This window comes from Lactuca virosa, chromosome 1, assembly GCF_052849685.1.
Source record: "Lactuca virosa cultivar CGN04683 chromosome 1, Lactuca_virosa_CGN04683_v6, whole genome shotgun sequence".
In the NCBI taxonomy this organism is placed as follows: Eukaryota; Viridiplantae; Streptophyta; class Magnoliopsida; order Asterales; family Asteraceae; genus Lactuca; species Lactuca virosa.
In genome coordinates, this window is record NC_136426.1 from 91369433 (window position 1) to 91441521 (window position 72089).

At 35.3% G+C, this 72089-nt stretch overlaps 3 protein-coding genes, 1 long non-coding RNA gene and 2 pseudogenes across 9 annotated transcripts; 4 read left to right on the top strand and 2 right to left on the bottom strand.

Annotated features, from left to right (window-relative positions):
* The first annotated feature begins 6619 nt into the window (after positions 1-6619).
* Positions 6620-8264, top strand: LOC145151137 (cytochrome P450 94C1 pseudogene; annotated as a pseudogene).
* Positions 8265-15206: 6942 nt separating this feature from the next.
* On the bottom strand, positions 15207-16616 carry LOC145116871 (uncharacterized). Its single transcript, XM_079053188.1, has one exon. It carries the CDS (start codon positions 16614-16616, stop codon positions 15207-15209), a length of 1410 nt encoding a protein of 469 aa, XP_078909314.1.
* Positions 16617-27825: 11209 nt separating this feature from the next.
* LOC145116881 (uncharacterized) lies at positions 27826-31094 on the top strand. Its single transcript, XM_079053195.1, has 6 exons — positions 27826-28073; positions 28638-28960; positions 29309-29669; positions 29763-30097; positions 30179-30382; positions 30472-31094. The coding sequence occupies exons 1-6, from the start codon at positions 27826-27828 to the stop codon at positions 31092-31094; spliced, it is 2094 nt and encodes a 697-aa protein (XP_078909321.1).
* A 53-nt stretch (positions 31095-31147) lies between these two features.
* On the top strand, positions 31148-34479 carry LOC145151153 (uncharacterized). The gene is made up of 2 exons (XR_013731928.1): positions 31148-32256; positions 34318-34479. It is a non-coding gene; the product is annotated as an uncharacterized LOC145151153 (long non-coding RNA).
* A 7700-nt stretch (positions 34480-42179) lies between these two features.
* Positions 42180-46546, top strand: LOC145151164 (Transducin/WD40 repeat-like superfamily protein). 5 transcript variants are annotated; one of them, XM_079075324.1, is made up of 13 exons: positions 42180-42355; positions 42494-43448; positions 43527-43644; positions 43718-43828; positions 43915-44501; positions 44592-44723; positions 44814-44886; positions 45004-45043; positions 45127-45199; positions 45300-45365; positions 45442-45516; positions 45616-45835; positions 45932-46546. In XM_079075324.1, the coding sequence occupies exons 2-13, from the start codon at positions 43249-43251 to the stop codon at positions 46451-46453; spliced, it is 2217 nt and encodes a 738-aa protein (XP_078931450.1). In that variant the 5' UTR covers positions 42180-42355; positions 42494-43248; the 3' UTR covers positions 46454-46546. The 5 variants fall into 5 exon arrangements, with proteins under 5 accessions (XP_078931450.1, XP_078931451.1, XP_078931452.1 ...); XM_079075325.1 differs by having other exon boundaries at positions 42713-43448; XM_079075326.1 differs by having other exon boundaries at positions 43229-43448.
* LOC145151220 (monodehydroascorbate reductase-like) lies at positions 46529-49043 on the bottom strand (annotated as a pseudogene). The gene is made up of 8 exons (XR_013731988.1): positions 48920-49043; positions 48353-48424; positions 48137-48188; positions 47826-48025; positions 47535-47754; positions 47170-47416; positions 46927-47091; positions 46529-46839 (listed from the first exon to the last, which is right to left on the bottom strand). The product of XR_013731988.1 is annotated as a monodehydroascorbate reductase-like (transcript).
* Between the last annotated feature and the right edge of the window lie 23046 nt (positions 49044-72089).

A 72089-nucleotide genomic window follows, 5' to 3' on the forward strand; every position in this document is an offset into this window, starting at 1 on the left:
GTGTGCATCGTGGTGTGTTTTGGTTCATAATCAAGAAGAAGGAGTTTGGTGCAAGGTTGTAGATCAAGGAAGAGCTTGTAGATCCTAACTCTCTACTCCATTTCCAACTTGTTTGAGGTAAAAATCTATGACCTTTTTCATTAGAAACTTAGCTCTAGTTTATATGGGTTTTGGACCCTTTTTGGCCCCATTAATGAGATCTAGTGGTTTGACACCACTCTAGGGTGTTTCTGAGGTTCAAAGTCCATAAAGTTGGCACCTTTAAGGTTGAGAATCACCCATGCATGAGGTTATGTCCATTTAGTGAAAGTAAAGTACTATATCTTGAAATTGGGTCCTTTTTGGGGCATGCAAAGTCACCAAGTCAGTGACTTTATGGTTCTAGACGCTTATTAGGGGTTAGATATGTGGTTTGAACTTCTGGTCTTAAGCATTAAGTGCTTAAATAAAGTTTGGCTTAATGGTCGTATACGCCGAGCGTAACGCTGTGTACGCCGAGCATACGCGTATGCAACCCCGATCCGAACCAAGCGAACCAGTACGCGGGGCGTACCGGGTTTACGCCCAGCATAGTGTCGGGCAGTAGAGTTTGGGCTTGTTCTTTGTTTGACTTTTGAACTATGGGCTTTGACTGAGTTTTGTGCTATCGGACTGTTGCTGGGCTGAGGACCTTCATTAAGGTTTAGACTTATTTTTTGGGCTTGTCTTGTTGGGCCTAGGATTGTGTATTGGGCCTTAGTGGACCAAATAGGTTTGGTCCTTAGTGGGCCCAATGGGCTTAGGCCATTAGTGGGCCTGATTAGTTGAGCCATTATTGGGCCTAGTGATTGGGTTTCGTTATGGATATTAATTAAGTTTAGTTTGGGTTTGTTTGGTTCAGTTCGAGGAGCCGATTCGCAGTAGCAGCGAGCGTAGGATCTTTTATCTGTCGATTGAGGTGAGTTTCCTCACTAGGTTTAGCGGGTCTAAGGCACCAATGCCGACCCTTGTTATTTATGTTAGGATGTTGTGAGTCTACGTGACCCTTGCATGTGATATGTGCTGCTATGTATACCAGACGGGGCTCGATGACGGGCGAGGCCCGATAACTGTATCGTATGCTATTGTTTTATGATCATTGTATGTGTTAGTATGATTATGTGATATATGTCTATGTGTATAGTGGGCGGGGGCTGATGTCATGCGGAGCCTAAGAATAACAGATATGTATACTAAGCGGGGCTCAATGTCGGGCGGGGCCCGAAGCCGAGTGGGACTTAATACCGGGCGGGGGCCCAATATGCGATTTATTATGTATGGTATGGGGTATTTTGGGGAACTCACTAAGCTTTATGTTTACGGTTTTTAGTGTATGTTTCAGGTACTTCCAGTTCCAAAGGGAAGGGCTCGGGATGATTGCAGAGCACACGCCACCTAGTTCCGTTTTTTGTGTTTTACTCTGATTCGAGATGATGTTTGATACACTTATTTTATTTGGATTGTATTGATGTTGTTTTTGGAATACTGATTTTATTAAATTAAAAATGAAAATTTTGGATCGTATTTTTGGGATGTTTCAAAATATATCAAAGTTCATGGTTTTTAATTCCCTATAAAATGAGTATAATATATGTATAAAATATATTGAAAATAAAAATAAAAAAATAAGAGGTAGTGAAAGATGATCATTTCCTGGCTTTTAGTGAATGAAAGGTAAGTGGGGGAAAAACTGATGTAACACTCGAAAAGTAAAAGATAAAAGGTAAGACCATCTGTATACACACCACTAACAAGTATAGTGGTGGGTGTCACATCATCACAACACTCTCTACCACTAACCATGAGATATACCACTAAACATCTCATTCCACCTTATTTTTTAATTAAATTTAATTTAAAAAAAAATAAAAACATATAATTTTTTAATACTAGTTTTTCATTAAATTAAAATACCACATTATATTAAAAAAAGTTACATTAATTAAAAAAAATAAAAATAACAATAAAAAAACATTACATTAATTTAAACTAGTTTTTTATTCGGCAAAAAACATTACATTAATTTATAAATAAAAAAACTTAAAATAAAATAGAAAAAAACATAAAATAATGCAACCTCAAACAACTTACACTAGTTTTTTTAAACCTTATTTTTTTAATGATTGAATTTTTAAGCACTCCCTCAATTTTAACCAAGATTTGAAGTGTGTAAACAGTTTGTGGTTTGTGTCTTTATATTGATGTATGGCCACAACAATCGATTCGTCTTCGTGTACGTTGTTTATAACAAAGTTATAAATTCTATTGAACTCAAGGCATTTAACCTTCGTATCACGAAACTTCGAACATATTTGGTTAAAACTACGATTTCGGCAACCCATTAAATCATGAAAACCGTTTCCAACTTTTACCCAAAAATCACCAGACATTCGAGTATCTGGCTCTTCTGAAATCGTCACCCATGCTAGTGTTAAGTTTTTCTCTTCCTTTTCTACCGATTCCTAATTTTGGGAGCCATTGATTGTGAAAGATGTTGTGTGTATATTGTGTATATAGAAAGAAAATAATGGTGTAAGAAATGAGGATGTATGTTGTGATATTGATAGGTAAAAATGTGGTTAAAAAATATTTGTTTAAATTTTGACTGTTGAACGGTCAAAAATGTCCAAACGATTTGTATTCATCGTCCTCGCTCGTCTTCCCCACCACGAATTGCAACGATAACGGTCGGGGTGGTGTGTACGGACTACGACCGTGGCCACATCAACCACAAACCGGCTCGTGGCCGGTATACGCGATGATCTAACCATACTCTCGCGTCTTAAAAGAAAAAATAATACCCACTTTCATAAAAAGCCGGTTTATGAAAAGATGGTCCTAATATGATGAAATCATATTGACGTTCAACGTTGTCAACATGGACAGTCAACCATCATTTAACTTTTCTGAAACAACCTCCATACATATTGTACATCAGTCATATATTAGTCATACTAGTTTATAACCCGTGGGAACCAATGTTATAAAATTAATTAAACTTTTATAATAAAAATTTATAATTATTAATCAATTATTTTAAATAAGTCATTTTAAATAAATTATTAATTTTAAGAGATATATCAAATTTTTTAAGTTATTATAACTTCAAATTTAACATATAATTAAAAATGTAAATTTGAATTTTTAAATGAGTTGTCTAATATATCTACATGACACATAACATAATATTAATTAGGAGTTGTATTAGAATGACACTTGGCAAAAAAAGATTAAAACTATTCATTTATTAGAATAAAAATATTGTACGTATTGTTGAATTTTTTTGGAACTACATGCTCTTAATTTCTTTCTAGAAATCTTCGTGAAAAGTGTTCTTCAAGCAACAAAGAATTAAACTTGCCGTATATCTATCATTTTTGTACTCACTTGCTCCAATTCGTATATTGATCTGGTATAACTCCATTGAAGATTATCATATTTGTGTAAGTGTTTCAGTTAGGGTTAGTTTAAATCCACTTCATCCTGTAAAGAGCTTAAGTGTACAAGATAGTGCAAATCGTGTAGATGATTTTTAATACCACCTTTAAAGTCTTAATTGATTGTTAGCGGATATTCTTCCAATATTCTTCAAAGGACTATAAGTACTTGTATCCAATATTCTTCCACCAGATTGAAGAAAAGAGATTTCTTTTGGGACAAAATGTTGGAAATCACTATGGTGGAATGAACCAAAAACAAGAAATCATCCCCTAGGATAGGATGAACCGGAAATGGAGAACTCATCCCTAGTAGTGGGATGAAACAACAAAAAAAAAAGTTCTCTCTCATGGAATAAACCTTAAAATTTTTGTTATGGAAAGATAATGTTTATTTTATAAAAATGTCTGGTTAGTTTCTTTCTTTCTTTTTTTTTTTCTTTTTCTTTTTTGCTTTTTTTTTTGTTCTTTTCTTTTTGTACCAAAAATCCATTGTGAGGTCAAATAGATTTCCTGGTTATTTATTATGTATTAGGTCACATTTTTTATGTTAAATAGTCTTTAATAACTAACATTTTTGTAAGATTTTTTTTATCTTGTTTATTATATTGCGGTTAAAAAATATTGTTTATTATATTTTATGGCTAAAAATATATGTAATGCATACTTCCTTGTTTTTGAAAATATGTTCTAGTTTTATGATATAAATTATGACGTATTTGCAAGTTTTAATTTTTTGTTGAATTTTTTTTGTTCCTATTTGTGTTATTAGAATTAATTGTAAATATTATTACATACTTGGTGATGGTCTTGGGGTAACACCTGGATTTAGGATTATAAATTAAATGACAAATATATTATGTGATAAGTTGAAATATTTGGTAAAATCATATGTTTATTGATTTTATGTTAAAATACAATTGTGAATGGATACGTTATTCCATGTTTGATACATCTGAAAGAAATTACGTATTGTTGTGTGTTTAAAAAATATAGTCGCTATTTGGTACTTGGTAGCTTGAAAAAATTGTTTATTATTTGTTGTTAAGTTTTGTGGAATGAAGTAATATTGTTAGGAAAACATATTTGCAATTATGTGAGTATGTGTTAACTGTGTTTTTTATTAACGTCATGGAATGTGTAAAAATCTTCTAATTCGTTTTAAAAAAATTTGGTTGAACTTTGTAAAAAAATTGACCATTTTTTTTATTTATATGTTTTGACATTTGATCTTTACCAAAAAAACGAACATCTTATTAATTTATTGAGTTTAGTAATTTCTAAAAATGTTTTTGGCGATCAACCGTGAAAATTGTTTTTTCTGTACTTTGTGTTTTTCAATAATTTTTTTGAAATATTTTGCTAGACTTCTTTTTTTAAGTGTTGTCCTGATGCTATGATTTGCCAAAATGATTTTATTATCTTTGTTTAATTTCAGAAAAACACAAAAAATTATAACTTGTATGATTATTTGATTTTCTCCAACATGAAGTGTAATTGTGAATCATACTTAACGTTTTAGCGTATTACATTGTTGTAATTTAGCATAGGTTTGTTTGGATTAAACTTGTCAGATTTATTGGTTTGCTTGACTATATGTATTAAAATTGTGTGGATGCAATTTTTACCATGTGCTTTTGTGATTATTTCCTCAATGTAAGAATATCTTTTTAGCTAGAAATTAGAAAATGTTTACTTGAGAAATCAAATATACTTTTATCTTTTTTTCTACTTATCTAATGTGAAATAGTGATAAGTGTTTTTGATAAAATTAATTATATTTTAAGACACATGTCATCATTTCAAATTGGTAGAAAAATAATTAGAAGAAAATATTACTCTTTTTGCTAGGAAAATTTAGATAATGTTACTCTTTTTGCTAGGAAAATTTAGATAATCATGTGTTTTGTGATTATGTACTTAAGAGAATTGTGTATCTTCTTATAAATGCTAAAATATGTGCTAGTCTAGGATAAAATTCAGACTTGGTTATTTGTGGCTAATTAAGCATTTCTTTGATTGTCAAAGTGTTGGAGATTATGTGATTGATTTTTTACGAATAAAGGACTATAGATTATATGACTTAATTTTATATGTTTATATATTCTTTGAGTTGATTGCCTTAGAATTCTTTTTGAATTTTTAGGCAAATTGTTTAAAATCTTGATAACTTTGTGCAAATATGTGAAGTTAATTAAGTTTATTCTAGGATTTCATAAAATAAAATAATTTTTATATTTTAAAAAACAAAAAGTCCATGTATAATATTAAAGATTTTAATCTAAAATGAAAGGCAAAATATTCATCTTTTACAAACTAAACAAAATGACTATAAAACTAATAACACATTATCAAAATCAATATGAAGCCTAGCTTGCAATAAGAACCAAATATATAAAATAGCTTAATTTTTAACTAAACTAGAAAAGGAAATGCAAATTATAGTTAGCAATCTTTAATTACTCTAATTTTAATTATATACATGGTAGTGGATTATGCCAAAAATAAACCAACCATATGAAATATAATGATTATATCTAATAGTATTTCCTAAAATCTTATATATATATATATATATATATATATATATATATATATATATATATATATATATATATATATATATATATATATATATATATATAGAGGTTTAGGTTCTATGGAAACAAAAAACCCTAAAAATTATTAAAATGCATAAAAAAAATACTTAGAGATCATAAAACTTTTTTTTGAATTTTTTTATAAAAAAATCGCAACTTTTAGGTCAAAATCGCTGAAAAAAAATTTTGAAATTTTTTTTTTTTACAAAAAAAAAATTGATTTTTTATTTTTTTTCCAGCGAAATTGTAAAAAATGTTGCAATTTTTTGATAAAAAAATTCAAAAAAAAGGTTTGTGATGTCTTGGTATTTTTTTTATGCATTTTTATAATTTTTAAAGTTTTTTTAGGGTTTTTTTGTTTTCCAAATAACCCTTCCCTTTTTATATATATATATATATATATATATATATATATATATATATATATATATATATATATATATATATATATATATATATATATATATATATGGGCCTTATAAATCATTTATCAAGTCAAACTTTTCTAATATAAAAATAAAAAATAAAAAGCTATAACAAAATGCAAGTAGTTTGAATGGAATATAAGACTCTCCCATCTTACTCACATAAACTTGAACCCGTGAAGACTTCCCTTTTTGTTTTCATTGGTCATCAATGGCGATTGAAGATCCATCCACTATTATGGTGATTTTACTATTGCTCTCTATTTTCTTTACTTTCATCTACTTCACCACTAGGGTTCATTGCACATGCGAAATCTGCCATGCTTACATTACCTCTAGTTGGTCAATCCAATTTGATAATCTCTGCGATTGGTACACTCATCTTCTCAAAAACTCACCTACAAAAACCATACACATACATGTTCTTCGCAACACCATAACATCCAACCATCAAAGCGTAGAGTACATGCTCAAAACCCATTTCGAAAACTACCCGAAAGGGAAACCTTTCTCTGCCATCTTAGGTGATTTCTTGGGCAACGGCATCTTCAACGTTGATGGCGATTCATGGAGGTTTCAGAGAAAAATGGCGTGTCTTGAGCTTGGAAAGATGTCAATGAGATCACATGCTCTTGAAGTTGTTAAACATGAGATTGATCATAGGCTTATACCTCTTGTTTCATCATTCTCCCAAAAACAAAATGGGATTTTGGATTTACAAGATGTTTTCCGAAGGTTTTCGTTTGATGTAATTTGTAAATTTTCTTTCGGGTATGACCCAAAGTGTTTAGACAAGTCATTACCCGTATCCGAATTGGCAATGTCTTTTGATCTGGCGTCAAAGCTATCTGCTCAGAGAGCGATGACTCCGTCACCATTGGTGTGGAAGATCAAAAGGATCTTGAATATTGGAAGTGAAAAGAGACTTAAAGAATCGATCAAGATGGTGAACAAGTTTGCACAAGAAGTTATTAGACAACGAAACAAATTAGGATCTTGTTCAAACCATGAAGATCTTCTATCAAGATTCATGGCTTCAACAAAAGATCCCAATTACCTTCGAGACATTGTCATAAGCTTCTTGTTAGCCGGACGCGACACAGTCGCATCCGCTTTAACCGGCTTATTTTGGTTATTAGCACAACACCCAGAGGTGATAACAGCCATCAGAGCTGAAGCTCTGATGGGACCTCCACATGGGCAGTTGCATGAACTCCACTACTTGCAAGCAGTGGTATACGAGGGAATGAGATTGTTCCCACCAATCCAATTCAATTCCAAGTTTTGTCAACAAGACGACACATTTCCCGATGGCACATTCATCAAGAAAGGCACTCGGGTCACATACCACCCATACGCGATGGGTCGAATGGAGACCATTTGGGGTCCCGATTGCTTAAGTTTCAAACCCGAAAGATGGTTAAAAGATGGTGTGTTTTATCAAGAAACCCCTTTCAAGTACCCGGTCTTTCAAGCTGGACATAGGATGTGTTTAGGTAAAGAAATGGCACTTGTGGAGATAAAAAGTGTGGTTCTTTCTCTTTTACAACAGTTTGATATCGAATTAGTGGTTCCTATTCTGGCCCCTCGGTTTTCGCCTGGGCTCACTGCGAACTTCACCGGTGGTCTACCGATTCGGGTTACTGAAAGGAGAGATAGGACGTGGCCCAAACTAAACCACATGTTATTAAATTAGCATTTATGGTCCATATGGACCACTTTGTCGTTATCAACCGTACAAATGATGTAAATAGGAAAAAGGAATATAAGTCGATTGGCTTTAACTGATTGTGTCCGTTTTATATTTGTTGGGTTTTGATTCGTTTTATTAAGAAAATAACCTAATGTACAGTTGTGGTAGATTCGTCATGTTTGTGTCGTTATTACGTTATCAATGATGCAATAAATTGCAACATAGGATAACTTGGACAGCTCTTGGACAGCACGATCTTTAATCGAGTATCATAATTATTTTTAATAGACCAAAAAATAAAACACAAAATGAAGTTTGTCAAATGAGCCAAAAGTACCCATTAATTTTTGTTCCTGTGATTTGCATCCTTCCGCAGCTTTAGCTTTGAAGAACATGAGTGGTCCTTATGGTTGAAAAAAATAAAGATTGGTCCTTTAGCCAATTACTGACAATGTCCCTCCGTTATATATTTGTAAAATGACGAGCATCACCATTATTTTGTCCCTTTCCCATCCTCTTTTTCTTATTATATTTATTTTAAGTATTAAATAATGAAACACCACCATCCCGATTCTTGAACTAGCCGATTAGATGTCATCAACCCCACCATTGTCCCTACCAACCACCACATCGAAGAGTGAGTGTGGTGGTGTTGGAGGTGATAGAGACAGAATAGGTGGTTGTCGGTGATGGAGGTGGCGGTAGAGGATAAGAGACTTGAGATATTTATTTAGGGTTTAAATTTGAATAAGTTATAATTTGGATCGTAATATGAAAAAGTATAATACAATTTTGAAGAGAAATTTTTAAAAAAATTCTCAATATTTTTGGAAAAGCTACACTTTAGTCACAAGTTTTTTTTTTAAATAAAAATCTCAATTATTTCATTTTAGCTCAAATTAACAAAAAAATTATTTTTTTCTTTTAACAAGAAATGACATATTATCGTGTTTTTACAAATAATCAGGACTTTTATTTTCAGAAAAAAAAAATAGGACTAAAGTATAAATTTTTCAAAACTATTAAGACTTATATGATAATTTCCCAAATTTGAACCCTTAAATTTAGAGTTTTATTACTTTGGCTCGAGGACAATCACGTCATTTTACATATATTTAACGGAAAAGTATTGACGGTAATTGTCTAAAAAGGCCAACTTTGATAGATTTTGCAGCCTAACCACTCGCACAATTTTCGAAACTAGAACTAAATCTGCAGAAGAATACAAACCACAGGGAGCAAAATCTGTAATGTACTATAAAAGTTAAAATACATAAACAGTGAAAAGAATATATATGGTAAAACTTTAAAATAACATGTCTTCTAAATAAAGACTAAAACCGACCACGTGGAATCCGATGAACTCATGGTGCACAAATCCGTGTTATATAATCCATACACAAAGCACCTGATAAATCAAATAAAATAGAAACCATGCAAACACTGTCTTCTAGATGATGACCACAAACAAACAACAAAATGCTTTCATCCACTTAAATTACTTACACTTAGATAAGGTTTCAACTTTCAATAAAATTATAAAATATACTACTTCCTTACAAACAGCAATAGCTTTTTTTTCTAATAAAACACATTTAAAAAAAAAAATAAAAAAATAAAATAAAATAAAATAACTTCTTAAAGAAATCATGTTGCAAGTTTTGTTATACGCATGTTAATCACTAAAAAACATAAATAAAGTTTGATTATGATGCAAAAGTTTTATAAGTCTAACATGACAACACAATAACTTTACTTTGAATAATTATCATTAATTAGAATTACCCATTTTCTTTTTATCAAAAATCATAGTATAATAATAAAACGCAAAAAAGAATAACACTTGAATCTAGAAATAACTTCTAGAGTAACATATAGGGTTGCGCACGTGCGGTGCATGTAAAACAGACAGAATGTGGCCAAACCTAAGGAAGACCAGTGGTTTAACTCGAGGCATATTATCTTTAATATATTGAAAATTATTTATTGTTGTGGCTATATTTTGACTTTCAGAGAAAGGACATTGGCATCCGAAAACCTTTAATAATAACTATAATACTCATATTACTATGTCGACAAACTCATATGTTTTTTCTTGAGAAATCTATTACATTATGTTTTATCTTTTAATCCTATTTATTTTTATAAAATCAATCGATTTAAAGTAGAAAATTTGTTTACTTAAGTTTAAAACCAAGATTTTGTAACAACACATCAACTAGATTCAAGTCATGAAGAATAAGATTTAATGCAAACTTAATAGCATAATCATTTGTTTCAAAAAATATTAATCAGTGTCACAGTTGTTAAAATTTTTATTACATATAAAGTTATTAAATTTTTTATTACATATAAGATTTCTGATTTCACATGTAACAGTTAAAGGCCACACTACAAGGAAAATGGTCATTAGCGGCGACAAAAGTCGCCGGTAATAAGTCCAGTTGTCGCCGGTAATAGTAATAGCGGCGACACGTCACCGGTAATAAGTCGCCGCTACTACTTCGTCGTTATTGATGAACTTGTCGCCGCTAATGACCATGTCGCCGCTAATGATAGACGTCGCCGCTAATGACTGTGTCGCCGCTAATGACACCGGTCGCCGGTAATACTGTCGCTGGTAATTACAATTTTCATTTTTTTTAATTTTTTTTTGTAATTAACGATTTTGGTTGCCGATAATAAAGTACTTGGTAATTACATAACAACATTCGATTAAATATCAAAAATAATAGTGTCGACGCTAATTACAAAACAAACATCCGATTATAATTAATTATATATCAAAAGTCATAATATCCGATTAAATATAAAAAGTAATAATGTCGCCCGGTATTAGTGTCGCCGGTAATTACAAAAAACAACCAAAGTTTTACAATCTACCAAGTGGCAAAGCGTTACAACGTATGAAAATAAAACTCATCCTGACCTACATACCATCATCTTCATTCCCATCGTTTCCTCGATTATTTTGGGATTGAAAAAACGAATACAGCTCATCCCTACATGCCGGGTCATTCAACATTGCACGAAGATTTTCCAACTACATAATTAATAACAACATATATAAACTTATAAGTTAAATTATCAAACATAAACAAAAACTATGAAACCACATTGCTATTTTTAAACTAAGACAAAAAACCAAAGTACGTTGTTATTTTTGAACTTGGGACAAAAACTTAATTACCAAACTTTTTAGCAAATAATCACCACAAAACCAAAATTACCAAATCAACATGCATTTTACGATGCTAAAGTAGATTGCTATTTTTAAACTACGACAAAAAACCAAAGTACGTTGTTATTTTTTGCACTTGGGACAAAAACTTAATTACCAAACTTTTTAGCAAATAATCACCACAAAACCAAAATTACCAAATCAACATGCATTTTACGATGCTAAAGTAGATTGTTATTTTTAAACTACAACAAAAAACCAAAGTACGTTGTTATTTTTTGCACTTGGGACAAAAACCTAATTACGAAACTTTTTAGCAAATAATCACCACAAAACCAAAGTAGATTGTTTTACCTGTGATGGTTGTGATGGTTGTGGTGATGGTTGCGAAGGCTGTGGAATCGGCGGGAGAGCAGAAGGTTTACGGCCAATGCCTCTAATATGGCCACGTCGCTCTCCTAATACTTTCTCAAATGCAGCTCTTTCTTGAGCGGGAGTTAACTCACTTTCACCTTGAGTTTGTTCTAACAGCTCTTCAACTAACCGATTCTGTAACTCCCAAAAGTGAGTAACAATTAAGTATAAATAAATATTTAATTATATGATAAAATTATAATTAAATACTTACATATTGTTGTTCCGCCTCAGCAGTAACAAATACACCATTCTTATCGGTATGAGCTTTGCGAAAAGTTTCCACTCTCTTCAGGTTCTATTTAACTTTAAAAATTAGATTATATTTTAAATAAATAATTACATGTATCGTACGTTACCTTCTTATAGCAAGTACTGCTATACGAGCTCGACCCCCCACGATTCACATTTGTTTGCATTTCACGGATTTTTTTGTTCCTTTATGAAGCAATTATGTGTTCGTCTGTTTGGAAATACTCAACTGCTTTCTTCCAGTTATCAACTTCCATACCCTGTGGAGGGTTGGCTAATGCTCCCGGGATATCTTCATACCCTCCGACTGACATAAAATATTCTTTTGCGTCAGCTTTACGTTCTCGATAACCTTTTAACAAAGCTGCTTGAAAACTCTCTGTCAACAAATTAGCTTGTACATCCTGGTACATCTGATCCAAATCAAACTTTGTCTACAAAAAAAAAGTTAACAAAGTAAAAAACAATTATAGTTAACCATATAAAATATATTTAAATAAATAAATACCACTAAATGTTGTAATACGGTGTCCTGTATTGCAGGGGAAACTTTTTTCCAAGTCCATTTATCAAAAGGGACCATGTGCCACATTGTTTTTCCAACTTCTCGGGAAAACATGTCTTTCGGCTCTCCTATGGGATCAAATGTGATATCCCTATCATATTCCATCCTAATCGGGTTGCCCTGGTTCCGTAAGATCGCTTTTTCAAGCTTTATATTTTTCGCTTTGCCTCGAACTTTCCTTCGTGCAGGTTGCTCAACTACAAATGTAATTACAAAATTATTAGAAACGGTATTTAATTTATAATAACTGAACAAAAATAGTAAATACAAATTCATAATAAGACTTACCGTCCTGCTCGTGATGACCAGCACCTCTACCACCTGGGAGAGGTGGGTCCTCAGCTCCATCACCCTCGTGTCCACGACCCATAACAGCAGCCATGATATACATAAACAAAAGCCATATTGTCATCATTTCCTGAAAAATTATAAGATATACAAATACAATAATTATTACAAATACATATTACATAGAAATAAACATTTACTTAGGAATAAACATTTCTATTTAAACAAGAAATCCAAATAAAGTTCATATTACAAACACGTATTACATAAGAACTATTCTAATCAGAATCTTCCTCATATCCTTCAGTGTCTTCTTCGGTATCATAATCAGGGTCTCATCGTAATCAGTCTCGCAATCAGAAACATCATTGACTCTACCAGTTGGCGGAGGAACTTCAGTTGCACTATCTACATCAACAATGACTCTAGGAATGTTTTGAAAGTACATGCTGAAATCGATAAAAAGTGGAGCATCGGATGAAGAGATATTTTGAAGTACATCTACATTGTCTACATTTTCGTGCGAGCCATTGTCAACATTTTGGACACGGTCATCGTTCGATGGTAGATCCCAAATACTTCGATGGTTAACATGCTCGACAACACATCGATGGTTATTGTTTGGCTCTCTGATGTAGAACACTTGTTTGGCTTGTGAAGCATATATGAGTTGATCATCTTTGTATGCTTCGCGTCGTGTGTCGATACTGGTGAAATTATCACTAGTAATAACTCCTCTTCGAGTATCAAACCACTTGCAACGAAATAGTACAGTTGAATAATCATGTGTATACCTCAACTCTATAATCTCTTCTAACTGGCCATAATATTTCTCGCCTTTCTCACCCACCGCTAAAACCCCAGAGTTTTGTGTTGTACGTTGTGCGTCACGACTAAGTACCATAAACCTAACACCATTGACTATGCATGCGGTGTAAGAATAAGCATTCATTTGCGGACCCATTGCAAGAGCCGACAACTCTTTGTGGAATTCTGGAGAGTTTTCTATTTTCATTTGATGAACCTAGCAATTATAAAGTAATATGTATTATGTATTCGTTAGATCAATGAAACAAATTTGTTTATTAATTTATATTACCTTTTCACGAAACCAATTACGAAATTCTTTCTTTTCATCACTTTGGGGATGTTCAGATTTGAATTTCCTATGTTGATGACAAAAGGATATAGATTTAAAAAGATTAAAAAAATTAAGGATGAAAGTTAGAGATAAGATTAGTTACTTGATATACTGTGTGACTTCTTCACAGCTATTCAATACAAACCATTCCATGTTACGCATGTCCGTTAAATTAAGAGTTTTGATTTGAGTTGTGCTGGTTGGTCGACATTTAGACTCAAACATCCAAAACTTTGTTTTTTCAATGACAACATCTTCATTTCTTTCCGGACGATTCTTTACATCTCGAAGGTACATCGAACAAAATGATAAAGCTTCTTCAGCAACATAACCCTCAGCTATAGAACCTTCTGGCCTCGCCTTGTTTCTGACATAGTTTTTTAGTTTTTTCATATACCTTTCGAAGGGATACATCCATCTCATACATATCGGGCCTCCGACAATCGCTTCATCAGGTAAATGCAAAAGTAAATGAACCATAATGTCAAAAAACGTTGGAGGATAAATCAATTCTAACTTGCACAAGATTGCAATAATGTCTACTTTTGCTTTCCTCATATCCTTCACCTTCAATGTTCTGGAACAAAGTTGCTTGAAAAACGTACAAAGGTCTACAATAGGTGTATAAGTGTCTTTGTCTAACAACCCTCTTACTCCAATCGGTATCAAACGTTGCATAAGAATGTGGTGGTCATGCGATTTCAACCCAATAATGTTAGTATTGGTATCGTTCACTTTCTTACTGATGTTAGAACCAAACCCATCCGACAATTTAACATCTTTTATAAATTGACAAAAGAGTTGTCGACTAGATTTCGTGAAAGAGTATCTTGCATGGGGTCTATGAAACTTGTCACCATTTTTTTTGCAACCATTCATTTCTCCGAATGTTTAGAATTCTCAAGTCCTCTCGTGCATTTGATGTGTCTTTGATTTTATCGTTCATTAGAAGAGTACCTAACAAACTCTCGTCCACATTTTTCTCGACATGCATGAAATCTATGTTGTGTTTCAACTGTAGAGAAGACCAATACTCGAGTTCGAAGAAAATGCTTCGTTTCGACCAGTTCAACTCGTAATCTTGCCGCTTTGGCTCCCCGCCTCCATGCTCAGGATGTTTACCCGGTTTACGAGTTAGTAGACGACCTAGTTGCTCTTGTATGTCGTCATTACTAAAGTGTCTCGGAGCGGGTCATGTCTCTTCCATCCCATTAAAGTCCAACCTCTTTCTTAACGGATCATTAACATCTAGGAAACGACGATGACCGATATATACGACATTGTTTGTTGCACGGTACAAAGGAGTGTCTTCATTGCAAGTAGCACACGCTCTATACCCTTGCCCACTCCAACCTGATAGACTACTACGAGCTGGCCAGTCGTTTATTGTCCACAACAACATAGCTCTCATCATAAAGAATGTGTTTGTCGCCGCATCTTTAATACGTACGCCTGAGTGCCACAAATCTTTAAGCTCTTCCACCAACGGCCTAAGGAAAACATCCATATCCTTACCATGAGCTTTCGGGCCGGGAATCAACAAAGTCAACATGAATGATGACTCTTTCATACAAAGCCAGGGTGGCAGATTGTATGTGGTGAGTATGACCGGCCATGTGTTATGTGGATTACACATGTTTCCAAATGGATTGAAACCGTCAGCTGAAAGACCTAGGCGTACGTTTCGGGGTTCACTCGAGAAGTCGGGGTATTTTTTTTTATCAAAATCTTGCCAATGTTCCCCATCAACAGGATGAAGCATCACACCATCTTCTGAACGTCCGGTACTATGCCAAATCATATTTTTGGTAGTGTGCCTCGAACAATATAAACGTTGTAGTCTAGGGGTCACAGGAAAGTACCGTAACACCTTATGAGGTACTTTCTTACCGTTGCTGTTTTTATCGATCCATTGGCTCTCTTTACAAACAGGACAAACTTGCAATGAATCGTGCTCTTTCCAAAAGAGACAACAATCGTTTTTGCACACATGTATCGACTCATACCCCAGACCAATAGACTTCAGTTTCTTTTTGGCTAGATAATGTGAAAGGGGAACCTTGTTGCCCTTGGGAAACGCTAATTGCAACAACTCAAGGAGTTGATCAAATGAACTATCAGTCCATTTGTTGTTCACCTTGATATGCATTAACTTTGCTAGAAACTCAAGGGAAGAAAAGATGCAACCAGGATACAATTTAGTTTCCACTTCTTCCAACAACTGTGCAAAATCATCATCCACACCGCTAGCCCTTGTATTCGAGGTTCCTTCATCAAGGTTGGTATCATTTTCTCTCGACTCCCACATCACATCGTCGATTAAATCGGCCATTTCGTTACTTGGCAAGACGACTGGAGGAATAAAAGATTCACCATGACAGATCCAAATTTTGTACGACTTACTGAAACCATTTATAAATATATGGCGTTCAACTGCAGTCGGGTACTTGAAGTAACGGTTATCACATTTTTCACACGCACATCTGATTTTACCATTACTATCAAGGTGTGACTTGGACTTCTCGATAAAAGCTTTAAGTCCTGCTTGGAACTCGGGATGGTTTCGATATGGATTAGTAGTCCAGCTTTTATCAATAGACATGATGTTGCTGAAACATAATTTAGGGTTTAGAGTTTAGTATATAGAATTAGCATTGTTTTTTTCCAATCCACATTTTTTTTACAATTAAAAGAATAAAAAATTTTATAACAACAATTATATTATGTTGTTGTGTTGTTCTTTTTTACCGTCGATATTAAAAAATATATATATTTTTTATTTATAACATTAAACAATTTTATAACATTTTTTTTGTGTTTTTTTCCAATTATAACAATAATTTATTTTTATTTTTTTTCAATTATAGCATCCTACTTATACCAAAACCACATACTTTTACATAATACATAAGAGCATGAAATTCACATACTTTTACATACATATTATGTTGTTGTGTTGTTCTTTTTTACCGTCGAGATTAAAAAAATATATATATATTTTATTTATAACATTATATAAATATGTTGCAAATAAAAATTTTAAAAACTAAAAAAGACATGAAAATATAAATATGAAACTATAGAAATATAACATTATAAGTTAATTTGAAGATTATAAGTTAACTATATAACTTATTGGTTAACATTATAAGAAAGTTTCTAGTATTTGTATATAAGTTTTTAAACAATTTTATAACATTTTTTTGTGTTTTTTTTTTTCCAATTATAACAATAATTTATTATTATTATTTTTTTCAATTATAGCATCCTACTTATACCAAAACCACATACTTTTACATAATACATAAGAGCATGAAAAAAAAATTTGTTTGTTTCTTTTAATATGTTTAGCAATTAGTTTTTAATGAATAAAATATTAAATAAAGAATTTTATACCAAAAATTGTTTGGGAACAAACTAGAAACTTTCTAGTATTTGTATATAAGTTTTTAAACAATTTTATAACATTTTTTTTGTGTTTTTTTTCCAATTATAACAATAAATTTTTTTTATTTTTTTTTCAATTGTAGCATCCTACTTATACCAAAACCACATACTTTTACATAATAAATAAGAGCATGAAATTCACATACTTTCACATACATATACCACATATACACATAATTTCACATATATATAGATAATAACATCCTATTTATACCAAATACACAAATTTCACATTCATATACCACATTTACAACAAACATACATACATTCACATACACACACAATAACATCCTACTTATAACAAACACATATAATTTCACATATATATAGATAATAACATCATTCATATACTTCTACCAAATACTCATATACCACATATACATCAAACACACATACATTGGCATATATATACACCAAATTCACATATATTCATACAAATATCAAATACACACAAAATTTTCACATATTTTAATTTTCACATAATTTTCACATACAAATACAAAATTCACAAAAAAATGAAATAATAGAACCTGTAGTGGCAGAAATCAACGGATATGTAGCGGGAAAAATTGGTCTTCACCCGAAAATACCCTCACCCATAAACCCAAAGACAACAACACCAAAAACACTGAAATTGAACAATTTCTTGCAATTTAATCATCAAATGCAGCTAGAAATCGAAATTAACATACAAATACAAAGAGATACAAGAAATTCAACTTACCTTTCTTCAATAGATGGAGCTAGAAATCGGTCCCAAGAAGCCCTAACCACCCTTGACCCCTAATCTCACACAATGTTGGGAAGATATGTTGTTGGAATCGGCTAATTGAACACAAAATCGGTGGAAATTGGAAGAGGCGAACAACAGCAAACGCAGCAAACGCAACAAACAGAATGAAGAAATGAGGAATCTGCGTCCGTTTTTTTTTTATCTGGGAGACCCTTTAGCGGCGACGCTTTTAGCGGCGACAACTCGGGCTTTACCGGCGACATATAGCAATAGCGGCGACAATTTGGAGGGAAGGGTACCGCGTCATTTTTTGGTAACTATTAGCGGCGACTTTTTTACACTTTTAGCGGCGACAAATATGTCGCCGGTATTAGGTTTGTGCGGATAAGGTACCCCATCCGTTGGATTAGATATTTGATCTAACGGTTGACGTCTAACCGAGGGGGAAAACGCGGATTCGGATGCTAACCCTTTAGCGGCGACACTATTGTCGGCGACATGGACTTTTAGCGGCGACTCTAACAAATGTCGCCGCTAAAAGTCTATGTCGCCGGTAATAGTGTCGCCGCTAAAGGTCGGTATTCTTGTAGTGCCAAAGTCATGTGCCCAGATTCAATAGAAGAACGTGAAAGGTTTGATTGTTTTTTACTCTTCTATGATATGCTATCAAAATATTCCCAAGAAATTAACAGCAAAAAGTTGTCCTTTGTGAAATCAAATATTTACCCCCAGTTTGCATTTATGTACCGTAAATTCAAAGAGCTAAACTTTTTTATACTAACTTCTTTCTCTAGACTTCATTTATCATACAATCAAATCACAACACTCTTATTTACAATATCCGGTTTGGAGCCGGCTCCAATACTATATGGTTTGGAGCCGATGACTTTTCACTGACACAAACAACATGTCTTCCGCCTGCGAGCTGTGTGTCGACCTGTTTGCCATATGTTCCTCCACCGCCTCGTTTATCACAGACTCATCAAAAGGTTTCTTTTACATTTGTTGAAATTTCCACTCACCGCCAAAAGAAGATGTAAATATCACCGCCTCTACCGCTCTACTTCATTTTGTTTTGTTTGTAAATCCTTGATTTTCCGTCTCCCCCTCTTTCTACCAGCTTTCTGACGTCGACTTCTCCAAGATCGGCGACTCCACCACCATCGGACCGTTCCCTGTGTTCCAATTGTCGACGACCACGTCAATTATGCGTATTCTCCGTCTTTTCCATTGAATCGAGAGTGGAAAGGGGAAAACAAATATTTGTGTTCGTCTGTGTGAGAGAGAAGGTGAGAGCAGAAATCATGGACTTTTGGTTCCTCTATTTTACGTCTTCTCTGGTTTCATCTCGATACGTGTCTCCTTCTCTATTCGATCAATTGATTTCATTCGCTCCATATGGTTTTGTTCACACGCATGCTATGCTTTTTGCTGATTACATCCTTGAATTTTCCTCTTTCCCATCAATTCCACACAGCGATGGTATCAAGGCATTGACAAAAGTAAACAACCAGGTAAAAAAAACATCTAATCTTTTGAATTTTGAGTGATTAATTGAGGGCACTTTTTCCTCTTCATCTTCTACTGATTTCATTTATGTTCATTGTATCCCGATTCTCCTGCTCCACCATCATCAATCCATCTAAAGTCAAACAAGTTTCATGGAAACCCAGGTCAGTTTGATTTAATTACTTTCACCCAGTTATTTATACAAGTATTTGAGCTTTTTCATTAATTTATAATCACTAGCTCAATTTATTTGTTTTTGTTTCGTGATTTGATTTGTGCAGGGCTTTTGTGTACGAGGGTTTTCTTATAGAAGATGAACGTGATCACATGATTTCCCTTGTGAGTGACACTTGATTTCTTTTATACATTATATTGCAACTTTCATGTAGATATCAATTGATATTTTATTTTATTTCCTTTTTTATATTTTATTTTAGAACTTTTAGCCCTTTTTATTAGTATTGCATTGTATATTCTTTATTTTCTTTATCATGGATCGTGTTGGGTACTTTCTATTTTGCATGAGTTATTTTGCAGGGTTTTGGAGTCTCGATGGGGTTGCGGTTTAGCTTGGAGATGGGCTTGGTGGGCTTTCGAGGCATTATTGGGCTTTTTGGATCCATCAAAGAGGAATTGGGCTTAAAATGTTGAAGACTTGGATGAAGTGGGCTTATGAAGATGGGTTATGGACTAAAGAAGATGGACTTGGACTATCCATTAGAAGCTTGAAGATGATTGACCAAATTTGAATCATGTGAGGTGTGGAGGGAACCAAGGGAATCTTGAGTAGTGGGGTGGAGTAGTGGAGAAAAAAGCACTAATAACATTCCAGCATCGTTTGCGAGGGTGGAGTCTCAGTCGCACAAACTTGCAAGGGTACCCGCACAACTGCACACTTTGGGGCATTTTTGTCATTTTTCTCATCATTTACCTTGGGGGTTAGGTTTGGCCGCCACACTTCGATTTTACACCCTTGGAGCACCTTGGAGGCAATTTTTGAGAGTTTGATCTACATTATTCTCATCCTTCTAGTAATTGTTAGTTTCTTGATGCAAAAACACTTTTGTGATTGTTATCTTGTTGCCATGAGTGGCTAATCTCTTTATTTTGGTTGACTTTGGCTAAAACCATTGGATATTTGTGGTTTTTGAAGGATTCATGCTTGATTGTCATTTATCTTATGTTTATGATTCTAGTTCATAATTCTTATGATTGTTTAATACTTTGATCATGAGTTTGGTACTTGAATGAGCAATTGTTTGTTTATTTCTTTGATTTAGCATTAAATCATTAAATTTACTTAGAACAAGGGCTTTATGATGGTAGAAATTATCTCTAGCTTATGTATCATGACTCCTTTATGGATGTGTAAGCATTGACATCCTCTAGGAATTGAGGATTCCTTCATTTTTAAGGCTAATCAACTTTCTTGGGTTCAATTGCTTCAACCGAATCCTTGATTTTGATTAAGACGGTGTATTGTGGGCTTCCCCAACCTCCATACTACCTGTGAGGAATCTTGTCATATCATGCTTCATGATTGCTATAACCAATTTGGGATGAATGATAAGCTTGTATATTGAATCCTAATGATAAACACATAAATGTTGATTGTGTTGAATTGCCTTGGTTGACCAATTCTCTCTAATATTTGAGCATCTCACCATCTTGCTTAATTGCAAGTATTTTAGTTCTTCAAGTCTTTTAGTTTTCAAGCAATCACAACTGCCCCCCCCCCCCCCATTTTGTTTAATTGTAGTTAGTTAGTTTTATTACACTAGTTTTATTGGATTGCATTGGTGATTGGATACAACCATTTCCCCGAGGATCGATACCCTTTTTACCATTATATTACGTTTTATTTTCTAGAAAAGGATGTAATTTGCTTGGTGGACTTGACATCCCACCATCAACGTAGCTTAGATTGAAACCAATAAAGCAGAAAAACAGTAACAGTTTGTTATTGATAATTTGTTTCTTCCAATTGAGTTGTTATAGGAAAGGTTATAGATGTTTGTGATTGTTATTACTCATTACAAGAATAGATAACAGAGTATTTGAACTGAATTTGAGGTTTTATTCTTAGAGATGATGAATATTGTAAAAAAAATTTATGGGATGTAAGGGTAAAATGGTCTTTTGGTATCATTCAAACAGTTTATTTCGCTTAGAAAGAAACTACCCTTAAGCATACATGATTGTCCATTTACACAAAAAAACTCATGTATTATGTTATTTATTCATATGTGAATAAATGTTGTATTCACGTATGAGTAATTTAACAATAAAAAATTGTTGATATATATATATATATATATATATATATATATATATATATATATATATATATATATATATATATATATATTGTTGCATTCACAAGGAAAATAATACAACTGGCTTTGTTACACTCTATTGTAATATGAATAGAAACTCGTTCACAATATAGTACATCTAGTTTTCTATTTATTCACATGTGATTAAAAGTAACAAGTCACGGTACTAGTATGAATGAAAGCTTAGTAGCATCATCACAAAATCTTAGGCCTGGCAATCGGGTTAGGTTCGGGTTGGCGGTTCAGAAAACATAAACTCAACCAAACTCATTTAATATATGGGTTGGCAGGTCACGGGTTATTGGGTTGGAAACCTCAACCCAACCCAACTCATATTACCCGTTTAAGTATATGGGTTTATGGGTTCACAAGTTAGTTGGTCGAACCCAACCTATATAACCTGTTTAATAAATAAGCAACGCATTTTAAAAAATGAGGTTTTTTCAATATAAAGTCATAAAATGATTAAAGTAACTGACATAAAAAAAAGTTTTCAACATAAATTCATAGAGTCATTAACATCCAAATAAAATTGAGAAATGAAATCATTTATACAAAGTGGATGTGTTCTTCGTTCGTGACTTGTGGGTATCAAAAATGACGACATGTGTTTTTTATTTTTTGATTAAGGCACCGCAAACGCAGACTAGCCACATACGAATACAAAATGAATACAATGATACAAAATATTACGAATACGGAAGGAAATCATATTTCATTAATAATATATATATATATATATATATATATATATATATATATATATATATATATATATATATATATATATATATATATATATATATATATACGGGCTAGCGGGTTGACCCGCAAACCCAAACTGGTAACCCAACCCAACCCATGAAATAAACGTTTTGGTGGATTAGCTGGTTGGCAGGTCAAAAATATCAACACAAACTCGTCTATTTTCGGGTTGGGTCAGTGTCGGGTTACAAGTTGGCTCGAGAGTTGTCACCCCTACAAAATTTGCTGTAATTATTTTCTTGTCTAGGATTTCGATGAAATTTGCATGGTACATGGAAATTGTGCGGTTTACAAAACTCATGGCTTCGCCATGACATAAGATATTTTTTGGCCGTTCGGGACTGTTTAGGATATAACAATTATAATGTATTCATCATTGATGTCTTTTCTTTTGAACCAACCAACCGCCAACCCTTGTCAAATGAACCAACCATTGATGAAATGTTATTCATGTGTTGTCCGGACTGTTTAGGATATAACAATTATATTGTGTTCATCATGGATGTCTTCTCTTTTGAACCAACCAACTGCCAACCCTTGTCTAATGAACCAACCATTGATGAAATGTTATCCATGCGCTGATTAACATGTAAATACACATTAAAATGTTAATACATATATACCGTTAGTTCATAATAATAATGATTTATTCACATGCGAATTATTATATGATATATTCACATATAAATAAACCATGTAATATTCATGTATGAATATATTGTCTAATATTCACATATGAATATTACATGTATATTCATATGTGAATATTATATGGTATATTCACTTATGAATATTACATGGTATTTTCACTTATGAATATTACATGGTATTTTCAGAGTTCAATAATATATGATATATTCACATGTGCATAAATCTTTTATATAGTATTCACATACAAATATACCTTAATACATGAATATACCATATAAACAAAACATATAATGCAACATTCATATGTGCATATACCAAATAAATTGAATATACACTGTAATATTCATACATGAATATACCATATAGAGAGAATATATCATGTAATATTCACATATGTTTATACATTGTTAACAAAAAAATATCATGTAACACTCACTTGTGCTTACACCATATAAAGAAAATACACATTCATATGGGAATTGTAACAATTGGTAAAAAATGGCCAGAGTTCGGCGGTCAAACCACGGCGAACTACTCTGTATTAATGACCAATTGTGTGTAATTTTATATTTATAATGTATATTAAATATATTATATTTATAATTCCTTTTAGAACATCCCAAACTGCTTAAACCGTCTATCGTTGATGATTGAATCAAAAATCAACAAAAATTAAATTTATTTGTGGCGTTAAAAATAAATTTTTTCATTAAGTATATTTGAAAGTTATGGATAAGAAAAATGAATAGATTACGTTCTCCTGTTTTTGTGGATATAAAGAAAGTACAAAACAGAGGCCATATGAAATAGTTACGCCTCTTTAAAGTTACAAAAATCAGTATTTATCTGATTTTCCTGAATCAAACCGTGCACTGCCTCGTTTGGAATAGCAACGAACTTCGAAAATCACTTTTGAGCACGATTTTGAACTCAGACTATGGTCTATTATTTTATTATATTTTTATAATATTTTTAACATCGACCAAAATCAGATTCATAAAAATCTGTCGAATCTAAGCCAATTAATCGTGAAACTTTGAAAGCTGTTTTCCGGAGTTTGGTATATCAGAATTGAAATTCGTCTGCATTTTTGGAATCAACACGACCGAGACAATAAGCAAACACTTTCAGAAAATTTTCATGAAACGATACGAGGACACAAGAATCGAAAAAAAGTACGAAATCACAAAAAGTACACAACACATATATACAATATTCTTTAAATCCCTAAAAATCTACAAAAATTTGATTTTGGGGTACAATCAAATGTATCTAAGATTTTGTGGTAACTATAATTGAAGACAAAATTGCAAAAATGGTCCATGTGGTTGACAAAATAATGTGGTTTTGGTCCAAAAAAGTTTGATGGTGCATCAGTGGTCCAATTTTGGATATATTTTGTGGTTTTGGTCCCTATGGTTGATATTTTTGTATGGTTTTGGTCCACACCCAACCTAAAATGACGAATATGCCCCTAGAATTGTTTTTTATTTCGTTTTATCTATTTTCATAAGGTTTCTTATTGTTTAATTAAATAATAATAAGGGTAAATTACACGAATGGTCCCTGTGGTTTGGGCTAATCTGTATGGTTGATCCCTAAGAAGTTTTTTTAACTCGGTAGGTCTCTATTATTTGTTTTTGTTGTGTCTTTAGTCCCCGTTTGACCTAAAATGACTTTTTTACCCTTATTAATTTTTTTTATTTACTTATCATTTACTATTTTATAATTTAATAAATTCAGCCATTGGGTCCCACCCACCCCAAACCCCTTCCACCCAATCCACCCCTCCCCATCGCCTTCTTCCCTCGTCGTTGAGTCCTTCACCTCCAGCAACCCACTACCACCTCTTTTATTTCTTTTTCCGGTAAGATCGCCGACATGTCCTGCCCCAAAAAAACAGATACAAGTGTTGCCCCCAAAAAATCTCAGATCAACTGACAAAACCCATACGCAAATTAAAAAAAAACAGATACAAATCGATATACAGAGTAACAAATTTCAGTGAGCAGCTTTGCAATAATCAAAAGAAATGTTATTCCCTCTCTTCTCTCGTATCACCGGCCGTCTGCAACCTCACGAAAATAACTCGTTGATGACCTTTTTCTACCTTCTGCAACCTCAGACGACCCTTCTTCCTCCCTAACTATTCTCCTCTTTTTTCCGACACCGCCTCTCGCTGTCTCCAACACCACAACCGCATACCCTTCCTCCATTCCCCTTTATTCTCTACCCACTTGCAACTCCCCTGGTGATTAAATATTATACCAAAAGAACAAAAAAATAAAACATTTCTCCAACCCATACCAAATTAGAAGAAACACACAACCGGAATTGATTTTACCCTTGGTGATGACGATGGTATATTGCAAGTAAGGGGAGGTTCTCCGTCGACTTGATTTGGTGCTCTGGTTTCGTTTGAAGCTCTGGTTTGATGTGTAATAGTCTCGATTTGATTATTGGCATAGGATTTGAAAACAAGATTTCATCAGATTTGAGGTTTAGATGTTTAGGAAGAAGATGGGGCAAGTGTATGTTTCTGGCCACACTCCATCACCGGAGTTGAGAAATAGAGATATGCTGCAGCAGGTGAACCAGAGATGAGATGAGAGAAGCTTGATGATGTGAAGTTGAGAAATGGTTTGTTCGTTGGAACTATCCAAGTCAACGACAGCTATTTGTAGATTCTTTCCATCTTGGTTGACCTGAGAGACAAAGAGACAGAAGAATAAGATAGGTTGGGGGTAAGGGGTATGAGGGTACGGTGCTGGGTTTTGTTTTTTTTCTTTGTTCTTTTAATTATAAAATATATGATAAGTAAATAAAAAAGAAACTAATAAGGGTAAAAAAGTCATTTTAGGTCAAACGGGGACTAAATATGCAACAAAAAAAACAATAGGGACCTTCCGAGTTAAAAAAACTTTTTAGGGATCAACCATGCAGATTACCCCAAACCACAGGGACCATTCGTGTAATTTACCCTAATAATAATAAAAAAAACACATAAACGCCCCACCTAAGTCATCGTCCCGAGTCCACACCCCTCTCACTCTCTTGATCTTCCTTCTTCTTTACTGTCTTGCTAAACCTAACCTCCACCGTCGGCCTTGCCTTCGACGATGACAACAACCCACCTCTCACCGCCTAATCTTCCAATTTCTCACCTCCACCTCCCACCATCTCTCCCTTAAACCCAACATTATCTATTCTTATATGGAGATCGGTTTCACCAGCTCTTTCTAGTAATCTGGTCGTCATCGTCCACAAATGAAATGCACCCCTTCATCGCCACCACGGAGAAGGGCGATGATGTCGTAGCGGAGATCGGAGTTTGGGTTTGCACTTATTTTTTCAGATCTTTTCACCACAGTAGGAATGAGCGACAACGAATTCTAGGGGGAATTCGATAACTATGGTTGTCGCTGCCTGCCTTCTCTGTCACCACCTACATCACCTGCCTTGGTCTTCCTTTCCGTTTCCACCTCCATCTACCTGGATATTGTTGTAATGACGATTGTCATCCTCCATCAATGATTGGCAAAAAAGCTTGAAGTCAACATACATAGACCTACAAATCCATGGCCAAAACTCTTGAAATCGACACCCACACTGATTTAGGAAAGATAGAAAATAAGGTTTGTAGTGATTCAGTTGGAATGGAGGTAGACATGGGTGGTGGTTGAGTAGGTGTTCTTCATTTTTCTTTTGCAAACCCTAACTCCGATATGCAAACTCTGGCTTTGGCGGTGACTCTGTTTAGCAAACCATAGCTCCGACAAAGGGCGACATAAATACTACTTGTTGCTTGGTTTCGTTGTTTAGATTCGATCATCGGAAGGAGGTGCTAGTGGAATTAATCTACAGGAAGAGAAAGAGTTTGTAGAAGGGCTCGTATAGAGAGAGGGAGGGGTGGCCCTTTTTTTATTTTTATTTAATTAAAAACAATAAAATAAATACAAAATAAATAAAAAACAAATATAAAGGGTATGATGGTCTTTTCATGTTGATAGGGACGAAAATCACTAAAAATATCCAGTTTTGGACCATTGGTGCACCACTAAAACTTTTTGGACCAAAATCACAGAATTTTGCCAACCACAGGGACCATTTTTGCAATTTTGTCTATAATTATCTCTAATTCCCTCCCAGATTCTTTGATTGAAGAAGCAACCACCGGTGGTGGATTTCCCGGTGAGCCAAGAGGCTGCCACCTCGGTCCCAACCAGGGGCGTAGTATGTATGGGGCCAGGAGGGGCAATGGCCCCCCCTGATTTTTGGGATAGAAGTAGGAATTGTAGTTCAAAAAAATTTAGTTATAGGCCTGTTATCTTCAAACTTGGGCTTTGGCCCCTCCTGATTCCTAATCAGACATGTCCAATAGTCCAAATTCTCCAAGCGATACCAAGAAATCAGAATCGGTTCATCCCCATTTGCCCAATTCGCCATTCGCTGCCTATCTCGCCTGGACGCCTGCTGTCATTGTGTTGCTGTCTCCGTGTCTCGCTAGTCGCTTGTGCGATTGTGCCTTGTGTCGCTGTCTCGCCAAATCGTTGGTCTCACTCTCGCCATCGCCATTCGCCAAGTGCCCTAGTCGCCATTCACAAATCACAGAAATCAGGTATGGATAATGGAATCCCGTCATCCCGAGACCCGAATCATGCTCTTTCTTTTCTGATTATTGATTGTTGGTGTTGCACTGTTGCTGCTATTTTCTGTTGCCTGCGTTACTGAGTTTCTTTTTTAACTTGGCTGTCATTTGCGATTTGCCAATTTGATTTATGAGTTGAGTTGTGAACTTATGATTTGTCAGTTTAGCTCTTCTAGTCTTCTTTCACTTTTGATTTAATGTAAGCTCTAGGACACCAATTCACCAAACAGGAATAGAAAAAAATTGACTTGGTTAATGGTTATGTTATGCACTTATGCAGTTATGCTGATTTTTGATTTGGTTATTGATTTTCAGTTTTGATTTCTGATTTTTGATTTGGTTATTGATTTGGTTATGCTTCACAGCTTCAAACAAAACTGAAAACAAAGATTGATTTGGTTATTGTTAAATGAGTTATTGGTTATTGTTCTAAATTTGATTTTGAATTTTTGATTGAATCAATTGTTTCTTCATTTTGAATTTTCTAGATATAATCATGGGAAAGATGAAAACCTTAGATTATTTTTTCAAAAGAAAGGTAGATGATAAAGAAACTAATCATGAAAGTGAAGAGAGTAAACGTCACAAAGCTTCAGCAAGTGAGCCACAACCGCAAGAAACGGAAAATCAACAAGAGATTGAGCCACAACCGCAAGGAAAGGAAAATCTACAAGAGAATGAGCCACTACCACAAGAAAAGGGAAATCCTAATGAAGTTGATTTGAAGAATCTAGAAAGAGATCCCGCTAAACGCAAGCAAATGTGGGATTATCCGGTTAATTTAAGGGAGCAAGTGAGACGAGCTTATATGAATTTAGGACCTTTCCAAATACGTCTTAAGGAGTATCAAGCTAAAGGTTCAACGAAACATCCTCGTAGATTCCAATATTCTCGGTTCAACATTTTCCCTAATTGGCTAGAGTATTCTCCAACAACACACGCTTCTTATTGTTTTATTTGTTATATATTTAATGATAAACCAAGTGTGTGTCATGGTTACGATGCATTTACTGTTAAAGGATTTGATAATTGGAAAAAAGTTAATGACGGAAAAAATTGTGCATTCTTAAAACATATTGGTTGCTTACAACATAGAAATGCTGTTGCATTTGCTGAAAACTTGATGAACCAAACAGCACACATTGAAAATATCATAGTGAAGCAAAATAAAGCGTAAATATTGAAAAACCGTTTACGATTAAAAGTTTCAATTGACACGGTTCGTTGGTTGACCTTCCAAGCTTGTGCTTTACGAGGACATGATGAAAGTCCTAATTCCAAAAATCGTGGTAATTTTCTCCAACTACTAAAACTTCTAGCATCTTATAATGATGAAGTTGCAAACGTTATATTAGAGAAAGCTCCTTATAATTCAAAGTATACTTCTGGGGAAATTCAAAAAGAAATTCTTAGTATTATTGCAAATAAAGTTCGAAAGCATATTCGTAGTGAAGTGGGGGATTCATACTTTTGTGTCATGGTTGATGAGTCACGGGATGAGTCTAAAAAAGAGCAAATGGCGATAGTTTTGAGATTTGTTGATGCAGAAGGAATCATACGGGAAAGGTTCTTGGATTTGGTTCACGTTAGGGATACCTTATCATTAACCTTGAAAACAAATATGTGGAGATAACTTTTACACTATCAATTTGATGTTAGTAAAATCCGTGGCCAAGGTTATGATGGTGCTAGTAATATGAGAGGGGAATGGAATGGATTACAAGCACTTGTTCTTAAGGATTGCCCTTATGCATATTATGTTCACTGCTTTGCTCACAGATTGCAACTAGCCTTGGTGGCTGCTTCAAGGGAAATTATTCCGGTACACCAATTTTTCACAAACTTAATTTTTACAATTAACGTAGTTTGTGCTTCCAGTAAGCGTCATGATGACTTACAAAAGGCAAAGGCAACTGAGATTGAACAATTATTGGAACTATGTGAAATCGAATCAGGGAAGGGATTGAATCAAGTTGGGACATTAAGAAGAGCTGGTGATACACGCTGAGGTTCTCATTTTCGTTCCGTTTGCAGTTTAATTGACATGTTTGCTTGTACTCGTGTTGTTCTCCAAGGAATAATTGATGACGTATCTGCTACTTATTCTCAACGCGGAGATGCTGATGCAGCTTACTGTTATCTAAAATCATTTGAGTTTGTGTTTATTCTTCACCTGATAAAGGAAGTAATGGGAAAGACTGATATACTTTCTCAAGCTCTACAAAAGAAATCCCAAGATATTCTTAATGCTATGGAGTTAGTTTCAGCAACAAAGGAGGGTCTAAATGATTTCAGAAACAAAGGATGGGAGTCTTTACTTGCACAAGTAAAGTTTTTTTTTGTGAAAAACATGAAATAAATATGCCAGATATGAATGCTCCTTATACTTCTACTCGATATCGGCCTCGAAAAACAGATAATCATGTTACTTTTGAACATTTTTATCGAGTGGATTTGTTTACAGCCACATTGGACAAACAGCTACATGAGTTGAATAGTAGATTCAATGATCAGGCGATGGAGTTGTTAAGTCTTAGTTCTACTTTAGTTTCTAAAGTGATTAACGTTGCTCAAATTTGTCTTCTTGTTGAGAAGTATTATCCTGAAGATTTTACGGAGCAAGAGAGGATTCAATTACGGTATCAATCGGAGATTTTTAATATTGATATGACAAAGAATCCAAGGCTAAGTGGTGTATCAACTATTGCTGACCTTTGCAAGCGTCTTGTGGAGACTCAGAAACGCGAGACATATTATTTGCTTGATAGAGTGGTTAGGTTAATCTTGACACTTCCAGTATCTACCGCAACAACAGAGAGGGGATTTTCAGCAATGAAAATATTCAAGAATCGCCTTCGCAATAAGATGTCGGATGATTTTCTCGCAAACAACTTGGTGATTTACATAGAAAGAGAAATTGCTGAAAACATTGATTCGAAGTCTGTAATTGATGAATTTAAAGACATTAAAGGTCGTTGGACTGAGTTGTAATTCTTTTTCTAGGTGTTTTTGGTGTTTATTTGTTGAAAACAACTTTTTTTTTTTTTTTTTTATTTTTTTGTTTTTAAGAATGTTAATTTTAGTTTATAATATTTTCCGCCCCCAAGTTGATTGTGCAAGCTCCGCCACTGGTACTCCCAACCCTCATCCTCTTCCCTTTCTGCTCATCAATCCCTGCCAAACACCCTGCGCTTTGTCAAATGACTTCACCCTAAATACTCCTTCCTCCCATGGCAGACATACCTGCAGTTCTTGGTGGTACAACCGGCGACAGAGGACTGATCAACCAAGGGGAGCTGCCGGAGCAACCCCCTTTCCTTTCTTGGTTTTTGCTCGTCTATTACAGTAGCCCAAGCACCCCTGCAGTTGCGATCTGCTAAACCCCACCCGACCACCTCATTTGCTGATTTCGTTCGTACCTCTCCTTCCCGATCAGACAGTGATTGAACCCACGAGGGCCACCGGAGGTCGATGCCTGCCCATCCTCACGAATCACTCAGCTACACCGGAGTTCCCCATCGACTGCCTTCGTGTTTTTCGTTCCTGATCAGTTGAGGAGACGAAGACGAAGAGGTCGCCGTAGATCGAACCCACTACCCTCCTCTCCGATTATGGTTTTCCCACAGCTCCGATTTATCTGCCACTGCCCCGCCGATACTCCCAATCGACTACTTCGTTCACCTGTTTCCTTGGTCGGTCTGATCAATTGATGAGGACGAAGACTGTTGTTGTCCTGTCGGCTAGATTGCCGCCGAAGATCGATTTCTTTTCCCTTCTCACGATTTCATGAACCACCGCCGATGCCATCGTGTTCCTGAGGCCGATTCGTGTTCTTCCCCAATCAGACGAAGAAGACGCACAGCACCATTTTGTCATTTATTAAATCTGGCAAAACAAGTCCCTCCAGTATGGCCTTAATTTTTAACATCAGCCCCTGAATGGAAAACCTTACAAAACAAGTCTCATGTGATAATTAAATTACAAAATAATTTTTTTATGAAAATATAAAGTATTTCAAAACAAGTCCCTTTGATTTAAAATATTATAAAATTTGTATTGGGCCTTGTTTTAACTCAAAAAGACGTCAAGATGCGGTTATTCACGAAAAGCTTCAACGAATTAACCGACTGCAGATCGAGATCACACATCGAATGTGAGTTTCTATAGCCCCTCTTTTACAGGTTTAATATTTTGAGAAGAATATATGCGTGTTTAATTAAGTTTTGATGATTTACAAATTTTTATACGTTAAAATAGCATCATATTTTATATTTGGTCGAAAGTTTATGAATTAGTAATCTAAAATTGTATAAATCATATAAGTTAAAGTAGAATGCTATAAATGATATAAATACACCTTGTTGTGATATATTAATTAATATTAATAAAAATCACAAGATCATATGTAGATTGCTATAATAACACGAGTTGGTATTGTAAATCACAAAAATGACGATTTCGTATGTATAAATTAAAGTATTTCATGGAAGTATGAAAAGAAATAAAAATGACCCAAGATATTATTCGCGTATAAAATGAAAGTACATTGTCATAAATTGTGGAAAGACTAAGTTTATGAAATTATTTAATTATTAGTTAAAACTATCAAATTTAACTTTTAATATATAAGGTTGTGTAAAAATGAATGAAAAATGTATTAATATAGTTTTATATTTATTATAAAAATATAACTCAATTTACTAAGTTATGGATTATTATTGCAATAAATGACATAATCGACCTTAATAATTAAGAGTCGTCATTTGCGAAATGTTATATTGTATTAATCTCGTGAATTATAAAGTTTATGCGAATTGTTGGTTTCACGTTGGTTGAAACCTGGAAAATATTATATGAGCAACCGTTATGCCGCCCAAATTTCGTCATAACAGACAATACGAAATTTGGAAATCCATTAAGTCTTACGAATCTCAAATACTAAAAGACTTCAATCAGATATTATTCCTAAACAACAAAATTATAAATAATCAACAACCTTATAACGGGAAGTTTAGGATTAGGATGCATAGACATATTGTTAGGATTCATCATACCCACGGGGCATTCTATATGAGCTACGTTTGTTTCTAAAAGCTTTATGAGTTAGGATCATTTCCTAAGTTGCATGAGCTATGTTTGTAACCACACTAAGACCGTACATCTTAGCAGAAAGTCCTCTGTGTCATAACCGTTAATTCGTATAGAACGGGGAACGTCGAGTATAAGTTCTGGATCACATACTTATACGGGTTAACATCCCACCATCGGTAGCTAGCTACAACCATCGGCTGACGAGTCGAGCAGGGGCGTTGGCGTTTCCTTCGCTAATTTTTTTCATAACGTCATAAAAAACGTGGTGTGGGCTTTCAACACAACCTTTCACTGTTGGTGCAGAGGCGTTCGTCACAGTTCGGTTATGACCTCATTTTAGACCCCGAATGTACTGTTGTTACCGTATAGGATTGAAATAGGATAGTATACGGAGATTTTTATCCACTTATACTAGTTGATAGAGACTGTATGTAGTGGAATAGCTTGTGACTCAAAACGATAAGTGTCAATACCAGAAATTATGTCATATAATACTTAATTAATATCATGATATGACTGAACAAGGTTTATTAACTTACAACTAATAAGTTATTTATATAACCCCTTTGTTTTTACACGAAAACACAATATTTATGTGGGGGGAGTTTGCCCCACTGGTTAAGTGTCAGTTTCCAAATTAAGTAAGATAATACTTAATTAATACTACGACACGAATTTTCAAAGTTTATAAATTTGAAACTTATGAGTTTTACATATAAACTATACAAACGTTTGTACAAGATTTCTATAGTAAAGTTGGTCATTTTATGTTTTCACAAGATGCAATATGACTTTATTTTATATAAATTGGCATTCAAAATTCTTACATAAAAAGCATTTTGGTCATGAGAACCGTATAATTTTTTTATATAAGTTTGACTTACTTATGTGTATTTTACCAATTTTGTACTTTTGGATTTGAACGCATGATGTTTCCAAATTAGACCAAATACATTATTATAACTCGATTACTTTATACTTGGATAGAAAGACACACATTTACAAAAGCTGGTCAACCAGAGAACTTTTACAAAAAAAAAATTTGTTATAAAAATACTTCGTGTCAAAACCTGTAGAACTTACTAACATTTTTGTTGACATATTTTAATTCATGTATTCTCAGGTTATTTAGCAGGTCGGAACTGTTCGCTCAGAAGACTTTCCATTATTTTACTACACCTTTGTAAACTCCGGATTGTTAGGCGTGTGTCACGATTTAGTAATAGTCATTGTCAATATAATTTCTATTTCGGTAATAATAGAAGATTATATTTGTATTGTTCAATGTATGTTCAATAACTGGGATTACTGATTTACGTCGTGCACCTCGGCGTTTCCGCCGGCGACCGGGGGTGTGACAGGAATCAATATATGTTTATTAACAGAAGAAAGTAAATATAACATTTATAAGTATATGTTACTGGTATATTCACATGTGATTATTAATGGTATATTCATATATGAATATTATTGGTACATTCACATGTCAATATTACATGGTATATTTACATGTGAATATAACTTTTATATAGTATTCATATGTGAATATATCTCCATACGTGAATATATCATATAAACAAAACATGCAATGTAAGATTCACATGTGAATACCAAATAAACTGAACATAATATTCATATATGAATACAACTTCATACATGAATATACAATATAAAGAGAATATATCATGTAATATTCGCATATGTTTATACTTTGTTAACAAAAAATATCATGTAACATTCACTTGTGATTAAACCATATAAAGAAAATACACAATCACATGTGAATCAAAATATATATGTTTATTAAGAGGAGAAAGTAAATAAGAAATGTTATGTATTATTCACATGTAAATAAAATATAAATATTATAACAACACTGTATGAAACACTTCATCAAACACTTGATGTGCATTCAAGTTAAGTTCAATAATTTTGGAAAACATGAAGAGCTGAAAATTAAAAATATAAATCAAACAAATCACATCAAAATTGGTGACAACCCACTAGATTGAGATCAAATTTAAAAAAAAAAACTATCTAAATTGTAGTGCATAAAATTTTAGTTAAAAATAATAGAAAAACTTAAAGAAGTAAACACAACAGATACAAATCAAACGAAATACAATCAAAATTGATGACAAACCAATAAATTGAGATAAAAAACTATTAAAAACAATAATAAAAAAGAAATCGATGAAAAAATCGAACAAATTATCAAACCTGGATAGCTTGAACATTGATTTCTATTTGATATGAAGATATGATGGTTTTTGATGTTGAATCAATGCTTTTGGATGAAGAATCAACGATTTTTGATAAAAAGTCGATGATTTTATATGAGGAACATTGATTTCTATTTGATATGAAGATATGATGGTTTTTAATGTTGAATCAATGCTTTCAGATGAAGAGTCAATGATTTTTGATAAAAAGTCGATGATTTTATATGAGGAATCAGTGATATTTCAAATAAGAATGAAAAGATTTTGATGAAGAATAAGAGATGTAAATATATGTTGCTTCGTGAATGTATATGTGATGTTAATGATGAATATATATATATATATATATATATATATATATATATATATATATATATATATATATATATATCAAAACGGAGTGAGTTTTTTTCGAAAAAAAATATTTTTTATATATCAATATGAATCTCTATAGAAATCAAACCTGGATAGCTTGAACGTTGATTTCTATTTGATATGAAGAATTGATGGTTTTTAATGTTGAATCAATGCTTTTAGATGAAGAGTCAATGATTTTTGATAAAAAGTCGATGATTTTATATGAGGAATCAGTGATATTTCAAATAAGAATGAAAAGATTTTGATGAAGAATAAGAGATGTAAATATATGTTGCTTCGTGAATGTATATGTGATGTAAATGATGAATATATATATATATATATATATATATATATATATATATATATATATATATATATATAGATATCGAAATAGTTATTAGGATAATATTGTTAATTTTCAAAATTTGAATTGAAATAGATTTGTTACCAAAAAACAGAAAATGATAAATATCATAGAAACGTGTCATGTGTCAAAGAGGGATGGTAGAAAACGTACATATGACATTTTTAAGTTTCATTTATTAGAATATATATATATATATATATATATATATATATATATATATATCTTACTATATTATTATACAAACCTTAGTATTTCCTAAAATAGATTTAAGACGTCCAACTGTTTAAGTTAATAATACAACAAACCATTAAGTACAAGTGTAAAATTAATATTGAAACATTCAAACCTACATCCTTATCTTACCCAATATAGAGGATTTAAATTTTTAAAAAAAATTGTACTTTTTGACTAGAATGAGTCAACATAACTTTTGAAATTTAAATATAAAATTCCTCACGTGGCCCGGATATCATTATCATCCGGTTGCTTTTCTGTGGAATATATCGAAGGCCAAAGAGGTGACATTCGTATCCTCAATTTTTAGCAAATACTCATTAAAACCAGAACAATAAATACGGATGGAATAAAGGGGATTTGTTACTTCACCTATAGATGATTTAGGTATTTAATCATCACCTTCATCAACCATCGTCCCAACAATCAAAACCATATCCATCAGCAGTCAAGGAAACCACCACTACTCTCCTCCTTCTATCTTCCCTAACCGCAACCTTCACACCATACACCACTCCCCTATTTACCGTCGGACAAGTTACCACCTCACACCACTCCCCCTCATTCTGTCATTAACCATAACGCATAACACCATTCACACTCAACATCACCCTCACCACCACTCACCACTCACACTCAACATCACCCTCACCACCACTCACACTAAACATCCTCATCACATCTCACTCCCAAGAAAAAGACCCTGATTGAATGGCAGGTGGCTAAAAATAGTTAATTCGGTTTCAAAAAAGATTAAAATTGGCCAATTTTAGTCTAAACTTCCGTACCATCTTTATCCCATATAAATTTTATTGTTACAGTGGTTCATTGGATTAATTCCTAACTATAGGTGTTGTCACTGAGAACTCTATCTATCTCTCACTCTCGATGCATCTATACTCCTCTCTGTTTGCTATGAGTTAATGCCTTCTGGATACTGGTTCCTTTTATTTAGTTTAAACTGAAAGATGGAATTTTTGAAGGTGTTTTCCAATGTATTTTATCTTAGGTACCATTCCAAGGGATTTTACAATCCCAGACCAGCCACCAGCTCAAGTTGTATGTGATATATGGGAGTGAATCCTAACTATATGTATCTCATCTGCATGCATTATATCTATAATATATTATATAGATTTTGAATTTGTAGACAATTTGGTTGTTATACAGATCTAGGGTTTGTTTTTATGACTATTTCAAGATCTTTCTGGTCATTCCTTTGCTAATATTTCTTGAGTATTTAATGATTTTTTTAGTTTTATTTATGATGATTTATGATCCCTGCATTGCGCTTCCTTTTACGCTAAGTATATGGCCTTAAAAGTGTTAGGTATTATGATTTGGACTCTAACATCTGAGGCAAATGTTCTGGTTTTGAAAGTGCTTGGCTTTAGTTCTAATACTCATTTTATTGTATGTGTATGAAGAAGATCTAGGATGTGGGTCAAAAAAACATATCCAAACTATATGTCGTGGATACTAATAGAGGAAAAGGCTGGATGTTGGATTTTTAGCTTTAGATGTTCCACATTATCTATTTTGTACTATATATGTTGCATCAATATGATTTTAAACATGGAGTGAGTTAATTTCTGTTTTGATTTTTATGATGTTGCACTTCCTAAAGTATAGGAAGATGGTATACTTACTTGGATGGGGTAAATGTAATAAGATCTTGCTCCACGCTGGTTGTTGCATATCTCTGGCTATTGTATAATCATTTATGATTACGCATACATTGCTACTGTCGGTACACTGGAACGTTAGAGCGACAAATGAGAAATGTATGGCTCAGGTTGAATCTCAAGATCTCTACTTTTTTTTAATTCAAGTGAACCGTCACCTATATATATATATATATATATATATATATATATATATATATATATATATATATATATATATATATATATATATATATATATATATATATATATATAAGCGTTAATCTAGATCGACGGGTTTTTCGAGTTTTTATTTATTTATTTATTTATTTTTACCAAAATGATGTTCTTTAGGGAAAATATCATTTTAGCCCTACAAACTTTTCACGTTTTTTTTTTTTTTTTTTTTTTAACTTCCCTAATGTTTTCTTTTGTAGTATAAGGAATTAATGTCCTTTTCACCTGTTACTTAAGTCATTTAACGTGGTATAACATGTTTTAATGTTATTGTAGACTCCACAAATCCACATCATCTCCTCTAACATGATGTCATAAGAACATGAGATCGCCACTGTTAATCGAAACATAGATAAGCACCAAAATCAGGGGTAAGATGGGAAAATAACCACCATAAATATCGCAGAGATAAGACTAGTTTATGTTCAACATCATTTTGAATAAACAATTTCTATTCCACATTCATTTTATGATTCAAATGCTTTATTTTGCTCCAGTCTTACATTGAATCACTTCCGGCATGGAAGCCCACTGCCACCACGGCGATGACAATCCCAAATTCAACCTCGATTACTGATTTTGAGCTAAAACCAGATCAACAAAACTCAAATCATCATCAATTAATTCATTTCGAGCAACACCCAAATGATAATATTGTTGATAATCAAATGGGTAATTCACGCTTTGTCACACCCCCAAACCGAGACGGCGAAAACGTTCGGGGATGGAGGACGTCATGTTCAAGTATCACAACAATTGTATAATAGTAATCAAAGCAACCACAACCATTGAATTAATAATATAGTGTTTACATTGAATTTGAATCATACATGATTGACTCCAAAAGTAAATAGCAAAATAAAGACTTGAAGCTACTATGGTCCGCCTTCTGGAAACCCTGTACGTGTACCTGTCTACTAGTGACCTGAGAATACAAGTGGTTTTGAAAAGTGTCAACATTAAAGTTGGTGAGTTCATAAGCATTTGTATTTGGAAAGTATGTTCTTTGAAAACCTTGGTTTGTTCCTCCAGAAAATCCTATATCTTATGATGTAAAGAAATGAAAGTTTTGTTGAATCACACATGTAAAAGCGTTGAATTACAGTTATGTTTGTATGCAAACCTTTTTGAATGTATGCCCTGGTTAAACGTACTTATGGAAAAGTATGTTTTGTACTAAAAAGTAGTAAATTGTACTTGTATTTAGTGATCTTGGTTGTACTTGTACTTAGATTGTAAATTATATCGGTATACATGGTACTAGAAAATAGTGAAGTCCAGTAGTGCCAATAGTAGCGTTTATACTGTAGTAGTGTCTGTAGTATCCACAGTGTCTACAATAGTGCCTGGAATCCACCAGATGTAGTGTAAAATAGTGTACTGTAGTTTGATTAATTATCAAAACGTTTGTATGAAATCCTTTTCCCAATACGTAAACGTATTGTACTAGTAGTGTAGAGAGATTTAATATTAATATAAAATCTTTGAAGTAGTGTTAATCTCGTAAACCTTGTTTATACTATTGTGAGTTTCATATAACAATACTAATATGACATAGTGGCCTCTACGACGTTCTTCAGGTGTCGGTATTTATGACATTTGTCACACCCCATGCATGTCTGTCTAACTGTAGCTAGCAGTTTGGATGTGGGATTGTCAGTCCCGTATAGATCTATACACAAATCTCACGCTCTCCATCCAGGAGACTCTGGTTATAATTTATAGGACTTAAACCTGTACCCTGGTGGGTACCCGAAGTAGTGCCTCACAACCCTGTATTAACTGATTTTACATATAGTGTTATAATGTTCTCTTGTATTAGTAATCGTTTGTATTATCCCGTAGTAGTGCACTTAGTAATATAAAATAATTATACTTAAATAATTATTTTAGTAGTGTGTACTTGTAGTAGTGATCTAGAGTAGTATTCCATAAACTATACCTATTATAGTTTAAATGTATGTTCTGTATGTATTGAAAGTACTTGTAGCTAAACAGTTTGTATAACTCTATGAAACGATAAGAAAGGTACCCTTTTTGCTCAACATGTTACAAAAGGGTTAAAGAGTTGTGTAAATAAAGTTTGTATTTATATATGTATAAAAAATATGCATATAACCCTGTACTTTGAAATAAAAGTATAAAATGTTTGAAGTAGTTTGAAAACACTTCTTAAAATAATTTAAATTAGTTGAAACGACTTGATGTACTTTTAAAACTGTTTGAAATCTTTTGTATGTTAACACAAAATTACTTTGTGTTTTACTTGCATTCCCCCCTTAAAAACGTTTAAAAATAGTGAAAATGTAGGGGTACGAACTCACCTCTAGTGCATATTCGTGTTTGGATAACGTAGCGGTAATGAAACAGATGTGATGATCATCGGGCTAGCGTACGTGCGAATAACGTTATCCTAAAATAATTAAACACGTAATGGTATTTAAATTAGTGAAACCATTAGTTAAAGTGTTAGCAAACACCTGCTTTTGTGTTAGGAATAGTTACCAAGAGTGTTGGAAATGAAGGGAGGGTTTTCGGTTCCAAGGGGTTTGCGGCCGAACACGGGGTTTACGGCCGAACACAGGTTTACAGCCGTAAACGGGTTCCCGATTTAGGGAGTTCTCGGTTGCTTGAAGATTTGAAGATGTTTTTGGTGTTCTTGGTGAAAATATGAAGATTTGAAGGTTTGTTCTTGAAGATATGAATGCTCTTGGGAGGTTCTTGGGGGTAACTTGAGAGAGTTTTCGGGTGAAGAAGGTGAGAAATGAAAAATCTCTCCAGGAAAAACCTTTATATCGGTTGAGTTGCGGCCGGAAATGGGTCCCGTTTACGGCCCTGGGGTCTACGGCCCAGGGGTTTACGACCGTAAATGCGTGGCTGGACGAGTTTGCTGATTTTTCGAGGGAAATCTTGATTTTTCGAGCGTTTTTGGTTCCGAATAATTATATAAATTTTATTTAACGGAACTAAATAAAATTCGAAATTTCATTTAAGAAGGTTGACTTTTATTGACTGGAAAAATATCGGGTTGTCACACGCTTCTTGCCTCTGGCTCGTGATTCAGACTCTTAGACTCTTAGCTTGTCTGATACAATCAAGTCATTTTCCTGATGAGTGCTTCATCAAATCCAGAAAATAATACGTCTTCACATATGTAATTTTATCAAAGCTTTCCTCCGTCGGATTTGCTTTCAAGAACCAAAAGTCGAAGTCAAGATCTGAGGCTTTCTCTTAAATCATTCCAAGATCCGATTCTCTAGAACCACCACCAACAAAAGGAACAAGGTAATACCATCACCACCAACAAAAGGAACAAGGTAATAATAACAACATTATATTCTTTAACGGGTCTGGTTGGTTCGACAACCAGTTCGGTGGGTTTCAAAGAGTGGTGGGTGGGGTGGCGTTGGAGGCGAAAAACGTTTCCGCCATATTTGTCTTTGGTTCGCATCCATCGCCGTCGACACCTTTTTCTACAACCCTTGTTCGGTCTTCGATGTCCGGATTGCCTCCGATTTAGGTAGGTCTTTCGGGTTTTGTATTCCAACACGAATTCAAGGTGAAGAGGAGGAACACAACTACATCTCCAATAAGCATCCTCTGGTTCTTGCCATTGATTAACCTTCATCCTCCATAATCCTCTCAAACATGTAAAAAAAATATTGTGGCACTTATAGTGAAAGGGTAACCGGATTACACCTTCACTTTTCCGATAAGGACGATTTTAAACCATAAATATCGAGTTTAAGTTCTTAGACAAAAAAATATATATTATGTACGTTTTAAATCAAACTTAAAAAGTTTGTGAGGCTAAAATAATTTTTTTTACTAGATTTAAACTTATTTACCAAGTAATTTGTCAATTTACTCTCAAAAATCACGGTACTTTTAACCCAACTCAGCAAAAAGCACTGTGCCCTTCTCTAAAAATCACGTCCAACGCGACTTCATTCATCTCCCACTACACCGACGCCGACGAGTCAACCTCCAGCCACACCGACGCCGGTGAGTCCTCTTCAGCCACACTGATGCCGGCGCTTCACCTCCGGCCACAGGGTTCGATTTTTGACTTTTCAGGTTCGATTTTTCAAGTTTTATCTTCGATTCCGACTTGATTAGGTTTATTGAATACCAAAATTTTGAACTTTCATCTTCAATCTATCTGAATACGGGTTTCTGATTATAACGGATTTCTGTATACAAAATTCTAATCAGGTTTGTTCCTTGATCTTTTAACTTCGTTTTCTTTGCTTGGATCATGAGAATGTGCCTTTGAATGACCTTCTGAAATCGAAGAACGACCTTGGAATACTTCTTATTGCTAAGTTTTGCATCGTTTTTTTTTCTTTCTGAAATTGACATCGTTTTTTTTTGCTGAAATTGGCATTGTTTTTTTTTGCTTGGCTCATGGGAATGTTCCTTCCATACGAAAAGAAAATCAAACAGGGGGTGTTTTAAATTTAGTTTGGTTCATGTATTGTTGAAACGGTTTCACAGCTGAGGATTTGGATTAGTAGTGGAATGGAATCACTCCAGAGTCTATTATGGTGCTTTTGTTTTAGTGAGGCTGTTGATATCAAAAGAAGAAGAAGATGGAATCACATGTCACTATTTGTCCTTTGTTTCTGGAAATTCATATGGATTTTGAACTTTTTAGATAAACAATCTACTGGCTGTAACTTGTATGAGTGATAATAGAAGAAGAAGAAGAAGAAGAAGAAGAAGATGAAATCTAGCTAGCATTCAGAGTTAGAATAAAAGAAACAGCAGCATAACTGTGCTTGACCAGAACTCGTTGCAAATTATGCATAATTGTGATTATGCGTGTTGTATGCCTTTATGTAATGAGATAAAAAAACATGGTAGAATGGTGGTTATACTGTAATAGGACAATGCATCCATTGAGATGAAATTCTTGTAACTTGTATGTTTATATTGTATACTGTATAGGCATTTACGCATGATAACAAATGGAGTTTCCAAGATCTAATAATCTTCAAGTAGTTTCTGTGGGGAATGATGATGATGATCCAGAAATTTTGGTTTCCAAATTCGATTCTTCAGTTGACAATCACTTTCAAGCCATGGATAAAATTGCTAATCTCTCTGGAGAATCAGAGTTCCAATATCCACAAATTCAACGTTTCTCTTCTTCCATTACTTTCTTAAGGTCTGATTAAAAGTTTTAAGTATTTGTAAAGTGATTTTGTCAATTTTTTTACCAAACTATATATCTTTTAATCTACAGAGAATGGAGAAATTTCTGTTATCAACCTCGAGCTATTAAGTTTGCTTGTGAAAGCAATGAGAAAAACGTCACACCTCAAATCAAGTTGCCTCAGTTTTCTTCAGCACTTGTTCCTAAGGTACATATAACACAAAAGTTTCATTTTTAAAGTATGTATTTTAGTAGAGCTTAAAATCTTGACACTAATACAGGACACTTCAGATGGAAACAAAGATTTTGTTATGCATGTTGGAGGCCATGTTTGGGCTTTAGATTGGTGTCCCATACTTCACCAAAATTCCAACACTGACATTAACGTTGAGGTACTTATTGTTGATCATTATTATGTTTTAGAATAAATAAACATAATCTTATTTATTATTTTGTTAAAATTAAAATTGCATTCTAGTTTATTGCTGTTGCTGCTCATCCACCAGAGTCTTCATATCATAAAATTGGTGCTCCACTTACTGGAAGAGGTCTTATTCAAATATGGTGTTTGTTGAATGCATATACAAAAGAACAAGATATGATTCCTTTGGTCAAAGTCAAACCAAAAAGGAATGAAGAAACAAATCTTGAAACCAATCAACCAAAGAAGCCAAGAGGGAGACCAAGAAAGAAAGCTTCTGAAACTGTTCCTGTTTCTAATACTGACTCATATCCACAGCCTCTTGCTATTGAATTCCCTCAACACTCAAAAAAGTTGGTTGATATTGACAAAATTACCCCTGAAACTGTCCCTCAACAGTCACCAAAGTTGCTTGCTATTGAGAATCATCATCATCATCATCATCATCATCATCATCATACCCCTGAAAGTGTTTCAAATAGTAACTCAGTTTCTAAAGATATTGCTTTGCCTAGACTTGTGATGGGATTGGCTCACAATGGAAAAGTTGCATGGGATGTGAAATGGAGACCCGATTCTCATGATATTTCTAGTTACAGAATGGGGTTCCTTGCTATTTTGCTTGGGAATGGAGCTCTTGAAGTGTATGCTTTATTTTTATATATTAATTAATTAATATGCTATTATAAGTTTTATAATTTTTTTTAAATTTTTTGATACTTTTGGTATTATAGGTGGGAGGTACCTGTTCTTAGTGCAACTAAGGCTTTATTTTCTTCTTGTCAAAAGGAAGGTACTGATCCTCGCTTCCTTAAGTTGAAGCCAGTTTTCATGTGTTCAAAGTTGAAGTGTGGAGATAGACAAAGGTTAATTGTTAATACCTACCTCTTAATGAGAGTAAAGCACTTTGTATTATTAGTAAAAAAAAAATGTAAATATATTATTCTCTTATACAGTATTCCCTTAACATTGGAGTGGTCAACATCTGCCCCTCATGATCTCATTCTAGCTGGTTGTCATGATGGAGTGGTAAATTCAAATTCAACACTCACCCTACATTTTTTTGCTCCTCATTTTATATATTTACAATCTCCTTTTTTATTCAAAGTATAATTCATAATTTCATACCATTCTCTATATGTTCAGGTTGCCCTGTGGAAGTTCTCTACTAATGATCCATCCATAGGTACTTTGTTATATTTTAACTTTCTATTTTCTAAATTCTAGCATATTCTTTTTTTTAAAATTAAATTTTTTTTTTGTTTACAGATACCAAACCATTGCTTTGCTTCAGTGCAGATACTGTTCCTATAAGAGCACTTAAATGGGCACCACTGCCCAGGTCAGTATAAACTGTATAATCATGTTATTTTTATTTAAAAAAAATGCACCAAGTTAGTGTATAAATATTTGCTCATTAAAACTATTGTTAATATATGTAGTGATCCTGAGAGTGCAAACATAATCGCTACTTCCGGACATAAAGGTGTTAGATTTTGGGACATTCGGTAAGTATATTCAAAATCTTCAATGCAAATTTTCAATATTATATTATATATAATAATGTTTAATTTTTTTTTTCAGTGATCCATATCACCCTCTTTGGGATATACCTCTTCAGAAGATTACATACAGTTTGGATTGGCATCCAGACCCAAGGTATCCATATCACTATCATACTAACCAGTAACCACACTTTCTATTTTTCATTCTTTTAAAAATTACACTTGCTATTTTACTATTTATCATTGCTTGTAGATGTGTCATTTTATCATCCGATGATGGAGAAATAAAGATAATTAACTTATCAAAAGCTGTATCTGACACCCCTGTTACTGGTACACCAACCGTAAAAACTCAACACCATGGATCACATAGTTATTACTGTTCATCATCTTCAATTTGGTGTGTTCATGTCTCAAGACTAACAGACATGGTTGCATATTGCTGTTCAGATGGCAAAGTTATTCATTTTCAGGTGTGTATAAAATATATTATATAATATTAAATTAATAAATGAAAATACGTTTTAGTAAATCCTAAAATGACACTAACTTTACTTGCACATGATCAGCTTACAACAAAATCAGTGGAAAGAGACCCTAACAGAAACCGAGAACCTCATTATCTCTGTGGTTCTGTAACCAAGGAAGAAGAAAAGTCAACACTTACTGTGTTGACCCCTTCACCAAATATCCCATTCCCAATGAAGAAATCATCAAACGAATGGGGGGATACACCAAGATCAAAACGTGGGTTTGTATCAATATCGAATCAAGAAAAAAGAGCCAAAGAGTATATCTCAAAGGAAAATCCAAAAAACAAAAACAAAAGTAGCCAAGCATTAGTATGCATTGATGACGTGGCCAACAATGTAAAAGACCATATGGCCCACAAAGAGGAGGATGAGAGAGAAACACTTCCTCCCAAGATCGTTGCAATGCATCGTGTTAGATGGAACATGAACAAAGGTAGCGAGAGATGGCTCTGCTACGGGGGCGCTGCAGGAATTTTACGTTGTCAAGAAATTAATTTATTGGGAAATAAAAAGGGAAAAAGAAAAACGTTACATGATTTATCTTTATCTACTATCTAGACTTCTAGAGTCTAAGTCTAATGATAGAATAATATTGTAATGTTATTTATTTTAAATGAATGAAAAAATGATATCTCATATCTTACATGCAAACTGGACACCTTCAGTAGCAAGTGAGTCAGGAGTAGGGGCTGTAGGTTGCTTTTTTGCAACGTTACTAATTGCTTTATTCTCTTCTGGGGTACCACCTTCTAGAAACGCGTCCACCACTTTACCATCATCCTTAATCCAATATGTTCCAAACTTAGGTTTCTCAGAAGCTGGATCACGGTTACCATAAATAACAGCTTCACCAACGTTGTCTCCAAAAAACTGCCATGATAGATCAAATGAACGCGAGTAGAATATGGTAAATACTCATACGCCCCAATCTCCTTTCCTTGCTCCTTTGCAAAAATAGCCAAAGAATTGATAAAAACAAAATGACAAAATGTAATAATACAAGTGTTGCTGACGTGTCAATTGATACAAACAAAATGTAATAAAAGTATTATCACCTTAACAGCTTGTTCTGCGGATTTGCGGGAATGGTCAACATGTTCAACTCTTCTGATATCTCCATACATTTTCATGGGAAAAGTAGCAACATCACCTATCGCGTATACATTATCAACACTAGTTTTGAAGAATGCATCAGTCTGGAAAACAAAGAATATGGCTTTTACTTTTTGCAGAAATATGTCACATCTGATATATATAAAAAAAAAAAAAAATACCTTGATTCCACCTTTATCCTCTTCGAGTTGTCCTGTGAATAGATTAATTAGAGGCTTTGCTCCAACACCAACAACCACAATATCTGCTTCCATTACCCGATCATTTTTTAGTTTCACTTCTTTTACTTCTCCTTTTTCATTACTTACAAATCCAGCAGCAGCTGTTCCTTTGATGATATTCACTCCTTTTTTTTTGTATAATACACCTCGTAGAAAGCCGCCAGGTCAGCAGTGAATAAACGAGGCACTGTAAATGATAACATTTGTCAATTGTCATCATCAATAAAAATGTATATATTTGCATGTAGTTTCCAATTATTAGAAAGATGTAAAATTATTCTAGAAAGAATAGCATTTCAACTTACTACACCATGGATCGGGATAGACCATGCTAACATCAAAGTTGTTTATTTTTAAAGCTGCACTAAGCTCAAGCCCAATGTATCCTCCACCAACAACAAGAGCTTTTCCATTTTTCTTAATTTTGATTGCTTCCACAAGTTTATCAGCATCTGCAATTTCTCTCAAGTAAAAGATGTTCTTGGCATCAGCTCCTTGTATACCAAAGTTCTCCAGTCTGAAAACCTAACAAGAAACTTTTATAAATGTAGAGCCAAACTTTTTGTTAAATAGTAATAAAAGGATTCAGAGGTTACTGTGGAGCCAGTGGCAATGATCAAAACTTCATATTTGAAGGTGTCACCAGCTGCACTTTTGAGAGTTTTTGAAGGTAGATCTGCTTTGATTATCTCTGTGCTAAGGATCAAAGTTATGCCCTTTTCTTTATACCACTCAGGTGCTAGTCTTTCTCCTCCACTACCAACACAGACATGAAACCCTGGAAGCCTTGCAGTTCCTGAAGAATATAATATGATAAGAAATTAACAAAAACTTATTATATCATAACAAAAAAAATCAAATTCATGATTAACACAGAAACTAACTGGAAATTAGCCAAATAGGTTACCTTCTGGGAACAGATATACCTTGCTTAATGCAGGGCGTTCATAAGGAGCCACCTAGAAAATTGAAGTGTGTAGGTTAGCAACTTAGCATCAGAGTATAAATAGTTTAATATAGCTAATTTGGTTACTTAAATTTGATGAGAAAAGGAGAAACGACATTTTGCTTGTAACTCAAGCAACTATATGAGTAAAAGAGTTGGACAAATTGAAAAGCATACCGCCTCTTTAGAGATGATTGCTAGTTCGTTAGCCTTTACTCCTTGCTTTTCAAACTCTCTGGCAGCATAGCCCTGTACGTATGCCAAACAATTTTGAACTAAATCAATACAATTAGTTATTGATTTGTATTAACGAGAGCTTGAAATTGAAAACCTATGATATTGTTGAACGATTAATGCCAATATTATTACATTTGAAGGTCATCAGATCACTAGGAAAGTGTATTCGTTGGGAAAACGAAGATGTCGTGTGAGCCCTAAAGTGAGATTTTATCTGATTTTGGATCGATGAAATTGTATAATCAAACAAAACAATCAAGGAACACTTGAATATGTATTAATCGTATTGAACCGAGATAGCAATTCGATGACATAAACAACATTACGATTTGGAAATGTCAAAAATTAAGATCCATGTTATGTTCGCCTATACAATCTGATAAACAACTCTGGAAATCACTCGATCAGAAAATGCTATAATCGTAACATTACGTGCAATTGAGGAGCCATAGCATTGTAAATGAATAAAACAGAAAGGGAAATGTTCTTAGATTGATTAATACTCACAGCTGATACACCACCGCCGACGATGATGTATTTGAAAGACTTCTCCGCCATTAGTGATGATGCACTTCCTTCCTATCAATGATCGAGTGAATGATAAATAGAGCGAGGCAGCGAGTGTATGTGTGTGAAAATTATGAAGGCATCTTTGGACAAAGGCATATATTGATATATACAAGGGTGTCCGAGTATTATGCTGCATGATCAAACGGAAACACGTAACCACTACTTTCAGTTTAGACGTGCTTCAAATAATTACATTATTACGTATTACTATTTTAGTAATTTAATTTTTGCAATTATATTTAATCGACTAAATTAACTAAAAGCGTTTTGGCTTTTAAGGTTTAATGAAATATTGAAATTTACATCCAGTTTGGTTTTTGTTACATAACTTAGATTGTCGATTATATTTTATTTTGTTTCATTTGGTTGCGAGTTCAAATTACTACATCATTAAGGTCTAAGAAACAGGATCATTAAGGTGTAAGAAATAGGATGATAAATATTTAAAATCAACAATTCTACTTTTTTGTTCTTTTTTATTTTGTCATTTCCTACAATTTATCTAGATCTTTTAATCTAGAATTATATTATTAAGAGTAAATAACATGAATCGTTCCCGTGTGGGTGCTAAAAAACACGTTCAGTATCATATTTTTAAAAACAAACTTGGACCATATTCGTTTGGTTAAAAGTTGCACATGTCATCCTTTGTTAATTTAAATTTGCATGTTTCATCTTTGCAAGTAGGGCTGTAAACGAACTGAACGTTCGGCGAACTATTCGTGAACCGTTTGGCGGGAAATTCGTTTATGTTCGTTTATTTAATACATGAACGAATATGAACACAAATTATCGTTCGTTTGGTTAAACGAACGAACATGAACAGTTGTCTCATTCGTTTAATTATGTTCGTGAACGTTCGTTTATGTTGTTCGTTTACGTTCATTTATGTTCATTCATTTAAGTTTCTTTTATGTTCATATATGTTCAATTGTGTTTGATTATAGTACTGTATTATATGTTCGTTTATGTTCATATATGTTTATTTATCTATGTTCGTTTGTTTATGTTCATTTAACATGTTCACGAACATAAACGAACAAACATGAACAATGTAATTTTTTAAATGAACGAACATCAACAAGAAAACTTGTTCGTTTATTCGTTCGTGTTCGTTCATTTGTTTGGCTAACTTAAATGAACGAACATGAACAAGTCATTGTTTGTGTTTGTTCGGTTTGTTTACAGCCCTACTTGGAAGATATGAAATGACGATTCTATCATTTTTATTCTTTTTTTGTTTTATTTTATTTTTCTTACAATTATTCATAACATACAAAATAAAATAAAAAAACCTCACCCACCCATCTTATCCTAACCCTTCCCTTCTAAACCTTCTTTCCCACTAAATTCTTTGACATAGGACCATCAACACCGTCGACAACCATTAACCACCACCTCTTTTTCTCTCAGAAACACCATCGACGACCCATTATTCCCTCGTTCTTCATCCCAGTGGTCCTTAAGCCAACAACGAACCATTCTATCTCCACCTTGCATCATCACCATTCCACCATAAACGAACACAAACCCTTATTTTCCATGAGTCATCCTTCATCCATAAAAAATATCACACAACCACCGACATCACTAAAGCCATCTCCCAAAACCTATACCAAAATCACCATTCTCCATATCTAAACCATAAAAAAACGGAGACCTTCATCCTCACCCATAATTCATTACCACCTTAACCACCCTTATACCCATCCACCAACAACCATCGTCAACACCTACACATACCTACCATCAGCACCTTTTCTTGTAATCACCTCCAACCACAACCTTAACCATCGCAACCCTACCTAGCCAACACCTTTATGCAAATCAATGATCACACAAACAAAAAAATGAAAAAGAAAATCTCATGTTCATCGATTTCTTACCCCCTAACCTCCAATCCTTTGTCTTCTTCACTTCACTAAGATAAACAACGCATAAATTAGATATGGGTGTTTCATTATTGATCTATAGCAAAGCAGAAACGGGAATGTGAGGGGTGTGTTCGATTGAGAGCGAGATACTTGGGTGATTACTCGATTAAAGAAAGAAAAGAAGGAGAGGTTGCAATTATTTTCTTGTTGGTGGTTGTCAATTGAAGCGAGAACAATAAGAAGGAAACACATATGGTGATCTATTAGAGGGAGAAGAAGAAGACAATATTTGTGTTGAGACTTGTTGTAGGGATAAACATGCACACGACCTGATCATTTTCTTATTTTGGATTGTTTGGTCTCGCCATAGAGTTAGGGTTTTCGGTGGTTATTAGGAGTGGGTGAGAAAAAGGGAGACGAAAGGAAACTAGAGAAAGGGAAGGGAGAGGGGTGGGTTTGTGGATATATATATATATATATATATATATATATATATATATATATATATATATATATATATATATATATGTGTGTGTGTGTGTGTGTGTGTGTGTGTGTGTGATCTATTAGAGGGAGAAGAAGAAGACGGTATTTGTGTTGAGACTTGTTGTAGGGATAAACATGCACACGACCTGATCATTTTCTTATTTTGGATTGTTTGGTCTCGCCATAGAGTTAGGGTTTTCGGTGGTTATTGGGAGTGGGTGAGAAAAAGGGAGACAAAAGGAAACTAGAGAAAGGGAAGGGAGAGGGGTGGGTTTGTGGATATATATATATATATATATTAAACTTAAAACGATAAACAAATAAAAGAAAAATAAAAAGAATTTATTAAGGGGAAAATATTCTTTTTATGTCAGGAGGAGGGATGAAGTGTGCAAGTTTTTTACAAACAAAAGATGGTCCGAGTTAATTTTTTTAAAATAGGAACTCAACATGTTTTTTGGAACCTGCACGAGAGACGATTCGTGTAATTTACACTATTATAACTAATGGGATGGCTCGCGATTAATTAATCATATTTTATACATAATATTTTGTAATGATTTCTTACGTTGGGTCCATTTCGGTAATTTGCTTTGAAACACGTGGACTATATTGGTAAATTCGCTAATAGACAAGGACCTATTTTGTACTTTTTTTTGGACCATTTTGGTTATTTCCCTATTAGGCGGGGACTATTTCTCTATATGGATGAGCATGAGATGGAACCGATACCAAATCAAGAATCTTGAATACCATAATGGGTGGAAGAAACAATACCGTGTACAAATTGAACTAACATTACCGATACCAGTACCAATTTTCGGTACTAGCATCGATCCGATGGCAAGAGTATCGAGTATTGTCCCATATGTTTGAATTAGGTAGTGGTTACGGTATGATACCGGTACGAGATCAGAATTTGGTACTAACTATGCATCCCTATTTCTCTATAATGTTGTGAAACATATGAACCATTTCTATAATTTTTTGAATCTTAAGAACCATTTATGCACTTTTCTAAAACAAAGGGACAATTTCTATAAATTTTCTATTAAGCAATAACCAATTCTAAAATCTAGTAGACACATAAGAACTATTTCTTTTAATTTGCTATGAGGTAAGGACGATATTTGTAATTTTATAAGACATATGGACCATTTATGCAATACTTCTATTAAGCATGGATCACTTATACAATTATAAACGTTTTCCTAAATCTGCCTCATAGTTAGTTATATTTTTATAATTAAAATATATCAAAAATAAAAACAAAAATCAACTCACATGTTAAAAATACAAACCGAAAAACAACCACACAAATCACCACCCATCTTTTATCCCTAGTTCGGACCATCTTTGGCAAAGAATGAATGAACTTACTTGGTGTTGGTAACTTTGATGAAGACGGTGTAATTTTGATTATTTTCACTTCCCATAAAAGATGCTTCATTGAGTTCTTGATAGATAAATAATTAAACACATGATCATTGTGTTATAAGGAAAACTAGAATCTAAAGGCAAACACTGATCCATAACCCTCTCCTACATTTCTTCCAAATACGTGTTTAATGCTCATTATAGCATCTTATGAGTAAGTTATACAACACCACATATTCAAGTTATTGATAAATGACATATCCATCATCATGTTTTGGTATGGGATATAATTTGTACCAACATGAAATAAATATTTACAAGATAGTTTGAAGGCCAAAATTGTTAGGTTAATTTTCCACATTCTCTCACTTGTGCTGAAACATCCCAAAAATACAGTCCAAAAATTTCATTTTTAAATCATTAATAAAACCATAAATATCAAAAGTTATAAATCATGTATCTTAAGAATCTCATAACATCTATTAATATATCAAAATCATATGTCAAAACATCAGAGTGAATCCTCCTAGGCTAAAAGTTGTGGTGTGTGTCATGCAGTCATCCGGACCTCTTCCCCTTACTAGCGGAAGTACCTGAAACCAAAACTGAAAACTGTAAGCACGAAGCTTAGTGAGTCTCCCCAAACTACCACATACCATACACATAATCACATAATCGCATATAACATACATTGGTCCCCGCCTTGCTACATCGGGCGCTGGCCGGCATCGGCTTGTCCGGCATCGGGCCCTGCTTGGCATCAGACCGCATCTGGCATCGGGTCTCGCCCGACATCGAGCAAAGCTCGGCATACATATGAGCATAACTACTAGTACACATAACATAAGCATAACCACTTAACTATAGACATATACACATTCCTCGGGCCCCGCCCGACATCGGACCGAAATCTGGAAACATACAAACATTCCTCGGGAACCGCCCCGACATCGGACCGTAGTCGAGAATCATACAAACACATACACATACAAGAATCACAAAGACATCAAGCATACTGACATTCTTCGGGTACCGTCCCGGCATCAGATCGAAATTCGGAAAAACATATAAACCTACATCGGGCCCCGCCCGACATCGGACCTTAATCCGGAACATACTATCATACATAAACAAGCCGGCCTTGGTGCCTTCGACCCGTTCCTACTGGAGGAAAACTCACCTCATAAGCTAGCTGTGAAGTCTTGCGTGAGAAATCTCTGACAGCTACTCTAACGACTCCCCGACTATCAGTATCACAATAACACTTAGTCAAAATCTGATAATCCTTCTTAAGGTAAAATGACCGTTTTACTCCTATTCAAAGTCAACACTCTACTTAAATTCAACATCATGGGTTGACCCAACTCGCTGATTTGACTCATCAACTCACCGAGTTCTATGAATCAAAAACCCTGAAATCGCGATCCAACGCATCGAGTCATCCCCTCGACTCGTTGAGTTCCCTGGCTACTCATAGTTGCGATTTGGCAAATCAACTCGTCGAGTCCCTTCACAGACTCGCTGAGTTCTACCTTATACAACATCGGGACAAAACGACTCAACTCGTCGAGTCCCTCTCTGGAATCGCCGAGTTCCTTAGTCTATTTGGGCCATCTTAAAAGATTAAGCCCCTACTCTTCAAATCTAAGCTCCATACTTCATCTACATACTGGAAATGCCCTTTTAAGGGTAAAGTTTCCAACTTTACTCGCTAATAGTCCTTCTTAAAGGGTTTAGCTAAACCCTAGTTCTCTTAGGACATAGATCTTGGTCCAAAAGCCATAATACTCCAAACTCAAGCATACTAACATAGATGTAGGTCTTAGACATCATTTGAACACATAAAGCTCCTAACTTTCCTTTCATGCATGGCCTTTTGGGGCATAAAAGGCCATAATAACACCTTAAAGCTTGCATGGGGCTTCCATGGTCATAAAGTTTGCACCTTTATGCCATGAAACCCCTTCGAGACCCCAGATCTGAAAGGTAGATCACTTGGGACGTCCACATCCTAAGGACTAAGCTTCTTGGACCAAAAACCCCATGAAATGATAAGAAGGAGATCTAATAAGCTACTAAGCAAGGTTGAGGCTTGCTTACCAGAAAATGAAGAGGATGAGATGTTGCTTATGGATCTACAATCTTCTCCTGGAATCCTCTAGCTTCTTCTTCTTCTACAAGATTCAAATCACACAAAGTTCACTCAAAAATGGCTCACGAGCTCACACAAGGCTCTAGGGTTTCGTGGATTAGGTTTTGGGACTTGGAGGCTGGAAATGAGGCCATAAAGTGGGGATTAAGATGCTTAAATAGGGTGCAAAACCTCGAAATTAGGGTTTCATCCTGACAGCCCTACTTGTCGAGTCGAGGCTTCTCAACTCGTCGAGTAGGAGACTTAAATCTGTTGAGAGAAAAACTTTGAGACACACTTGAACAAACGTTAGAACAAGTATATTGCGGAATAGTTAATCTCGAAGGATCTAAAAGCTCAACAATAATATAAGTTAAAGTTAGATAGTTAGAGAGTTAGTTGCGGAAAAGTAAAGAAATGGAAATGACAACAATTGTTATATCAAGTATACACATAAGTTGATTCATAACGAGGAATGCATTCAAGCCAAGTTAATAAGTGAGATCAAACTTAGTGATTAAGTCACAAGAGACTTGCTCCGAAGAGAGATTGTAATCAGTTATATTCTAGTAAGATTTGAGAGTAAGAAGAGATGCGTGATTTAGATAGAGAGATAGAAAAGATAACTTCAGAGATGTGTATTCAGAATGATAGATCCGTAATGAATACAAGAGAATGAGCTCTATTTATAGAGACTCAAGGAGTTACATTAGATTCACTCTCTAAGAGTAGCCATGCAAGGCATACTGGACAATAGAGAGAATTACAGTAAGACAAAATAAACTAAGTAACAAAGAGTGACTGCGGTTGGCTTTGACGACTTCGGATGCTGAAGAGGGAGCTTGACTGCGGTAGCTTGTTGGCTGCGGTAGCTGAAGTTCAAGAGGGTCACTTTTCATGATTCAACAATTTCCCCCTAAGTGACCTCTTTAACTTTTGTTCAGCTATCAAGTTTAAGAAACTTGATCAGGATCCACCAAAACTTCCTGACGTTTTCCAACCAAGTGATTCTCCTTAAAATCTCGAACTTGACTTCGGCAGTTGTATGCTTTGAGCTTTCGACTGCGGTTCGGCAGATTTCAAGTTGCTTCCTGGTGAGGCGATTCATGGCAGTCATAGGAATAAAGTATTTGACTTTATCGGTCTTCCTTTTGAAAATGACTCCGAGTTCAGGGAAGATGGTTGCACCTAAGGATCTTTCTTGATAACCTTCGGTAGGCATCGGTGCAGGATCGAGTGGTGGTAGATCAAACTTCTTGGAAATGGTGGGGTAAATGTCTGCGTCGATTTTAGCAAAATCACAGACAGTCTCCTTAAAAAACGTACTAGCTCTTTCAAGAGCTATCTTCATCTTCGGGTGTTTCTCCGACTTGTTCTGGAACACCTTTGCTATGAGAAAGATTTCTTCAGGATTCATGCAGGGGAAGTCAGCTTGGGTGCGGACATAGTCGTGTTCCCTTCTAGTGAGAGTGTATTAGATGAAGTCAGCCTTCATGAACTTCCGAGGCTTGTAGTTTTTGACTGCGGATGGTCTGTCGTTAGACCAGATTTTCTCAATGGGAGAGGAATGCTTAGCATAAAAATGGTTAAGTCTCTCGAATTCCATTGACAGTCTTTTGTGGTCTGGAAGGCTGCGGTCAAATGGCTCAAACACTTTGAAGTATTTAGCATTTGGGGAGATTGGAACATCCCAGTAGCCATCCGAAGGGGGTTCATCATATGTGAGGTATGGTTTGTAGTCATCATCCAGCAGTCTGCGGTGGGGATTGATCCAAGAGTTTATCAAGGATTCATCCATGATAGTGTCAAAACCGCATTCTCTCCATATAAGCTCAGCAAGTTTAGCTGCTTTCCAATCTTTTTTTCTTTGGGTAGTGGCAGGGGAGTCGTTTGAGCTTGGAGAGGACATGTGATCCACCAGATTTTTGAAGTGAGGAGGGGTCTCTGGTTTCTCAGGAGTGATCTCCTTTTGTGGTGGAGTATGATGAGGTGGAGTATGATGAGATGGTTGTGGTGAGGGTTGCGGTGTGGGTTGCGGTGTAGGAATTTTTTCTGTAATGATGGGGGAGATTTGATGTTGGGAGAGGCTTTTGGAGTGATAGTCTTCTTCTTCTTCACTTCCCCCTCTTGAGGAATGCAACCCAGGAGCTTCCTCAAGCCATTTTCGAAGGCCATCAACTTTGGCAAAAACTTCCTGAAATTGGGCTTTAAGGGCATCTGCCAACTGTTGATTATTGGGGATGGTGGAGTTGAAGAGCAGCCTGTGAATTTCCTTGGTGAGTTGAAGGATTTCTGGGCCATGGAAGTTGGTTGACAAAGATCTTTGCAGGCGGTTAATTGTAGCTTGAAGGACTGAGATAGTGGACTCATATGCAGTGTGAGTCTCAGCTATCAGCTTTTGAGATTGGGTGGCTTGATCCGTAATGGCTGCTTGTAGATCTTTCTTGATTGCGGTCACCTCAGAGATGAGGCATTCCGCAGCAGCCATGAATTCCTTGTGATCTGCTTGTCAATTGTTGTCAAGGGACCGGATTCCTATTTCAACTTTGAGGGAGATGCGCTCATTAGCCAATCTCTCACGAGTTTCCAAGCGCTCTATCCGTTCGATCAATGACTGCAGTCCAGGTGTGTCTTCTGGTTGCGGTTGAGTTGGCTTGACCGCAACAAGAATTTGATCGACCTTTGCTTGCAGGCTCAAAAATTCCTTTCTTGTGACAACATTCTTCTTCTTTTTCTTATTCTCTTTGGGCTTAGAAGTGGAATGGTGAGAGCCACTGGATTCTTCTTCTTCATCGAACATCATAAGATCATCATCAGAGGGAGAGGGTTTGTTTACCTCTTGTAGATCAATATCATCAAAACCGAAGGTGGGAGCAGAACTGACTTCGATTGTAGTTCCTTCGTCTTGTGATTCTTGAACAGTGGGAGTTGGAATTGGATTTGGAGTTGGAGTTGGAGTTGGAGTGACTTTGGAGGGCTTTGCACCGTCAGCAGTGGATTGAGCTTTAAGGATCGTCTCAGCCATCTCTGTCATCCAGTCTTGAACTTTCAGTATGGTGGCTACGGTATTGGCATTGTTAATTGCATCTGCCCAATACTTAGCAACAACTTGGATTTCTTGTTCCTTTTGCTGCTGTTGCTTGATTTGTTGATCTTTTCGTGCTTGGAATGCCCTACGGAAAGCGGCATACTTCTGGATGTCGGCTTCAGATACCGGAGTGTAGTTCAACCATGAGTCATTAGAGTTGTCACCGTCAAATCCTTGGTATCGCACCGAAGTGTCCTTCGGGTCCACAGATCCTTGCACATTTGTGCTCACCGTGCCTAAACCACCTGTTACAGATGTAAGCAGAGTAGGATTTCCTGAGCTTCCTCGGTCTCCTTGACCCGTAGTCAAGTTTGGCCTCGGCTCAGTTCCGGCAAGGGCGGAAGAAGTGCCCTGCGGTTGGGAAGGTGTTTGAAGTGTATGGGTGACATTCAAGAGGATGGAGTTCAACTCCTCAGGGGAAAAGAAATGCAGTCGGGAAGCCGTGGAGACTTTAGGGCAAGAACTAGTGTTATCCTCTTGGGAATGAACTGGGGGGGGGGGAGTCTCCACGAGGTGATGAAACAGACTCACTTTCTGAGCTTGAGTGGTATTCGATGGTGGTGTTGAATGGGTCTGCGGCCACCCCAAGGACTACCGGAGCCTTTTGAGAGGCTGAGGTATCAGTCCGGTCATGCATATGGCCAGTGGGATTGGTTTTTCTTTTCTTAAGGATGGCAATTGGTTGCGCATCCTCATCAGAGTCAATGTCATGTGTGGTTGCGGTAGGTTTGGTTTTGCGTTTCTTGGAGGGTGTGGTTGGTTTGGGAGCATCTTTCTTAGGGGTTCTTTGCTTCTTGGAGATGTTGCGGGGGCCTTGACGGGTTGAGGCCAGTTTCTTTCTTCTTTGAGAAAGATTTGAGAGAGTAGTGGAGGAAGGGACTACGGTACTTCCAGGGGTAATGATTGCGGATGGGGTTTGAAGAGGCGGGGTAGGAAGGTATGGGGCAATACCTTCCGTAGCCTCAGTATGATCTGAGACATCAACAGTCTCAAGACCAAGAGTGGTGAGAATGTGGGTTGGAAGTCTTCTAATTGGTCCAAAAACAGATTGATCAGATGAGGGATTGTACCTTTTAAGATCCTTGGTGACAAAGAAGTCGATGTCGTTGCCCATGCTTATTCCTGCGTCCGCATGGAGGTCTGAAATGCAGAGGGACCAAAATCTTGCAAACGTAAGCTCGGTAGGGTTCTCCCTTGGGATCTCCTTGGGAATGTATTGTAGAAAATCATCCCATAGAATCTGACCGTAGTTCACGTCGTGGCCAGTGAAAATACTCCATACTAACTCCAGGAGTTTGAGTCCCATGTTATCCGTGCCTCCGGTTCTGCCGGATAGACTGCGGATGACAAAATGGCAAACGAATTGCCAGACCGCAGGCAGTTGGTTCTTCTTGAATTCTCCAATGCCTTTGATTTTCTTCTGATAATACATTTGGTAAAGTGCAGAAGTGATGTCCGCCATGGATGGAGTAAAAATTTTGATGGAAGGATGAACAAGAAGGTTAATGGCAGAGATAAACTTTTCTTTGGACAGAATGACCAAAGAATCGTTAACTAGGTTAAGATGAACTTTTTGTGGGTTCTCGAGTGGGCGATAGGCTGAAAAGGCACATTTGAAGAGGGTTGAAAGGGGAACAACGTCTGTAAACGAATCGAATGGGCCAAACAGGGGGTGATTGTTCAAGAACTTGATCATCAGCTTGATCGGAGCATTGTAAGATGAGTGGTCTTCGAATATAGCCCAGAAATTGCTTGATGCTATCGTAGGAGTGGGATGTCTTGAAGCAGAGTCTGAACCAGTAGGGTTCACTGATCCAGAAGCTTTAGATTGTTTCTTGGATACACCAGATTTCACTATTGTAGCAGTTTGAGAGAATGTGTAGAAAACAGAGTACGAGAATGGAGAAAGGATTCAATGTTCAGAGAGCGTAAACTGTTCTTGGGGAAGAAGAAGGGTTTTTATAGGGGCTTAAGGGAGCGGGAAACGTTTTTTACCCTAGGTGAAAAGGATAAGGTAAAAAAAATATTTAGGGGTTCTTGTGATTTGGGAGGTGAAATCTCAGCCACATATTTTGAAACGGTTTAAATTTTTGAGATTTTACCAAAAAAGGGTTTGCATTTAATGAAAAGTCAGACGTACATCATCACGTCTGGTGATCGTGTGGTGAGGGGAAAAGAAGTTGTAACGGATGGGATGTGCTGGGTAAGAGGAAAAGACAGATTAAGGATTTGTTTATGGAAAAACGTTCTTTTTTGTCATCATTCCTAAAATAGGTCTGACACAAGGTTTATTGAAAAAGAGAATGAGACAGTTTCTCAAGGAATGTTTTTATTTAATGTTTTATTTAATGAAGGATCATTAGATAGCACACCATGATTCAAGGATTAATGAAACAGTTGAGAAATTATCAATGTGATTGCGGATGGAAACTTCATTGTGGATGGATCCTTTGCTATTGCGGATGGGTAGATGTGTGACTGCAGTAGAAGAACTGAGGAGAGCACTTGTACAATAAGTTAGTAATAACAAACAATAAGGACCAGTGAAGGATAAATATGATATATGGTTGCGGTACATAAACTGCGGTACACATGATATACCAAAACCATCTATCATAAGTAACTTTCAGTTAGGACCGTAACAGAGACCAAGGATGGTCTGCGGTGCCTATCAATTCAAGAAGAATTGTGGGTCCGGATTCATCATTCCTAACATTTGTAAGAAAGTGTTGAGCTTTGTAGAATCAAGTGCCTTTGTGAATACATCAGCAATCTCTTCATGAGTATGGACAAATATGAGTTCAATGTTACCTTTCAGGATGTGGTCTTTGATGAAGTGATACCGTAGTTCAATATGCTTGGTCTTGGAGTGCTGAATAGGATTATGAGAAATCGCTATAGCACTTTCAGAGTCACGGTAAATTGGTATCTGCAACATTCTGTATCCGTAGTCCATAAGTTGTGTCTTCATCCATAGGACTTGTGAACAACAGCTGGCTGCGGCCACATATTCAGCTTCTGCGGTAGACAGAGATACACAACTTTGTTTCCTTGATGACCAGCTGACGAGTCTTCCACCCAGAAATTGACATCCACCTGAGGTGCTTTTTCGATCTAGTCTGCATCCGGCGTGATCCGCATCCGTGAATGCTTGAAGGCTGAAATCATTGCCTACGGGGTACCATAATCCAAGAGACTTGCTTCCTTTCAGGTACCGTAGAATTTGTTTGGCTGCGGTCATATGTGACACTTTTGGGTCAGCCTGATACCTTGTGCATACACCTGTGGCAAAGACAATGTCTGGCCTGCTTGCGGTGAGGTACATCAAAGAGCCTATGATACCTCTATAAGTCTTGTGATCCATAGATTCACCTGAGGGATCAGCAGAGATCTTATATCCGAAGGCCATGGGGACCTTAGCCGAAGAACAGTTGTCCATAGAATATTTGTTTAACAGTTCAGTGGTGTATTTCTCCTGATGAAGGAATATCCCTTGTGGAACTTGTTTCACTTGAAGTCCTAGAAAGAAGTTAATCTCTCTATTCATGCTCATTTTGAACTTGTTGGTCATGAGCTTAGCAAATTCATCCACCATTCCTTGATCAGTCGATCCGAAGATGATATCATCCACATATATTTGTACAAGCATAAGGTGATCACCATTTGCCTTTCTAAATAAAGTGGGATCAATCACTCCTCTTTTGTATCCAGACAAGACAAGAAATTCAGAGAGAGTCTCGTACCATGCTCTTGGGGCTTGCTTCAGACCGTAGACTGCTTTTTCAAGTTTGTAGCAGTGGTCTGGGAATTCAATACTTTCAAATCCTGGAGGTTGCTGAAGATAAACCTCTTCTTTTAATTCCCCATTGAGAAATGCACTCTTAACGTCCATTTGGTGTACCTTGACGTTCTTGTGGGCTGCGTGTGCTAAGAAGATTCGGATGGCTTCCATTCGTGCCACCGGAGCATACGTTTCATCATAGTCAACACCTTCAAGTTGACTGTAGCCCTTTGCAACTAACCTTGCCTTGTTTCTGACTACCGCACCAGATTCATCCAGCTTGTTTTTGAATACCCATCTAGTACCAACAATGGTGTGACCATGTGGCTTCGGGATGAGCTTCCACACTTTGTTTCTTTTGAATTCTTCTAGCTCTTCTTGCATTGCGGATATCCAATCAGGTTCTAGTAATGCTTCTTTGATCGTTCGGGGCTCGACCGAGGACATAAAGGCTGCGTAGTGACAATGATCAGACAAGTCCTTGGAAGATCGAGTCTGGATACCTGCGGATGGGTTGCCAATGATTTGTCCTGGTGGGTGGTCCTTCGTCCATACGTGTAGACGTGGTTGCAGATGATCAGCATCCGCGGTAGAGGGAATGTCTTCGATATCAGAAGATTCTGCGTTTGGAGATGTCAGTTCCCCCTGGACTTGAGAACATCCTGCGGAATCATCTTGGATTGTTGGGGCGAGAATGGAATTTTCTTGAGCAGTTGGAAGAGGTTCCCCCTGGATTGCTGATGGGAGTTCCTCTGGAACCTGAGAAGGTTCCCCCTGGACTGCGGATGGAAGAGTGATAATCCTAGAGTCTGTTCTTGTGTCGATGTTTTCTATGTTTTCATCATCCGAGTCGGAAGAAACGTTGGATGGTAATGATTCTCTACGGATGAGAACTTGAGCTGTATCAAGTACTGGAACCTCGATGGTTGTTGCTTGATCCGGAGTAGAGCTTTCCCCCTCAACCGGCGAGGTGGAAGTATTGAGAGATGCTACTTCGGATAGTGAAGGACCAGATACATCAGCGTGCTGCTGTTGAGCTTCTTGAGACACAAGAACTTCGGATAACTTGGTTGTTTCTACAGGGTCAAAGAGATCGTCATAATTGACTTCAACAAGATTTAATGGACCCGAAGAGGTAGGAATATCACTTTCCAGGATTGCGGTGGTTTCAGTGGATGGAGGGGTGTTGCGGATGTGATAGTCATCAAATTTCACATCGAAGCTTTCAATGATCAACCTTGTGCGTCTAATGAGAACTCGATAAGCAACCTTGTTAGTGAAGTAGCCAAGGAAGATGCCTTCATCAGACTTCGGTGCAAACTTGTTAAGCTGATCTCTGTTGTTGATCACAAAACATCTACACCCAAAGATATGAAAGAAGCGAACATTTGGCTTGCGGTTGTTAAGGCCCTCATACGGTGTTTTATTGAGGCGTTTACACACAATGCTTCGGTTTTGTACAAAGCATGCGGTTGCTACTGCTTCAGCCCAAAAGTAGAGAGGAAGGTGTGTGAAGTTGAGCATGGATCTGGCTGCTTCTACTAGAGTGCGGTTCCTTCTCTCTACTACTCCATTTTGTTGCGGTGTGTAGGGAGCTGAGAAATTGTGAGTGATGCCCTTGGATACCAAGAAACTGTTGAGGAGATGATTAGTAAACTCGGTTCCATTATCACTGCTGATTCGGCGTACTAGCAGCTTTATCTGAAGTTCTATTTCCTTGATGAAAGTGATGAGAATCTGCGGTGTTTCTGACTTGAGTCTGAGGAAGAAAACCCATGTGAAGCGTGTAAAGTCATCTACTATAACCAGTATGTATTTCTTGTGATGGAGACTGGCTACGGTGGATGAACCGCATAGATCAATGTGAAGGAGCTCTAGTGGTTCAGAAATTGAAGAGTCAATCACCATGGGGTGACTTGCTTTGGATTGCTTTCCACATTCACATGCAGGGCATAGAGTATCATTGCTGAACTTGAGAATAGGGAGTCCTCTGACTAGTTCTTCAGTGACCAAATTGTTGATGTATCTGAAGTTGAGATGAGCTAGCTTGCGGTGCCATAGCCAGCTGACTTCGGATACTGCTTTGGATAGGAAACATAACTGCAGTTTGCCTATGATCAGAGAGACATCCAGAGGATAGATAGTACCTTCGGATCGAGATTTGATCAAACATGTGTTCCTATCACTTGTCATTACATAGCAAAATTGATCATCAAATTCAACTCGATGGCCTGCCTTACATAGTTGGTCAACACTGATGAGATTGTGTTTAAGGCTTTCTACATAAGCAACCTTTTGAATAGAAAGGTTCCCCGTAGTGAGAACACCATAACCTCGGATGATCCCATTCGCATTGTTGCCGAATGTAACATTTCCATCGTTGCAAATTGGCCTGAAATCCCGAAGGTATTCTAACCTTCCGGTCATGTGCAAGGAGCAGGCACTGTCGATTAACCATTCTTCTTCTTGTTCCTCCTTGCACAAAGCCTGAGAATTACACGGTTAGTTTAGGCATCCAAACTAGTTTGGAGCCTGGGACAACAGATGAGTTTCTGAATGATGCATGGACCGAGGTTGCAGGGACAGGTTTCTTGTCAAATTTTAATCCTAGTTCTGGGTGTTTGTGTAGTTTTGGAGTGTTGTGTGTTTTTCAAAAGTTACGAGGTTTCTGACTCCAACTAGATTTGACATAGGATGAATCTCTTTGGCAACTACACTGACATTTTTGCAGGTTGAGACTTTGTCTTTTGTTCTGACACCACGTTTGGTCAGCGGTCTAAAGGATGAGTTGGGCTTGTGACCAGTCCGAGGTTGAAAAGATTTGACATGAGTGTTGTTTGGTTTCTGAAAAGTTTGTTTTGAAAAAGGTTTAGCACGTGTAGATCTTTGTGTCTTTTTTGTTGGATTTGGTAGAATACCCTTCCACTTGTTAAAATTTTGATGTGACTTTAAAAGTGTTGGAGTGGGTAAGATACCTTTCCATTTCGGATCATCTGAGGAATAGATTTGAAAACCATTGTTTCGAAAAGACTTTACACCTTTTTGGGTTGTGTCAGATGAAATAGGAATGACTGTTGACACTGTACATTCCTTTTTGTATGTTTTCTTGATGGGAGAGTTTTTCAAAAAATAGTGTGAGAAAACAAATTTTTCTGGACTTTTGGACTTTGGAAATCTGACATGCTTCTTGTTTTTCGAAAAGATTTGTCTATTTATGCCTCGGGAGCGAATTTCCTCTTTGAAAGCTTTTTTTGCTAAAGTTTTTGGAGAACCGCAGTCCTTGATGTTCAACTGCGGTTTCCTGGAATTCTTAGAAAAATTTTGAAAACGTGGGCTTGAGTCATCCGAACTTGAAGACTCAGGGGTCTGAGAGCATTGACCCACTTCAAAGTTCTCTATGGGTAATTCATGATGAATTGGCTGAAGGGACATACAGTCTGTCTTTGTTGAACCGGGGTGAGGAATCCATTGCGGTAGGATATCCATTTGACCAACCCCAATTGTATGTATTGTCCACAGTTCCATAACTTTCATTGAACAATTTTTCGATTAAGAGATTTAAGCGTACAATTTCACTCTGAGCTAAATCTCTCTGGTTCAAAGCTATCTCTAATTGTGTTTCACTCAACATTCTTGCATCTTTTTCTAACTCTAGGTCCTTTTCTAACATAACCATTTTGAGTCTTTTGTTATCCAGTCGTCCTCTCACATGGAACATCTCTTGGGATGCAATGTTTTGGGTTTTGAGCATTCTAACACTCCTATGGTGTACATGCAACCCTATAAACCTTGGATCTATGTTTTCTCTATTATACATGCAAATATTAACTATTCCAAGGTTTCATCCTAACTAGCATATTATGAAGCACCTATACTACAAAGTTCTAGTTAGATGACATACCTTTTGATGTAGCTTGATGTCTTCAAGCTTTAAGAGCTTAGCCCCAATAGTGTGGAAGCCTCAAATGGAATCACAAATCACCAAAACACATTGGAAGAACTTGAGAGAATATGTATGCACACTAAAATCGGCCCACTCTTATTTTCACACACTTGTTCCAATTTTGTAAGCCAAGGACCCCTTTATATATTATGAAGGATTAGGGTTACATCCATGTAAACCCTAATACCCATGACCTTTCATTTACATAGGATCCATGGGTTAAAAGCTCCATGGACCATCCATGAAAGCTTAGCCCAACCTAAATGAACTTGGCCCATTCCATATATATAAGAGTCCATATTTAATTAGTTCTTTTTGATCACTTAATTAATTCTAAATTAATTCTTGATCAATACTAATTAAATAATATGATTACATATTAATATATTAGAACTTATAATATATTAATATAAATCATAAATATACTATTCTCAAAAGACTATCCATATAAATTGTGCCGGTGAAGTGCAACCCAAATGGACCATGCCGGGTCGGGTCAAGTACATACCAAATATAGTTATGGACTTAGACATTAATCCAACAGTCTCCCACTTGGATAAGTCTAAAACTATTATTGAGTATGAATTCAAAACCTAACTGGCAATCGTAGCTCTTAAAGCCGCTGTCGAACTCTGACCTTGTCAATGACTTGTCCATTAGATAAGGGATCATATATTCCTCCATTCTAGATATCATATGGACTGATACATGGATTATAATCATTCTCTCTGTCCATTTGTTGTTTCCCGATTTTTGATTTATGATGACTGACTGATTGAACAAATCAAATCAGTCCTGGCTTGGCCAAGCACTCACATGTGTCATCGCTAAATCATCGAGGGGCCCACATATATCACTTTTATCCCGAAGGTAAAAGGAATGGATAAACTTCGACTCATATGGCTTGTTCTACTACTTGTTGAATCATACACAAAGACACGTTTTATAACATCGAGTTACCAATGCATTTTCGTGCAATCAATGTATAACCAACTCATAGTAACCACTCATATCTCTAGGTTATAAGAATATAAGATATTATCGTCTCATGATCACTCGTGATAAAATCCATGAAGTGATTCAAATGAGCGCGGGTTGAATCCAATACTCAGAACTTATGAGCACTCATGAGTGTTGTAGCACCACTTTTTCCACCAACTTGGACCTCTACAAACCAACCCATGACAGTCTTGATTCATATCTACTTCCAACATATGACCGACTGTGGATGGTTTTAATAACTTAATCATTCAGGAAGAGCGGCTTAGTTATTCTGGAAGTCAAAACATGCAAAGTGAAACACAAGAATAAATGAATCAAATATGGTATCAAACCCTATGAATATAAATAAACACTTTTATTTATCACCATACTGATTACTCATTATTCATAGTTTCGGTTTTATCAACTTTATACTTGAATTAAAAACACTAGTTGTCCCATGCTCCAAGCATGTACACTATGTTTTTCTTAAACAATAGCTTTGCCATACACCAAGTATGCACTCTATGTTTGTCTATGATCCTTACTTTGTGAAATAAACCAATTGAACATAATTTCAATGATTCTAATTTCACACTCCCAAATCCTTATCAAAAAATGTGAGAATTTCAAATTCCTATCATTTATCGAAATCTGTTTAGATTTTAAACTTATATGCACTGACCCTCCTGTAATGAATATGTACAAAGTCACAAAGACTTGTCAACAATCATTATAAGGTATTCCAATGGAGATCAACTCCATGAAAACTAAGTCTCATATTCAAAGTACATTGCTTTGGACATGCTTCTTGCATTAAGTTTTCTAATCTTACACATATAACTTCCACCTATGGAGACAACTCCATATTCTCATTTTGACTATCACTTCTGAATAAGAGATGCCTCTTTTCAGAATATGTCAATATGGTCCTTCCAAAATTAGCACTATACTTCCAACTGTCCCTGAGCAACCAATCTTTGGTAAACCTCAGATTGTCCTCGACAATTGCTTAATCATTTTAGTCATATCCAATTCTAGACCTTTTCCCTTCTTAATGCCTCTGGGCATTTGGAAAAATTTAGAAATGACAAATATTATAGCACATGCAATCGATACTGTACCCAAAGCAAATGGTACACGATTCATGATGTCTCACATAAAGACATGATTCTAGACCAGTCTTTTGCTACAATATTTTTATTTGCCATGTTTTCAAAATTTGACTATGAAGAGGGATGCCGTAATCATAATCGAATTTTGAGAACGCAATATATAGAATTTCCTTAAGTTGAACCAATCCAACATGAAATTCATATATATATATATATATTCTTGACTAAAGATGATTAAGGTCTCAATCTAAGCATTTAGAACTGAAATGAAGTATATCCTCTCCCTTAATTATAGCAAAACAACTTTTTCAATCCCTGAAGCCTCACGAATTGAAACTTTTGTTTTCTATAATTAACATTGCTAACTTGCAACACTAACAATAATTATCATGCTCCCACTAACATGATGATTATTAGCATAACACTTATGCTCCCACTAGCTTTGACATGTACTCAGAAATCAGCTGGACTTCTAGAAATCAATACTTTATTGACTTTCTTACCAAAGTTCAGATTTCTGATACGAGATGCTTTGATAAAACTTTATCAAAATCATACACCTTTCCTTAGATAGCATGCATGTGTGTCTAAACAATTTCAGAACTATGAAAAGGGATGCCGTAATCATAGTCTCAATTGTTTAGACCTTTTGCTATCTGCTTCAAATCTACTTGGTGGAAGTGTTTCCTCACCATCATTTTCATGAATCGGAGAGAAACCTTATGACCCTTAGATTTTTTGGTGTATGTGTTCTTATCCATGTGAATCGTCAAAACCATAGTCACAAGACAAGGATAATGACAAATCCAAACTCATATGGACTGAACTTATGCAATCTTAACTTCTTGCCACCTGGCAGTACAGGGCCTGCCATTGCTTCCAAGTTGTTATGCAACCAATTGGGAACTTTCAGAACTCCTATGCAAAGCCAACTTTAACTGGAATGGGCACAGAATATGTCAACACGATAGGTTATAAACCTCAAGTCGTGTGCTAGTGAAGAACCTCAGGTTTTATTCTTGATTAGTTCTTGAAATTCTTTTTAGGATCTTTAAGACTCCCACTGTCCTCTTGACATATAAGACTATCTTGTCAAATATTCAAGAGATAGTGCGGATTCTTTATCAAGACAAACACTTCACACAATTGGCCTTAGTTGGTCTTTGTTTTATCCAAAACATCACAACTTACCAATTTCAAATGTACAAGAGTAGGACACTTTTAATCTTACATTTGACAAGTGTTTTAAACCTTTCTTTAAGATATGTCACTCAAGTTACAATCTTGGAGTATGACTCTAAGAATTGTTTTGGAACGAAGTATGACTCATCTTCCTGATCTAACCATTTCAACAATTCATGACTCCTCTTCTTAGTCATAAGAATGCACTAAGATGACCTTTAGAGGACTAATTGTGATATGATTTCTAAATCATTAAGATGATCACAAACATGATACTAAAGTACTCTCCCATCTTTTCAGATTTGAGAAACTTTTATCTTTCTGCCTAATTTGATTCTTCCCATTCGTTCTGCCATACATTGAGACTTTTCCAATGTTTCAGAATTATACTTAAACTTGTAAGTATAACCATATTTACTAAACTTTAGTAAATCAAATAGTCTTAACGAGCTTTGTGGTGGACATGACCAGTGCACAAGAATGTGTACTCGATCCCTTTAGTCCTTCACTTGACTCACACATCCATGTGAACAAGTAATTAGTCTTGATTTTCCAATGCTTGAAAGTTCTCATTCATCATACTATTCAACTTGCATGATTCCAAGTTTCGGTCCAATTGAAACTTGGGCGATGAGGAACTTTCCTGATTTGGTAAATTTAGACACTACCACAAATGAAAGAATCAAATCCATTTTCCAATATTGCTGTTAGTGGAATCATATAAGCAACAATTTTCCACAAATGCCATTGTAAGGATACTTCAAATAAATAAAATTAAACAATTTTCTTTTATTTTAAAACTTTGCGGAAAAACTTATCCTTACAATCCACATGGAAAATTGTTGTTATCTATTCCTTAGCAATATATCATAACTTCTTAAGCAACTGCTCAAAATTCTGATGCGATCGAAATCCACCTTCGCGATCAGAATCAACATATACTTCCTTTAAGTTTTCTCTCTATTCTTTGATTCTTAAAACATCAACATGTGACCCAGTCACATCATGTAATGAGGATCTCAGAATAGAACTTAACAGAGTTAGATAATGGGCTCTACCTGATGTAGAGTCAAACTTATTGACTTTAACATCCTTAGGTAAATTTGGCAGCTTTGCAATCAACGCCCCTTCCTTTGGCAAAATAAACATATGGACCCTTTGGTAATGGGACTATCTCAGACTTAGCCTTTCTCTTTACCATTTGGTCAACCGGGTTGACTATGGCCAATCCCTTTCCATTGGGAAGAGAATGTTTTTTCTGGATTTCCAGTGTCACCATTGTCACTGTCCATAAAGTTTTTGGGAAGTTGATCTTCTAATCAAATTTGCTTTACTATCGTTCCAAATCATTGCTGATTCAGCAGCACCAAGCAAATAGATATGATCATTAAGGTTCATGTCATAGTCTGTTTCATAGTAGTCCCAAAGGAACTCACTATGTGACTTAGAAAGTGATTGAACATCCAACTTTCTCAAGACTTTGACACCCAACTCTCTCGGCTTGTCAATATGTGACTTCATCTCTAAGATGTGATCACACATAGACCTTGCTTGCCATTAGGGCTTGAGTGACCTTGAACTTGTGGGTTAGGGAGAATAATTGGAGGAGGTGGAGGAAGAGTAGTATGACTTCCATGAGCCAAACTCGGGAAGTCATATTCATTAGGAAAGTTTGGTTTGGGAAGATCATTGTTGTCTAAACCAGACATCAACAATGGGAGAAATTCACGTAAAGTTGATATAAGTCCTTAATATAACACCCAATATGATATATTAAGGCTAGGACCCAACAAACTATTTTATAACTTGGAAGAGGGATGCCGTAATCGAAGCTATAAAATATTTGAAGGTAGGTGAATGACGATTCACCAATTTCCACCAAGATAAACGAAATGTATTATTAGGTTTTAATTGGTTTTGAAACTCCTAGATTCTTTTGAAATTCATTGAACTTTTCAATGGCATGTTTCAATCTCGAGTGTGCCCTTCAGGTTTTGTGACTGGGATGCCGAGGATCACAAAACAAGGTGTGAAGTAACCATGCAAATATACTTGGTACCCTTAATATTTACCCCTCAATCGATGTGTCGGTTAACCACACACGCTCCAACGATACTATGATAAACATTAAGTTACCCTTTGCCTACCTTGTTAAGTCCAGGTTAGTGTGCCGGTTAACCACACACGCTCCACTAACAGCTTAAACAAAGTGCAAAGTGTAATTTCATGGATTAGCACCTTATTCACATTTTCCTAAGTAACTAAGATTGGGAATTTATAAAAACTTTAGTTACTTAGTATTTATCATTAATACTTTTAATGAAGGGAGAATTATAGTCCTTGTCCTACCTGTTCGGCTAACGACCCTCCACCAGTCAAGGAAGCGGTGGGTGAGAGTGGACACTCATTAAACTGCCATTTTATAGGCAGTAACCTTATACTCCCCTTATAGACCGGCTTCGTGAATGAGGCCTACTAATGGTAAGACAACTTGCTCTTATTCATATAATATATTAAACTTTTAATATTATAATAGTATAAGGGTGTATTTTAGACATTTAAAATACTTGGTGGTTTAATCTATTAATTAAACTATACTCTTAATTTAATTAAATTTAAACCATGTCATTATGGAATTATTAATTCTCTTTTAAATAAACACTTTAATTATCTATTAATAAAGTCCATAAGAGTTAATTGAATTATTCAATAAAAACATCATAATTCCAATTATTAAATTCAAAATTAAAACTATTTAATTAATTGTTTAAGTTATGAACCCAAGAGTTTTAGAATTCAATTCTTTTTTTTTTATCATAAAAAAACTTTTTCCAAATTCCAAAACTTGAGGGCAAGTTTTGTAACTCTTGAAAACTTTTGGATTCCATAACTTATGGAGTTAAATACTTGTTTTATGATGAAACTTTTCATGTTCCATAACTTAAGAACAAGTTATGGAATTCTTTAAAACATTAAGACCAAGTTTTGTAACTCCATAAAAAACTTTGAATCAATTTTTTTAAAAACCTTTTCATATCCATAACTTATGGAGGTTTCAAAAAACTCTTTAGATCATACTTTTAAAACTAATAAAATAATCATATCATTTTATCTTTTACTAAATTTGACCTAATTCAACTCATATAGCA

Coding starts and splice junctions, on each gene's coding strand:
- LOC145151164 (XM_079075323.1), top strand. CDS start 43,249: ATGGAGTTTCCAAGATCTAATAATCTTCAAGTAGTTTCTGTGGGGAAT. Junction 43,449..43,526: donor TCTTCCATTACTTTCTTAAG/GTCTGATTAAAA, acceptor TTTAATCTACAG/AGAATGGAGAAATTTCTGTT. Junction 45,044..45,126: donor TACTAATGATCCATCCATAG/GTACTTTGTTAT, acceptor TTTTGTTTACAG/ATACCAAACCATTGCTTTGC.
- LOC145116881 (XM_079053195.1), top strand. CDS start 27,826: ATGTCCAATAGTCCAAATTCTCCAAGCGATACCAAGAAATCAGAATCG. Junction 28,961..29,308: donor TAAGGAGTATCAAGCTAAAG/GTTCAACGAAAC, acceptor TACGATTAAAAG/TTTCAATTGACACGGTTCGT. Junction 29,670..29,762: donor GAAGGAATCATACGGGAAAG/GTTCTTGGATTT, acceptor ATTTGATGTTAG/TAAAATCCGTGGCCAAGGTT.
- LOC145116871 (XM_079053188.1), bottom strand. CDS start 16,616: ATGTCTATTGATAAAAGCTGGACTACTAATCCATATCGAAACCATCCC.